This window comes from Drosophila ficusphila, unplaced genomic scaffold (genome assembly GCF_018152265.1).
Source record: "Drosophila ficusphila isolate 14025-0441.05 unplaced genomic scaffold, ASM1815226v1 contig_106, whole genome shotgun sequence".
In the NCBI taxonomy this organism is placed as follows: Eukaryota; Metazoa; Arthropoda; class Insecta; order Diptera; family Drosophilidae; genus Drosophila; species Drosophila ficusphila.
In genome coordinates, this window is record NW_025063993.1 from 13,326,672 (window position 1) to 13,396,330 (window position 69,659).

General features: G+C 40.7%; 7 protein-coding genes across 10 annotated transcripts; 5 read left to right on the forward strand and 2 right to left on the reverse strand.

Annotated features, from left to right (window-relative positions):
- The first annotated feature begins 3,483 nt into the window (after positions 1–3,483).
- Positions 3,484–7,552, forward strand: LOC108089768 (transcription initiation factor TFIID subunit 5). Of its 2 annotated transcripts, none has more exons than XM_017188159.2 (5): positions 3,484–3,720; positions 3,775–4,243; positions 4,305–4,353; positions 4,417–4,575; positions 4,630–7,552. In XM_017188159.2, exons 1-5 carry the CDS (start codon positions 3,694–3,696, stop codon positions 6,971–6,973), a joined length of 3,048 nt encoding a protein of 1,015 aa, XP_017043648.1. In that variant the 5' UTR covers positions 3,484–3,693; the 3' UTR covers positions 6,974–7,552. The 2 variants fall into 2 exon arrangements, with proteins under 2 accessions (XP_017043648.1, XP_017043649.1); XM_017188160.2 differs by having other exon boundaries at positions 4,426–4,575.
- Positions 7,553–28,378: 20,826 nt separating this feature from the next.
- On the forward strand, positions 28,379–29,763 carry LOC108089702 (odorant receptor 67c). Its single transcript, XM_017188049.1, has 4 exons — positions 28,379–29,178; positions 29,233–29,431; positions 29,487–29,642; positions 29,698–29,763. Exons 1-4 carry the CDS (start codon positions 28,379–28,381, stop codon positions 29,755–29,757), a joined length of 1,215 nt encoding a protein of 404 aa, XP_017043538.1. The 3' UTR covers positions 29,758–29,763.
- Positions 29,764–33,912: 4,149 nt separating this feature from the next.
- LOC108089690 (importin subunit alpha-3-like) lies at positions 33,913–35,544 on the reverse strand. Its single transcript, XM_017188037.2, has 2 exons — positions 35,079–35,544; positions 33,913–35,012 (listed from the first exon to the last, which is right to left on the reverse strand). Exons 1-2 carry the CDS (start codon positions 35,418–35,420, stop codon positions 33,996–33,998), a joined length of 1,359 nt encoding a protein of 452 aa, XP_017043526.1. The 5' UTR covers positions 35,421–35,544; the 3' UTR covers positions 33,913–33,995.
- A 3,587-nt stretch (positions 35,545–39,131) lies between these two features.
- On the forward strand, positions 39,132–43,262 carry LOC108089689. The gene is made up of 3 exons (XM_017188036.2): positions 39,132–39,516; positions 40,676–40,823; positions 43,094–43,262. Exons 1-3 carry the CDS (start codon positions 39,504–39,506, stop codon positions 43,260–43,262), a joined length of 330 nt encoding a protein of 109 aa, XP_017043525.1. The 5' UTR covers positions 39,132–39,503.
- An 8,144-nt stretch (positions 43,263–51,406) lies between these two features.
- On the forward strand, positions 51,407–56,268 carry LOC108089758 (phospholipid scramblase 1). Of its 3 annotated transcripts, XM_017188147.2 has the most exons (5): positions 51,407–51,752; positions 52,621–52,975; positions 54,798–55,288; positions 55,347–55,505; positions 55,755–56,268. In XM_017188147.2, exons 1-5 carry the CDS (start codon positions 51,582–51,584, stop codon positions 55,812–55,814), a joined length of 1,236 nt encoding a protein of 411 aa, XP_017043636.1. In that variant the 5' UTR covers positions 51,407–51,581; the 3' UTR covers positions 55,815–56,268. The 3 variants fall into 3 exon arrangements, with proteins under 3 accessions (XP_017043636.1, XP_017043638.1, XP_017043637.1); XM_017188149.2 differs by lacking the exons at positions 51,407–51,752; positions 52,621–52,975 and adding an exon at positions 53,614–54,002 and having other exon boundaries at positions 54,811–55,288; XM_017188148.2 differs by lacking the exons at positions 51,407–51,752; positions 52,621–52,975 and adding an exon at positions 53,894–54,002.
- Positions 56,269–56,563: 295 nt separating this feature from the next.
- LOC108089708 (slit homolog 2 protein) lies at positions 56,564–58,495 on the forward strand. Its single transcript, XM_017188054.1, has 2 exons — positions 56,564–57,377; positions 57,434–58,495. Exons 1-2 carry the CDS (start codon positions 56,763–56,765, stop codon positions 58,421–58,423), a joined length of 1,605 nt encoding a protein of 534 aa, XP_017043543.1. The 5' UTR covers positions 56,564–56,762; the 3' UTR covers positions 58,424–58,495.
- A 1,562-nt stretch (positions 58,496–60,057) lies between these two features.
- Positions 60,058–61,677, reverse strand: LOC108089766. The gene is made up of 2 exons (XM_017188157.2): positions 60,998–61,677; positions 60,058–60,701 (listed from the first exon to the last, which is right to left on the reverse strand). Exons 1-2 carry the CDS (start codon positions 61,586–61,588, stop codon positions 60,378–60,380), a joined length of 915 nt encoding a protein of 304 aa, XP_017043646.1. The 5' UTR covers positions 61,589–61,677; the 3' UTR covers positions 60,058–60,377.
- Positions 61,678–69,659: the final 7,982 nt, after the last annotated feature.

Below are 69,659 nucleotides of genomic sequence, written 5' to 3' on the forward strand. Positions count from 1 at the left end.
CGTTGGGGCCGTGGGGGGCGTGGCTGCAGACCGCGTGTTTATTTTATGCCGTCGCGCTTAAGTGGTAAGCCCCATTAACAACTGCCTGTCGTTTGGCGGGGAAATAATGGCGTTAGATCATCATCGTCGCCTTGGCTGGGGAAGAAAAAAAACCAGAGACCAGGGAAAAGAACAGGACACTGGAGTCCTGCAGCCGTCTGTGCGTCATTTGAGCGCTGAAAGCTTTCAGCGTAAATTGTTGGAAATTAAGAAATGCTCGCCCCAACCACCCACAGTTGTGTTTTCCTTGCTTTTCCTGCTCATATTTCATGGGTTCTGTTCACTGTTGTTTTATAGCCGCCATTTGCTGCTTCTGGTTTCCATTGTTAATGTCCTGGCAACCGCAAATGGCGCCTCCCATGTCCTGGCAGCGGTGTTTTTCTTTAATTTAGTCGGCAAGACGGCAAGACTTGCTGCCCAGTGGCTTCCTTGCGGCCCGCTTACAATAATTAGATGTAACGGATATTGTAATTGGTGTTAAATTGCGTCAGAGGCCGTGTTAATGTTTGTCATGCTTGTGGTTTCTTGGTTTTAGTCGGGGACATTTTCCTTTCTTTTTCTTTCCATTTTTTGTCCCTCCCCCGCTTTAAAACAGCTTATTTTGTGGGTGGGCTTTATTTGTTTTCCATGGCTGACTGCTTGTTTTATGGTTTATTTAACGACTGCCTTCCTTCGAGCACTTAACGCGGCAATGTCTGCGAAGAAACTAAGTTTCTCGACGGCCTCTACCTGGTGTGAGTCCTCAGTCCCGGGTCCTGGGAATCCTTTGCGCCTCAATTAGCATGACAATCGACACGGACAAGTTCAGCGACGAACAATGCGAGACCGGAAAGGTTTGAGGGGCTTTACTCAGCGACACAAGAACCAGTTTCCTGGTGGCAACATGACAGGATATGATTGAATTGAATATACATATATGCGAGCACCATAGGAATTTGAATATGAGAAACAGGACCTTAAAAGAGCAATCTTAGCTTCATTGCATTGCGTGTGAAATTTTTATAAGATGCTGAGGCTCGTGAATAAATGTTTTCCTATGAACCTTGGGAAATTTAAATATATTAATGAAAGAAAACAATCATAAAAATATAACAGTTAGTATTTGAAACCACGGGTAACTATCAGGAATTCCTTTTAAGCAAGGTACACTATAATATTAAAATTTAACCTCTTATTAAAGTAATAGATTTAAAGCTGGAAGTGCACACTTATATAGTAAACAGTGTAGCGCATCGACCATTTACGGCATTTTGTAAAATTCAATTTACAGCAGGACCCCAAGGAGCAAAGTTTCTGCTCCACTGGAAGGCGAGAAAATTCTGGGCATAAATCACACAGGATAATTTGCATAAGTTGGCAGGCCAGAGCGAAATCAGCAGCAGCTAAAAATGTTTATGGCCTTTTTCACTGGCCACGCCCCCTTTTTCCCGACCGCGCCCCGCTCGGAAAATTCCCTAATCAAATTAGCAACAGTTAACCGGAAGTGCGAAAATCCACAAGCTGCATTGTTTGCCGCGTGTTTATTTTTGTCGGCTTTGTTGCAATGTTAGAGATTTGTGCGGTGCATTTATTTTGATTTGATTGTTGCCCTCACAGCGGGTTTTTCGCACTCGCCCATTTGCATTTTTGGATAATTTTTGCATTCTGGCATTTGCATTTGCATTTGAATGTTCGCGTGCGTTGCATGAATCATTCATGTTCAAGTTTTCGATGCTGCGACTGGCACTGGTGATGATTCAAGTATCGATTTGCATTGATTTGCATTTCAATTGCAGTTTTTCGACACTTTACAATGGATTATGCTGCAGTGTGATTTATTTATGGCCAGCATTACATATCAAGTGATTTGGCAATTGTTGTTTGCCCATAATGAGGCTTTGTTTGCCATTGTTCGTTCGCCTCTAACTGTGGTCCTTGATGATTGACACACATACCCATCCATGGATGGCTATATTTTTAGTTTTCGATCGGGCTTAAAGCACTTAAAGTGTTTTCCCCGGGCGCCATAAATCATGGTGGAAATTACAAAACAATATGCAGCAATATTTTCTGCTTCTGCTGCGGGTTGTCCTGTCGCCAGTTTTTTGTATATTCATTTTTTACTCGCGTCGTCTTTTATTTTTGTGCCCTGCAAAGTGAGTTGGCCGGACCGACATATTGCCCGAACTACAGAAGAATTCCAAACGCATCCGCGGGTTTGGTTCGCCAGCATACTCGCACAATTCCACTAACAAGTGAGCGGTGGTGAAAAAGATAAATCAAGTTGTACTTACGCTCGTTGCGGGAAAAACGAATAGTCAATACCCTCAAGCGTGTCTGGAGAAATTATGCAATAAAAAGTTAGATAGCTTTATAAGTTATATCTTAAAAATTAAAAATTTCTTATGATGCACTTTGATATAGAATTAAAATACAAACATTTAAAGGCATGCCACTTCAAAATCTGATCAAAATTAGAAAACTGGTGAAGTATGTAGGTAAATAACAGGTCAACAGAATGCATTAGATGGCGTTTTTTGGCTGTGTGAATTTTCAATAAAAAAATGTGTAGCCTACTTTTGAGAACTTGTAAGATATATGAAAATTGCCCACCAACTCCAACATTCTGTTTGCCTGGTACTTAAAAAATTTTATTTTTGTGCTGAAAGTTTTGGCTACTCAATTTTGACGAGACCAATTGAAACCCTTAGATTTCAAATACCAGGCCAACAGAATGAATTAGTTTGACGTATGCATGGACGTTATCATTTTTTTTCGGTAATTTATTTATAATTTTTTCTACCTTTCCTATGGCAGCTTAATGATATAGAAATCAGATTTTGATAAAATGTAATAAAAAAACTCAACAGTAGTCAAATAGGACAATTTGGGAGAAATCAAGTCGATATGATCAAAAACATCGGCATCTTCATGGGTATACCGTTTTCGAAATATTTAACCTCCTGAAAAAGACGTTCCTTGGACGACAGAGAATACAAAAATTTTATTTTGTGCCTTACTCAAAATCACAAAGCTCGTTTGAAGGGTATCTGAAAAAGGGAATCCCTCAAACGGTCAGAGGCAGGGGAAGCCTCGCCGCAGCAGCAAATCCGTTGAATATTGGGTATGCAAATTAATTTTTTTCCTACCTACGGACCCGTTCTCGCCCCTTCACCACCCCTCGTCATTTCAGGCCACCCTGGATTGCAGCGCCCTCATGTGATGTGATGCTGCGCCAGCATTTTGTTTCAGATCAGCGGTCGGCATCGCGTCATGTCGGGTAAAAGCTGCGAAAAAAATGGGAGAAAAATCAGGAAAGGAAAAAGTATTGGAAAATATAAAATCGACCGCAAAAGTTGAGTTGGCAATGCCAGAAGGCACTTAATGTGTGCACACTAAAGTAAAAGAAACGATGGTAAAATTTTTGGAAGTAATTGCAAAGTAATATCCTTACGTACAAATATTAATAAAAAATAATTAGTTCAGAAGATTTTTATTACTATAGCGCTCTGAGAGATAAAATTTTAGGTGACCGGGAAAATTCCTTTTTTAGGTAAAAGAATTCAAAAATGCAGCCACACAATTCCAAGCTGTCAAGTTAAAACATTGACAAGTTCAAGAAAAATTCTACTAATTGTTCAGAAGCAGAAAAAATATTAAATCGTGACTTGAAACATGGACAAAGAACGAAGGCTTAGTTCAGTGAGTACCAAAAGGTTACTGCAAACCATTAGTTAATGAATTTCATCCTATTAGAGTTCAAGTTCGAGCTTAACTTCGAGCACAAGTTCTATATTAAGTTCGAGTTTAAGTTCGGATTCTAGTTCGAGTTCTGATGAAGAATTAAAGGCCATTGGCGAAGCCCTTAAAAAAGAAGTGGAGACCATTGTCATTTCGGACTCCGAAGAATCCGAAGAATCCGATGAATCCGATGATTCCGATGATTCCGATGACTCCGATGATTCCGATGATTGCGATGTTGATGCATCTAAGAAGTCTATGAATACTCAGGCAAAAGAGGATATAAAGAAAGCCGACCAACCCAATGAAGAATCTAAAAAGACGAAGATGACAAACTGGTATTTGAAGGAATTCCAGGAGGAAATGGGTCTTGAAATTGGAAATTCAGCAGATGACCAAGGAGAATCTGATGATAGTAAAAGTGAAAAATCCTCCATTCCGGATTCGGAAAAAATCAGTGATTGGGATGAATCTGACTCTGAAGGTGAGCCTTAAAATTTGGGAAGAAAACTCAGGATAAATATTATGTTTACAATCTTCTTTAGGAGGACTTAAGAACCTAAAGGATATCGACAAGATTTCATTTGAGAAAAGGTGGGAGTAACTTTTTAAAAGCCTTAAGGATTGCAATGTTTATCAAAGTATATTTTCAATAAGTTTTCTTAGCTCTGAAGAATCCAAGGAAAAGGCTGAAGAATGCACCTCGATGCCAGTTTGTAGTGGTCCTTTGCCATCGATGCCACTTTTTAATGAAGAAACATGCCAATTTGAAGAAGCGCCGCCTGTTAAGCCTCCGGAAATAATTGAACCAAAAATGTAAGTTAAGTTGTAAAAGCTTTTTTCAGTCTGCAATCTCTATTTGAACCATAGTGATATAGAAAAACCAGATGAATTACCGGATAAGAATAAATCGGATATCAGGAAACCAAAATTGGATCCAATGAAGGAGGAAGAAAATCTTTTTGAAAGTGATACCAGCTCGAATTTCAGCTTCAGCAGTGGACGTAACTTATCTGAAAGCGATGATGACAGCGAAGATAGTGCCACCGATTTAGATGACCAAGGTGAAAAGAAGAAAACAACTTACTGGGAGCAGATGTCCCGACTTCCTGTTGACAAAGGTGAAATTCCAGAAGAAGAGTATTTGGCTATTTTGAAGGAGGAGGAAAGCAAAAGGAAAACCGAAGAGGGTGAAGATTCACCGGATCACCGAAGTGATTCCGAGCTGGAAGAAGCAGCCAAGGATCAAACTAAGCCCCATGATGGTTCCGATTTCTACAAGGATAATTCTCTGTTTCCGGACAAGGAAAACTTTGTTTTGGTCATCAAAGAGGATTCGGTGTTCGTGGAATACGAACAAGCTGTCAAGCAACTCATTAAGCTCGTTCAATCGGCGCCAAGTCACAACAAATATGAGATATATCTACTGATATATCCCCTGATGGCCCTGACTTATCTGCAGATGATTGCTAATGACAAGATGCAGAGAGCCAGATTGTTCATCGTTCGCTATCAAGACCAATTGGACGATTCCTATATATCGAGAATTATGAAACTCAGGGATATTTGCAAGCCAGAAGATGTTCCGAATAAGGCTAGAAAACTGCTGGCTGGTCATGAAAAGCTGGAGATGCAGATGTCGGAGGGATCCTATCGCCAGCTGCTCTTTTATTCCGAGGAATGGCCGAGGGGTCAGCAGGAGAAGTTGCTTACTCACTTTCAAATTAAAACCTATTGTGAGGAAGAGGAACCCAAGCAGCGTATTGCGATTGGAGAGCCTCTTTTGGAACCGATTTCTTGGGCTGCCCCGGAACCCTTGCACAAAAAGAACTTTACTGCTCATCAAATAATTCAAAAGCGTCGTAGGAGGAAGAACGAAACGCCGGCCCACAAGAATCTTAATTTGCCCTCAGCGGGCAAGGTTTACAATCCGCATCCGAAGAGAATGGACCTACTTCACCGGAAGAACGATGAGCAGCACCGCGTGAAATTGGACCGGGAGAACCTGCCTTCAGCCTATTTGTATACTGCTCCGTCTTCCGATGAGGTTGTGCTCTGTGCTTCCTTTTCGGAAAGTATCAGCATGCTGGCCTTGGGAACTCTATCCTCAACCATATATATCTTCTCCCTGAAACCCTCGAAGTTGGTTCAACTGATGTCAGCCGATTGGCTGAAGGTTTTGGACACCGAAATGGCTGGGATTGATAAGGGAATGCTGGATCCCAACAAGAAGTTCTCGAGGAGGACTCTCCGTGGACATCAGGGATCTGTTTATGGTTGCTCCTTTAATCCAGACGAACGCTTTTTACTCAGTTGCTCGGAGGACTTCCACGTTCGCTTGTGGTGCCTTTTATCCTGGAGTTGTGTGGTTATTTATGCTGGGCACTTGGCGCCCGTTTGCTATGTTGTTTTCGCCCCAATGGGTTTTTATTTCGCCACCGCTTCGGATGATTGCACGGCCAGAGTTTGGGTGCAGGACAACAAGAAACCCGCTCGGATTCTACAAGGACATCTGGCTGAACTTGCGGTTTGCGTATTCCACCCGAATCGTCACTATTTGGCCACTGGATCTGCAGATACTACAGTGAGGCTTTGGGATGTTGTCAAGAGTATCCAAGTGCGTATTTTCAACGGCCATAAAGCTAGGATTACCGCCTTGACCTTCTCCATTTGTGGTCGTTATCTGGTTTCCGGTGGGGATGACAACCTCATCATGATTTGGGACACTCCCAACCAGGTTTTAATACGCTTTTTCGACCATCACAAGTCAACTATCAACACCATGGAGATCGCTTTGGATAATAACTTATTGGTTGTGGGTGGTCAGGATTGTCTACTGAGCATTTGGGACTTTGAACGGGTGATAAAGGACTATCTGAATAAGACCAAGAATTCAAAAAGCAAAAATCAGGCAGAAACGAAGGAAGCTAGCGTAAACGATTTGTTCATCAGCTCTTTTCCCACGAATGGAGCTCCCTTTTATATGATCCACTTCACCCGTCGCAATCTTTTACTGGCCTTCTGTGTGACTCCTCAGGAACCCAATAATAATATCCTTGTTGATAAGTCCAAACAGTTGAAGGAGGAGAAAAAAGAGGAACTCGGCGAATGGATGGATTTCTTGGACACCATCAAGTTGAAGGCTTGCTGTGATCTTAAGGATGAGTTGCTGTTGGATACTTCCAAGGCGGAGGAGGAAAATGATCCCGAATAAATTGCTGTAAAAAGTTCTTAAAAGGCTTGTTTCATTATATCCAAAATGAGTCAACAAATAATTTAAAAAATGCCTTTTAAAAACATTAAGCCATAATTTCTAATTTGTTTTCTTTAATGTTATTCCTCTTTTTAAAATGAAATCTCTTATTAAAGGAAATATTTTCTCCGTGTAGGGTTGATCCAAGTTATTTATGGAACAATATTGGGGATAAACATTCCCATGACAAATATACAAGATTTTTGTAAACAGAGACAAACCCCCAGAGCGCAGGAGAATGGTTCAGTAACAACAATTTGACAGTTTCTGGAAAAAAAAAACTGGTCAGGGCACGTGTACAGCTGCCCACGCCTCACTCCGCCACAAAAGTGTCCACTCCTCCTGCAGGAGTTTATTCCTTGGTCCTCACATTTACAAAAGGCGTGCAAAATTTATAGAGGCACGCATTAAAAAATCCGCCAGGCCCGCTCGACTAACTGCGTCCAACGCCCACGGCGCTGGCAGGAGTTTTTCGAATTGGTCCCGGCCGACCGCAGTCCAAAGTCCTGAGTCCTTCGTTCTTCGTCCTTCGTCCTGTCCCGGATTCACGAAAAAAAACCCCACCTTAAAATAAGCGACAGGACAATATATTTACGCAACTTCTTATGCTGCTGCTGCTGCCGGTGGTTGTTGTTCCTGTCCGGCTTCGAAAACAGAACTCAAGTGCTGTCGTTGTCCTTGCCGCTCCTTTACCACCCCCCTGAACCCCTCCCCTCAAAGTCCGAACCCCCCTCGCCCCTCCCCTCCGCCACTGCAGCATCTTGCGTCTCGTTTGTAGCAGTTATCTTGTGGGTCCTGCTGCGCGAAATGAAATTGTTTACTCCACTGTCATATGCACGTGAGCCAAGCATTGTAGATGGCATATCCTTGGAAGCACGGAGGAATATACTACAAAAAATATATAGAAGATATTAAATAAAATGATTTTGTCAAGAAAAAAAAATAAATTTCAATAGACATACAGATCATACAGATCGTTCAGATTTTATTTCTAAAATGATTGTTTAGCTATCACTGTATAAAGATTTGCAATAAAAATAATTAATATAGTAATAAGAATCATTCTAAAGTATGAGTTGATATTACAACTAACAACATAATTTATAATTAAAAAAGATACTATTTATACTGCCTGCATGGTATTTTTCTCGGTGTATCCTTGCGGCATCGTCCTGGTGGGCTATCAAAAAATGAGAATTCTTTCGCTTCGTTTTCTTTTCCTTTGCTTTTTTGGGGGAAAATTCAACGTAATAATTCTTTTCCGCTTGGATAAGACGCGGGGGTTGGCGGTGAGTGAAGTACAGTCCGATTCTGCCCCGTAATTGTGCGCAATTTCGCCAGGACATGTTTTCTGCTCGCTGTTCGCTGCTCCTTCGTTCCCGTCTTTATCTCCTCCCATATCTCTGATTCGGCGCCATTTTCTTTTTGGGCCCTCCCTTCCACACATGCCACACCCACATTCACACACATGTTTAATGTCCTTAAAGGAATCCGCCTCCCCTGGACGCCTTCTTTTATTTGCTCATCATTCACGGGGCTTATTAAGGGACTACGAAAAAATAAACAGCACACTCCATATAACCGATTTCCACGTTGGGGAGTTGGGAAGAGAAAAGCCCTGAGCTGAGCAGAGAAGCGCATAAAATAAATATTTATAATCATAACAATGTCCTGGCTGGTGTCGATCCAATCTCAGCCTGATGATGGGCAAACAAATGAAAAAAATTGGGAGTTTTAAGAGAAGAAACCTTGAAGAAAATCATATAATATGTGATAGCATTATTATTAGAGTATTACTCTGAATATAAAATATAAAATAATAATAGATGAATGTGTAAAAAAATATATAAATTATAAAATATATAACAAGGTATTTTTAAATAAATTGTTGCATTAAGTATAATATTTCCGATCAAGTGAAAATATTGTGCAACCCTTTAAAATATTTAAAACTTGTTTGTATTTTCAAGGCATAGCAGGATGGTTTTGTGATATTATGAAATATGTCCCGCAATCCAACATTTTAAGTTTTAAAAAATATTTTTTAATCAGTAATTGCTGCATCCAAGAGACAGAAAGCTACCCCAGTTGCACTCATTTAACTTAAACCGCGTATTAGCAGACCGTAAATACAGGATGTGAGTGCGTTTTGAGTCGGTGCTTAAATATGATAAATGCCGCGTATTGTATTACAATTGGATTTAGGGCAGCGCCAAAGATAATAAATTAAGGACGGACACACACCGATAATTGCGAGTGTGTGCCGCCAAAAAGGCAAAGACAACGGCAACAGCAAAGGCAGAGGCAAAAGCTGGGTGCCACAAACCCATAATTACTGAAGAGGACCCTCGATGTTAGCCAAATTTATACAAATTCCAAGTCCGGTAGTTCGCTTCGTTCGATTGGGGAGTGCTGCCAGTGGAACGTGTTCCGAGAGCAATTACCCCACGTACCGCACTCCGCATTATTATGGCCAACGTGGCCCCGCAATTATGTCGTCCAATTAATATCAACGCAGCGGGAGTCGAGAGCCGCGCTCGAATCGAGTGGCCGGGAGGAGGAGAGACTGCATTTTATGCATAAGCTATTTATAAAATTTATTGTCTTAAAAGGCCAACGGTAGTCGCCGGACGAATCTTAATGTCCAGCCACTTGACGGCGGACCACCCGTGGCATTATTTCCACTCAACGAAAATTGATATGCGAAGTTCAAACATAATTTATTGGGACCCTGAATCTTAGTGAAACATTTACTTAGAAACAAATGTAACAATAGAAAAAATTACTATTTAAATAAAGAGGAATGATTCCTGTAATCTGACCTGACAGTCAAATGAATTCATAAATCGTCCCTAAACATGTACTTATGTATACTTACTTCAAATATTATGTAAACTTTACAAACATCTTATGAATTTTGCTATTTATTTTCGGGCAGTGCATGCCCCTCCATATATGCAAAAGCTCCTTTTGCAGCACGAGAAGCTCAATCGATTTCGATGCGGCGTAGAAGCGCTCGGGATCCAAACATCCATCATGCTGTCAATATGGCAATATGCAATTGCAGCTCGCCGGAGATCGAGAGGCGAGTGGATAGCAGCAAGGTGTCTGCATAATTACGGCCGGCAGAAACTGCGGGCCAAATGCGGCTAAATTTATTATAATTTCCACACTTTCGGGCTATGGCCAGATCACGTTTACATTGATAGACGTGCTGGCAAAGGCAGCTGCTAAAAGGCTAAAAGGCCTTTGGCCTGGCAGCAGGACAACAGCTCAACGGCAACGACATGTCCTGGCCATTTAATTAACAATAAAGTCGAAACTTTTATTACGCAAATGCGGTGCGGGATTAAAGTTGCCCCGACTAGTTTTCGGCCGAATTGCTGGCAGGCGTTGTCGCAAATGTCCCGAACCTGCTCCTAGTTGCCCCTCGTGAGTTTATTAAATTACGCATTCGGCTCGTTTCGCACACAATGAATCTGCAGCTGCAACTTCAACCGCAGATCGGCGCAGGATAAGCTAGGATATAGGACTCGTCTGCCTTTGTGCCAGCCACTTATCGCACATGACTGTCTCGGTTCGTTCCGCCTAATTGAATTTGCCAGTCGAAAGTCCGATGTCTGAAGTGCATATTCACGTACTTCATCTTATTAACATGTTTCGGCTCACATTGTAATTCATATTTTCATATATATAAAACCTTAAAAAATTACCGGCGAGTGAAGGGACCCTCGGGTGTCAATTGGCGACACGGTGATGGATTACAGGCAAATTACGAGGCCTCTTGCTGATACATTTTGATGCACTTTTAATGAATTTAATGGCGGTGGGGATAAGCAAAAAGTTCGAAGCCCCTGTTACATGTCCTTTCCAAAAAACGCGTTGAAAGGATCGCGATCGCCTTTCACAGCGAAAGCTGCTTAACAAGATGCTAACTTACAGTTAAGATATATAATTGAAGAAAGGATAAACTTAATTTGGCTAGCGAGTATGTACTTTGAATTTCAATTGCAGTGTATAAAATGGGGAAAAAAGAAGGAAACACATAATTATTCATAACAAATGGGAGATTGCTTTGTATTTCATTTAAAAAAAAATTACATACATTCCTTTGTCTCAATATAAGTGAGCAATTAAAAATAAAGTAATGTAGTGCTAAAAAGAACATAAAACTCCACCTTCAGGGAATCATCCCATGTAATTAGTTTCAATTAAGAATTCCGAACTGACAAAGATAACCTGCAATTTCAGAGAAATTCTTCAGTCAGGGAAACAAGCAATTGTAAGCCTCGTTTTAAATTTCAATTAATATTTCCGGGTGGCAAACGTGCCTATTAAAAATGATAGATTTCTGCCTTTCCGCTCTCAGTTTCGCATTATGAATGGCACACAGCCCACTGGCAATTATTCCGGGGCTGGCAGTTTGAAAATGCATTTTGCATTAACTTAATTATTTTCCATTCCAGAGGCGACTGCGCAACATTTACCCGTTTTATGCTCCGTTTATTGCCGGGTCGCACGCACTTGTCGAGTTGCTTTTGGGCCGAGATAGTAGCTGGTGATAAGGGCCAGATCCCAGATCCCACAATATCTAGTCCGATAGCAGCAGTTGCAACCTTGCAACCATGTTGCACGCACATGTCAGCGAAAAGAGTTACTGGGCCTCAGTGCGGTTCAGTTCAGGTGGTAGCGCCTAATTATGGGCGGACTGTCGCTCATCAAATATGTATGCAACACCGGGAGATATACGACCGCAAATCATGAAGCTCTCTGTGTCGCCTGGGGCAATTAGCACATTGTCTCCCCGATCGGATAAACACTATTTTCGAAAGGCAGTTCAAAATTGGTCTCCCTAAACATTACATTAAAAATGTATAATACTTTGTATGGATAAACAGGTAAATTGTTGTATATATAAAGGGTAAAAAAACTTTTACCAAAGAATCCCCACAATACAAATATAACTCACTGCATTCATATTTAAAAAAAATTATTGTATTATTTTTAAAATAAAAATTAAAACAGTTTAAAATGCAATAATCATTTATTTACAATGTTTAGTGTTTATTGTATAGAATGTGGAATTTAATCATTATATACTTGATTTAGCGAACTCAACACGAGGTGAAGTCGTTGGCTTCTCCACCTGAGATTCTGCTCTCGCCGCTTCCTTCGTGACCCAACAAATCGATACGCGTTTTGCATGAGTCCCAGCCACATCCTCGTCCTCATCCTCGTCCACATCCTGCAGCTCGTGTCCTCGGATCCCCGTATCCTCCTTATGGCCATTTCCATTCCCATCTCCGGACTTGCAACCTCCGATAGCATGACGACATGGCAGGGCGCACAGGAAACCGAGCATGGGGCATGCGACGAATAATGCCAGACGCGACACTGAACCCTCATCCTGCCACACCCCCTTTTTCCACCCACTACCGCCCCCTCACACACATAGACACACACACACACTCGCACTGGAAGTGAACTGCTGACTGGCAACGTTAAAACCGGTAAATCTTCATAGTCCGCTGCGTGTGTTGGCCTGCGATGTTTTTCCTGAACGAAAGCAGCATCCAAGGGAAAAGTCTGCGGGATGGTGCGCACTTTGATGAGGTTTGCCAAATAAGATTGCAGGAAATTTCCTTTGATTTAGTATGTAGTTACGTTCTCGGCATAAAATCTTACAAGTTTACCAATAACCATTTTAAATAATTAGTAGTTACAATAAGAGTATGCTAAACTACTCATTTTTACTTGGCCTATTTTACAATTGTTATCTTATCTTTATTTTAAGAACTAAAATATTCCTCAATCTATGTAATATATATAACTTTATAACTATATCATTATCTTTTTTATACTTTTACGAAATATAACATTTAATGTAAATGTTATTCAAGAAAAGAAATTACAAATTTATTTTTCAGAATTTTTAGGAGTTAATATTTTTGGCCATATTTAAGATCTTGATAAAGTTATGATAAAGCGTATCTCACTTTCGTTGGGGTTTTCCCGCAGATTGATCCTTGTTTGCCTTCGCAGACAACATTTGCGTGGACGATGAGGGTTTATTTCGAGCTTACTTTGGCTTTCTTGCCGGCCCCCAAACGCTAAGCCCCGATCCGCCAAGCATCCCCCCGCTTTTCCGCTTTTCCGAACCCCATCCCCAATCGCCGACCTCACTCGTTTGCGCTCTGGTTTGCTACTTTTGCACATTCTTTTCAATTTCAGCGGCGAGGCAAGGTGGAAAGGGGAAAAGCCAGGGGGAAAAGCGGTCGGAGGGGTGGCTCACTTGGGTTGGCCCGACTGACTTGGATGAGGCATTTTCTTTTGCAAAACTTTTGCAATTTTCTATTAAAGCAATACACACATGCATGTGGTGGTGGATTTGTCTGTATCCGCCCCGTATCTTTGTGCGTGTGCTGCCCGGGTTTTTCCTGTTTACCATATAAAATGGAAAATGGAAAATTTTCTTTATGTGGCCTTTGTTAGTTTTTCCACCCATGCGAAATGGCTTTTTCACCCCGATCTCCTCCCCCTCCCCCGTCAAACGCTCGCATTTATTCAGCAATTTCTGCAAATGTATTTACTAGCAACTCTATTTCGGGCCGCCATGTTTGTTCGCTCGTAACCTCAAAACTTTGCACGCATTTTCCCCAAATTGCGTGGCATTTTCATCTTCTTGCTGGGAAAGTTTTTGCCTTTGAAAAGCCTTGAATAGTTTCTCCCCTGCCGTTTGCTGTGGCATTTGCTTTTAGCATTATTTGCCAATTGCGTTCGTAGCTCTTTAAAATTTCAAATTTAAAGTCGCCGGGTGCACATGGCGTATGCTTAATCAGGCAGCGTGTCTAAAGCTCGTTCATGCCTCAATGATGACATAAGCTTAACACTCCAGTGCCACACGCAGCGTAGAAGGAGTGGATCTGGGTTTCCAATGGCTTTGATGGCGATTCAGCGGAGGATTGGAAACGGGTCAGCATAGAGGTTCCATGATCTGTAGAGTTAGATTTATAACTGGGTAAGGGGGAACATCAAAACGATTCCATAAAATATTACATTTTATTTTATACTCTTTAAAATATATGTGAATTGCCTTTAGTGCTTTTAAAACTTCTTTACCTATTCATTTACCTATTACCTATTTATTTTTCAGAAGCTTAGTTCATTTACTTTTGTTCTAATAAAATTATACTCTTCTAGTATTGAACCGTCTTCAGATATTTGTTAATTTTAAGAATTATTATTTAATAAATTTTGTTTAATTTCAGCATTAGCTTGTAAAGAATTGCTGTTAAAAAATTCAACTATAACCCATCGATTTTTTGTTTAGCAAACTTCCCCTTTTTCCAGCATCTACTTTCTTTGTCTTTACTTGGCATGAAATTGTGTTTGCCCTTTTTATATACTTCTTTTTTGTTTTGGGTGGACCATCAACATTTGGGGCAAACAGGTGGACGCTGGGACAATGTACCATAGCTGGGAAATGGGGAAAAGCGGAGCCGGACTCTAATGTGTTCGTGTCCATGCGACCGGCAGTGTTCAGAGCCATTTTCTATTTTTATGTGCGCACAAACTGTAAAACAGGAGCGGGAGCATAAAGGCGATGAGGATGGAAAGGGCCATAAAACGGCAGTTCTGCCACCGTGGCCATAACAACGTGGCCAGAACCAGGGACCAGAGACAGCAGAACGACCAAGTTAACTGCATTTTAACGCGCATTTCAATTTGGAACGGATATAATTTATAGACGACTGACTGGCGCTCCCCGCTTATGAGTCCCGGGCTCCAGGCTTTCTGGAGCGAAATGTTTGCCTCAAAATTGAACCTTGCGCTTGACTGCCTCCCTGCACCTGCCCCGGCCACGCCCCCTTTCCAGGACCAGGAGCCACCGCCCGTATCTGGCCGGCATATTTATCTAGATTTTGTTTCGGCCCCAGACCGCCGCCTCAACTAACGTTGTTAATGTGAAAAATTTAATAATCAAGTATTACGAGGCGGCCGCAGTTAAAGAGTTTAAGGCCAAAGCTATTTTGTTGCAACTGCACTGAAAATTTACCTTAACTTATCAATAATTTTAAAACGTTTTTGTGCCAGCAAAAAAAAAAAAAAAAATTACTTAATTTTTATTTGAATGTCAAGAGTCAATTAAAAACAAAAAAAAATTTGCTTTATTTGCAAACCCATTTGTCATACAAAATGACAAAACATCGAACAAAAAATAGAAAATAAACTAATGATGCAGCTAGATAGATATTTTAATAACGATTTCAAAGAGGTATCCCATTTTTAAATCGGATAAAATTAGAAAAGTTAGAAGTACTGGGATCTGGTCACTTTTCTGCAAATCCATCCTAACTCGTTTACAGATCTTTAAGTCATTTTCTTTAACTATTTTCCTGCCAAATTTGTCTATGACTGCAAGTGACTGTCTGTCTGTTCTTCAGCCTCTCTGTCCCTTTGTCCAACTGTCTTTCTATCAGGCTGGCCTCTCGTCCTGGCCCCCTTTTCCTGCTCTTATCCCGCTGATTCGGAACTTTGGCGAGCTTTTCTTTTTCGGCTGTCCCGTCCAGCGACGTGAAATTTTTCCACTCTTTTGCAGCCACTGTCTGCGTGCTTAAATTGAACAATAACCCTAAGTTGTCGTCCTCGAAATAATATTTTCTGTACCCCCCAATGTTGATTTCTCATGCGTCTCGTTCGGTGGAGAGACTTCTCTGTCTCTTTTTTCGGCGTACCTTTCTTATTCACTCCGAACAACAGGGAAAATCGCAAAGCAATCAAATAAAATTTGAATAAAAGATTTTTGTCTGCCGTTGATTTGCGAAAATGTTGGTAAAGTGGGGTTTCGGGCCACTAACAACTGGAAATGGTGGGCGGAAACTTGTGAGTTTTCAACGGGGGCGGAACTCTGCAAATATGCGTGCACACACATAGGCAGCGGAAAAGTGGAAAAGTACAAGAAAATCTATGTAAAGAGGCTGATGCGAGTACAGTTTTGGTTAAGTTTCGGCTTGAAAGGAACGAAAATCTTCTTTGAAATGGGGGATCTTAAAATTGAAAGCATTTCAAGTGGTTGAGATTGATAAAGAGAAAACAGCGAACAAAAGTTCTAATTTTAATATGCAAATAAAGGTAGATCTGGGGTTGTAAATAATTAAATTAAAGTATACCTCATTTTAAAGATAAAGTTTATAATGTTTATATATTCATATTCCCATAATTGTCAAAACTTATTTCTAATCCAATTACAATTACGAGAAAATTCAGATGAGCAAATTAAATTATTTTCAAAACCAAAAAAGGCCTTGCTTTCATGATTTTTTTCTTACCCTTTTCGCTCACTTCAAACCCTTTTTTCACAAAAACTGACCTCAATCAAATTCTCATTTTAAACATCCTTGAAAAGACCTCATTATCACAGCTTCACCGACCCTGAACCGTCTGTAAATTTATGTTGACATTGACCTTGACCAAAATACGGGAAATGCAAATTAGTGGAACCCGGGGACCCAGACCCAGACCCAGACCCAAACAAAATAAAAACAAAAACTCATTATAAAGCTTCGGCCGGCGCAAACCACCCGAAAAATCCACCCAACTAATTTCATTTCATACCGAATTACACCCACAACGGTGACGTCACCGAATAAGGAATAAGACGGGGGCAAAAACCTAATTAGCCACTTTTCTTGTCCTTGCTATCATTTTCACTGTCACGGGCGAAGAGCGAGGCGCAAGGAGAGCCGAGGAAAAGCAGTCGGGTGGGAAAACCCCCGCGAAGGTCGAGACCCAAAGATGAAAATGAGGATAAGATGGGGACGGGTGAAAAACTGTCGCATTAAGCGGCTAAAAAGGAAAGCGACGGTGGAAAAAAGTTTATTAACGCGGCGAAAATATTTACGCAATTTTTTTTCCTTGGGTGGAAAAGGGGAGGTAGAGTCTCCGGAAAATATCCAGCAGGTGGCGCTGCGTTGACCTCGTTACGAAAGTGTTTAAATCGTCCAGCTGACCGCAAATTGAAGCCGGAGTCAAAGTTCACAGGCGCTAATGCAATTAACACTCTCTCGGAAAATTCTCTTTTAACTGCTCTCTCTCTTTCCTTTTTGTTTTCCTTTCTCTCACTCATCTGCTGGCGGAGCATTTCGCCGTCACTTGTAACGGGCTCCCAGAAATTGAAAGCAAAGTTTTTAATTAACTTAGACCGGAAAACAGTGGGCGTGGCCTTTTTCTTTTTCCCCTTGTGTGCGTTTGCCTGTCACTGGCATTCCTGTGTGCGTGTCCTTGAAGTTGGTGTGAAAGGACATTGAGTTGGCTGCCAAAAAGGAACTGGGCGAACAGAAGTGAAAAGCCGAAGAACTGACGCAGGTTTGAGAAATTCATTTGAATTTGCTGCTTTGGGGAGGGGAATGTGGGAAAAAGGATGTGAAGACACAACAGTTGTATCAACGAGTAAAATGAAAAACTGTGTAGCTGGAATTTGTAGAAAGGAAGTTTTGAATAATAATAATAATAATAATAATAATGTATTAAATACTTAGGTACTTTAATTTGTTTATATTTATTGGGTTTGTTCAACTTATTGTTAACTAAGTCAACAAATAAAATTCCTTATATTGTTTTTGAATAGTGTTTAACTTCTATTAACAAAAAATGTTGTATTGTTATATTAATTATTTTTGTTAAGTAAACATAAGTACAAAAATCATAGATAGATACACATTTTTTATAATCAATTGCTGGTTGTTTTTGCTTCTAATGCTTCCCTTCCATTATTTCCAAATGTTCCGCTTTTCTTGGATTTTTGTTTCGGGTATCAAATTGCTGCCACGCAGTTCATTTCGTGGCGCACAAACTTTAAATGCTCCGCTAAGTTGTTGCAACTTTGTGTGGCCACGCAAATCAGCGTAACATAAAACGCCAAATGATTCGCTAACTTTTCAGTCAGCGTTTTTCCCGTTCTACCATTTCAGTTCACTTGGCTTGCTTTTCCGTACTTTATTCACAGTAATTTTTATTGTTTTAAGCTGTCGCAGCGTGAAAACTTTGGCCGGGAAAAACTTTTGCCGGCGGCCTGTCAATGCAGCGCCTGAATATTTATAGACTGCAGTGGAAACAGAGGTGAGAGGATATCTAAGGTGCAAGGCATCAACAGCTTCGGCAAAATATAAAAAAAGCAAACCAGTAGCAGCTGTCTTGACTTCGGAAGCGACATGGAATTTTCACACGCCGCCAGAAATTTGCATAGGAATATATTCCCCGCTCAGATCGAAACCCTTTCTTTGTGTTTTCCTAACCGTTCGACAGAGAATTATATGGAAATTATGCAAATGCAGGCGAGTGATATCCTCGAAATCCTCGAGGGGAGAGCGGCACACAGACACCCAGGAATCTACCCAGTTTAATTGCAACATCCTTTGTTCGTTTTGCAACAGGACATCGGTTTTGTTTGCCTCTGTTGTGGCACTCTGCCTCCTTTCAATTGCAGGGCCCCTTTTTGTGCCAATCGATTGGCAATTGGCAATTGGCAATAATCAATGGCATAAGTGCTAATTTGCATTGTCAGTTTGTCAGCCCGTCGGAGGGATTGCCATTTTAATTGTGCCCTGCAATTGACTCTCATGAATCGTAAATACGTGTTACACCGATCCACTCGAGTGGTGGATTATTACAGGGCTCGATTGCTGACTTAAATGCTTCCCGTTCTCCTTGAAAATGATGCCAGTTATGGACCACTTCATAAAAGTTAACGAATGAATATGAATGACACAAAAATTTAAGAAGAGAGGGAAAAATTACAGAGTGTAAAATAGTAAAACTCAAGTTAAGTAGTTAAAAAAGGCACATTTAAACAATTAAAAAGGAAAATAACATTATTTCATTGCATTTAGAATTCCTTATCTTCAGGATGGTCATATTTTCTTTTAGGTTTTTAAGGTTTGGGTTATTTTTCCTTAAAACCATAAATAATGCTATTACTCGAAAATAATACAATATTCAAACTGAAATAAGTATGTCAACATTAATTTATACCTTAAACACTGCAAATAAAATTTAATTAAAACTTGCCCTATATAAGCACACTAAAATGTTAATTGTCTAAGCTGAAATGAGTAAAAATGCTCTCAAGCAATTAAACGAGTGCACTTCTAAGTACCTCCTTTCGTTTCCCCATCAAGATTGAAGTCTTTGTTCACTGGCAAGCCCAACTAAATAAATGCAACCTGCACTTTCAAAGCCAAAATCAATTTCAGGCACCATAAAACCTCTTCGGAATTCCCCGAAATGAGAATGGAGAGAAAACAAAGGAGCATCGGTGACTGTTGGGTTTTGAGTGGTCTGGCTCAATTAACAGGCCGTAAAACCGGGAACGAGAACGCGCGGCAAACGGTAGCGCCTTGCAATTAACCGGGCTAATTAAGTCGCACCCATGAATAGGAGCCGAAAACGTGGCCTATAATGAGCCAATTTGCATGTTTAAAAGCGCATTAAGCGGTAGCTAAAAAACGCGACTGCTAAGCAGCCAAGCTTAAAAACAAGGCCAGCCAACGATCACCTCGACTTGATGCCTTTGATAAAAACTGCCAAGGAACCAAAGTCTCAATGAAAGGCTGCACTCTAAAATCCATTAAAAAGAAGAAGGAAATTTTTTTGAAAAGGGTTTTCAAGATAATCAATTGTTAGCAATATCAAATTAAAAAGTATTTAAAATTTATATGTTACCAAGAACATGAGTCGTTAAAAAGAATTTGATTTAAAAAATCGTTTTCTTAAGAAAGAGAAATATTTTATATTATATAATTAATTTAATTAAATTTATTAAATTACCGATTTTCTAAAAAAGTTATATTGGTGGTAATTGATTATTAGGTTATGTCTAACAATCTTTACCACTTTTAACGTTTTACGTCTTTGCCCTTTTTTTATTGCATTTTCACCTACATTTGTGGGGCAAGTATTTTGCAACATTTTGGCTTTTTTCAGTGGCTGGCCTATAAATTTCCTTACTCGGCCATATCAAAACACTCGTTCAGATCTGACCAGCGCAACCCCCATGTGAAAGCCAATTCAGCCACAGACTTTATTCCACATTCATTTGCCAAGGCAAAAACAGTCTTTATGAAAAAAGGAGAGGGAGGGGGATTTGGAGGCACTGCAGTTGGCAGTCACATTGGCCATTTGGCCAACCATTTGTCTGCGGCAGACAGCGATGACGATCCGAATGACGACGGGGCGTGCATTTTGTTTACATTTGCTGGCCAAAAAACGAGAGACCCGGCCCAAAAGGGAAGCCGTTTTGTTTCGACTTTTTCGCTTTTTTCGGTTTTTTTTTGGCAGCGAGCTTATGATTAATTGCCCCTTGCAGGCGCCAACGGACGAACGAGCCAACCTCCTCGAAAAAAGTAACCATTTGAAGCCAGCAAGCAGAAAGCAGGGGCACTAAAACTTCACTTGTTAATACCGAAAAATTAACGCAAATTATTTCAACGCTGCAAATGATGGCCAAGATAATTCCGAGGGGCGTACCGAAAACCGAAAAATGGAGAAGGGAGCGGACTTCGTATTTAGATGGTAATTAAAGTTGATGTGAGCTCATTTCAATTCGAAAGACCGGAGGGCAAAAGAGCTGGAAAAACCGTTGATTGAAATTGAAATCGAAGTTAATAATGGTTTGAGGGTAATGAAAATAGTTAAATCATCGCCAGGAGGTTCGGGAAATGTATAAGGCAGAAAGGTCTTAAGGCCGTAAATGTTTCACTCAAATGCCAGTTGAAGCAGACGAGTTTTATTTTATTACCTTGTAGTTTGCCTCTAGGCTAGTTAATAAAAAGGAAAACCAAAATTGGTTAAAACTATTTAACTAAAAACTATTACTGTTTAAGTAATGTACTCGCCTACTTTTTGTTTCCACTGAAAAATAGACTTGAAATTCCTTTAAATTTTATAGTTTTTAAATTAAGAGACTCACTTAATTGACAGCTCTTAAAAAGTTAACCATCAACTTCTAATTTTGCAATTTAATACTGCATCTCAATTTTCATTAGATCTCCAACAATATTTACTTCAACACTTTATTTCCACGTTGCGTAACTCGTTCCATTGAATTCCGAACTTTTATTGGCTCGTTTATTGGCTCCATTCAGCGTCATCCATCTACACTTCGGGCCACTTCAGATCCGATCAGTTCCATTGTGGCCATTCTCAATGGACTCCCACTTCAGCCGGCAAGTTGGTTACTAATTTTTTGCAATTGTATCTACGGGATCTATGCCATCCGCGGCTTTCTATCTATCCATCCAGCCATCCACTTGTAATTGTATATACGCGGCAGTCGGCGTTTCAATAAACCGCACTAATGAAGCCCATTCAAAGTGCAATGATGTACCAATCCCCCTCCGATTTTCCCGCCGCCATTGGGACCTCTCCTTTGGGGCTTTTCCGCTTGGCGTCTATTTTAATGGGCGCGAATATTAATGACATTTCTATTGCATTTGGCGGGGCCCAAAGAAGCCCAGCCAGCAAAACTCTTGTCAGCATAATTACGAGCTACACCCTCTCGTTTTCCCCCCTCTGCGAATGGAAAGTCTAGGACTATCTACTCGCCCCCTCGGTTTTTTTCACAGCATTCTCATTTTCCGTGTTTTTATTATGCCTTGTTGTTTTTCATTTGCTTTATTATTCAGGATATTTTCCATATGGGTCGTAACCATAGAAAACTTAGCTACACACAGAAAATATTTGAAAATGAAATGTTGAAAAGATCTTGTACAGTTTGCTTAAACTTGAGGAAGGATTGAAATTGAATAGTTGTGGCTTTAAATGACTTAATGTACTGAAAATTAAATAAATGTACAAAGGAAAAAGGTTTTTATTTTATTTTATTTGCTTCTTACATATATACATAAATAATCTGAGAACAATTTTTTAGATCTTGTTTTCTTTTCAAAAATAAATGTATTAAATTCAATATAATATCGAAGGCGCTTTTTAGAGATAATAAGCCTTATAAAAATACATTTGTTCTTAGCACTCCTTTAAGATTAAGTACTGATAATTAAATACAGAATCTGCCTGCATGACTTCCGAGTTCCAGGGGCAAGTTCTCCATTATTTTAGAGCGAAAATACATGGCAGCGGGGGGCGTGTCAGCGGCCATGCGAAGTACATTTCTCACTCGCTGCGCGCCAAAGTTAAAGTGCAGCTGGGGACTTTCCAGAGGCACTGTTCTGTTCCTGTTGCATGCCTCAATGCACTTCCACTTGCCAACCGAAGCAACCGAAGCAACCAACCAGCCAACCAAGAACTCGAGGGGCAGCGGCGAAAATGGAGTTGTTGCGATACCTTCAAGTACGAGAATTATTTCGCTTTTCTTTATTTCCATGTTGCCATAATTGCGAGGTAGTCGTCGTCGTCGTCGCTGCAATTCTTTCATCAAAGTGCGCCTCATCAGCGAGAAAAGCAAAGGAAAAAATACAAAAAAAAAAAAAAAAATAGAAAAGGAGCGACCATGCCCCCTTTTCCGCCCACTCCTATCTATTCCGCACTCTGTCTCGCTTTTCGCGCGGTAATTAAAGCAAACTGCGAATTTTTTTCGGCGCTTTTCAGAGCTGTAATTAAAAATGGCAAAAGTTTTGTTTTTATTTTCATCGCTTTTGTTGCATGCTGCCTCTGCTGTGTGGGAAAAAACCGCGTCAAAAGCAACGGAAATGCAATGGAACGGACCCGCACTCGGGCCAAGTTTTCCTCCCCTTTCCCCCACTTTCCCGTTTTCCTCCATTTTCCATTTCCCGACTCACTGGCAGCCCTTTCCTTCGCTCTGTTTTTGTACATTTCATTTTTGGTTTTTATTTTTGCATGGCATTGATATGGCAAAAGTTGTCGGATTGCCGTTGTTTCGGGGCCTTGGGTTTGGGCCTTTATGACCGCAAAATCAGCTTAAAGTTGTATAGCCCGATGGAGCCGAAAAAGCCAGCGAACTGCGAGTTTGCTGTGAAAAGGCTTTTGCCAAAGGTAAGGGCTTTTGACACAACAGCTCTGGAAAATTGGAGTTGTTTTAAAGAATGTTTCACGGATGGTATTAAATATTTTATTAAAAAACCATGAATATACATGGCATTCTTAAATAATATTTTTGGTTATAAATATAATCATCTAGGTACGTCAAATTAAATAGTAATGTTATTAACTATTAGAAATTAAATCTATATTTTTAAGCCTCTATATGTCTCTATTAAATAATTTAATGCTTACTATAACATTTGAGATAGTTTATACCAATAATAAAAAATCTTATTGGGGATGCAGTTACTCATGCACCTTTTTTACCAAGATCCTTTTCCCTTTCGAAATTAAAATGTACTCAACTTCGATCCACAATTAACCCTACAATCATTTACATCCAATCAGCTCGCGCCGACACTCCTGACAATCCTGTCACTTCCCACCTCTCGATTCCGTCAATCAGTCGGGGGAAAAAATCAAGTCAAGACCGCCAACTAACCATAAATACGCCAGAGCCGAAATACAAATTAAATTAAGCGACGAGACAAAAGGCAGACTTGCAGCAATTTACAGAAAAACTGCCAACAAATCAAATTGCCATAAAACCAGGGGCTCACCAAGTTGAAAGGGGGCGAAAAAGAGAGGGGGGCAGGGGGGATTTCGCGACACATGACAGTGCTGGCCAATTCCCAGATTGACAATTGCGGTGGCGGTAGCGGTGGCGGTCGGCTGTTGGCTGTGGCTGTTGGCTGGCTGAGTAAATAATTTCGTCTTGGCCATAAAAAGGCTGCTTTTCAGTGGAGCAGGCCTGTCAATTGCCGGGAGATTGATGCCCCTGGATAATAGCGACGCGAACAATTTGCAGACGACAACACGCCGCAAAGCTGAGGAGACCAACTTGCAGCTCCTTGGCCTTTTTTCTTCTTCTGGCTAAAAACGTAAAACAAAAATAAACCAAACAAAAAAAACAAGACGGAAAACAGAGACAGATGGAGACGCGACATCATCTCCAACGGTGGTCTGTGGCGACAACTGAATGACAACTCTTAACGGGATTTCAGCTGAGCAAGTTATTTGCCCAAAAATGGCCAGGAACATTCGAAGTGTTGACATGGCTCAGACGGGTGACAAAGGCGCATGCGTGACACCCCCAGGAGATGCTTTAATACGGAAGGGGAGGGGGCGGGATAAGGGGGCTTAAGATAAAACAAGGCATTGGAAATCCTCTGCGTTCCATATGGTAAACAAAGACAAATTCTGCCCAGCTGTCCCAGCTCAATTAGCTATCAAGATCATCGCGTCTTTGACTCCGCGCGATGGGAATTGTTCGCGGCCAACAGCTGGATGGCTGGATGGTTGGATGGCTGGATGGTTGGATGGCTGGATGGCTTGATAGACGGGCCTAGACAAAAGCCCCATTGTTTGGCCCTCCGGCAGGATGCAATAAAATGCAGGTGCATATCCCACATCCATCTCCAGATCCAGCTTTGAATTCAACTTCATCTGCAACTGCACTCGAAAAAATGTTTAATTATAGTATTCAATTTAATACAATTATATGAAACCTATTTCATTGGCATTGTAAAGCAAGCAAAGTATTCATACTTTAAATTTGAAATAAATACTTGTAGTTAACTTAATAAAAGTATTTTAAGTTAGTTAAACTAAATAAGCGAAATAATAATCCTTAACGCGTTTATCTTTATAAAACGTAACTAACGCTATTTTAATCCCAAAAAATTAAAAATTGATTTTATATAAAATTATAAAATTAAATGCTAAATTTAATATCTTTTTTTATCTTTTCGTTGTAAAGTTTGCGATAGACAAAACCATTGAGTGGTCTAATATTATAGCAATTACCCATTTTATTTGCTTTATCCCTCTTTTCCGCATGTCGAAAAAGGTATTTATTTATTTATCAGTAGATAGCATCAGCACGGCTTTCAGTGCATGTCCTTTTCGAAATGCATCCGAGTTGTCCTCTCGCGGCGTTCTCAACATGTTGCCAAGTCATTAACTTGAGCCTGTTTCTGGCTTTTGTTGCATGTTTGTGATTACACGAGCGGGGGACTCGCATGGCCACGACGATGATGAGGGGGGTCGGAAAAGGAAGGGGGTAAGGGGAGACGGGGAGCCGGGGTCCTGCGAGCAAGGACTGTAACAAAGGCGGCCAGGACATGGACATGTCGTTGCTGTTGTTGCGCCTTGAGCGTTTGGGCCATTTGAAAATTGCAGCAGGGTTGCAAGCAACCACTTCGAGCCAAGTTCTCCCCCTCCATTTCCTACCCCCACCCCCTTCCCCTCACTTTTTTCTGCCAACGCCATTGTCTCACGTTGTGAGTGTAAATGTGTGTGTGTGCTTTGCTCATGTGCGAATTTTTTATGGCTCGAAGAAAACAACCCCCAAGTGGCAGACACGCTGGTGTGCGTGTGGCAATGTCAACTGGGGCGTCTACAAGCTGCTAAGTGCACTTGCCCAGCATTTCTTTTGCCCCTCCCCCTCCATTTTCCCCCTCCCCCACTCTGCTTTTGCCACACACATGTGTCGTTGTCGTAGCTTTTCTTTTAGCCATGAATACATAATGCCCTGCACTTGAGGCGGACTCTTTTCTTTTGCCTTCGACAAAGGCGAGCGGCTAATTCAGATGCCAGATTCTCGGGCTCCAAGGGTCCGTCAGATAAATGCATTCTGTAAATGTTGCAAAAAGGATACACACACCTCCTTTCCCCTAACCCCCCTCCCCTTTCTTTCCTCGAGCAAATGGAAACCCCTTCCCAAGGATCTTTTTGTGTTCCTTCCGTTGCCAGTCGGCCGGAAAGTAATTAAAATCTGCGCTTAAGTGCAGCTCTTCAAAATGCTGCTGTGAAACAAAAAAACACAAAATTGAGTTGCAGAAAAAAAAGGAAAGAAAGCAAAAAGGATTTGAATGGCTTGGCTGAGGTCCTTAAATCGGGCAGAAATAGTGAACTTATATCTAATATCAACATACGACACCTGGCGACTGTTATTAGAAAACTAACATATAACTCTGAATAAAAACGAAATGGAAAATGTCCTCGAAAAGATTTGCATATCCTTGAACGTGTAACAACGCCATCTGTTGGCGAGACAAACTGTTCCCACCGTTTTAGCACAGACACATTTTGGTAGTGAGTGTTCTCACATTTTGGTAGTGAGTGTTCTCAGAGAGGAGAAAAACATGGAATGAATCTAAAAGGGGTTGCAAACGTAGCAAAACATCGCGGAGGGAAAAACATGGAATAAGTGCACTCATGCACTCATAAACTCAAAATCACCCTCAACTCAAAGTTACCCCTTAAATCGAAAAAACTCACTTAAGTTATCAACTCAAAAGGAATCAAGGGGAATATAATTGAGTAGATTAGAGTTGAGCAAAAAATCCCTGCCAATGTCCGTATATACTAAAGAGCCATTACTTTTATGTACTTACCATTTCTGCCAGCTGTGCTAATTAATCGAAGCTAGTAATTGAACAGATTGATTGAAAATGTGTTTGAGTAGCTCGAATAGGAATAAATGCATGACTTAACTAACGTATGTCAAGTATTTTGCAGTATGGGTATTAATACTCTGTACGGCTATAAATGGCTTATACTTAGCAAACATAAAAATCAAATCATATTTAATGAGTTAAGTTTGTTAATTACATAATAACCTCAATGCTTTTTAATTTAGAACAAAATCAATTGAAAAAATATTAATTTTATACAATATCTGTGACTGTGGTAATTAAATTTACACAGAAGATTTTGATTAAAATACCTAGAAATACATTTTTATAAAATATTTGTTCATTGTTACAATAATAGTACAGCAATTTCTTGTATTTCTTAAAAGACTTCAAGCTAAGCCGATTATTCTTTGGATATAAACTTTATTAAAAGTTTGTGCATATTTAAACGTGTATAATTTCAATATCTGTCTCTATACAAACCATGGCAACTTTCAGAGTTTTTGATGTGACAACCGAGACATTCTTTCTTATTTCCCCCTTATTATTAAATGCAGAAACTAACTGAAAGTTACGAGGGGCCATGGCAACGTAAGAGATGAAGAATGTTGAGAGTTTTCAATATGATGCAAACATTTTCTACATTTCCCAAACTTTTTCTTGCCACACGCAGCTGCCGGGATAAAGTTTCGCTTGGATGGCGAGCGGAAAAAATCCTGGGGAGATTCTCCATCATCATCTGAAACATCATTGTTCGCCTCGGGCACAAGTTCAATTCTCAAATGCAAACTGCAAATGAGCAAAAAATTGTCAGACCAACGAAGGAGTGGAGGAAAACTGTGAAAATTGAAATGAAAATTACCCATTGTGGCATCGGCAGCATTTCAATTTGAGCTGCCATTTTGCACGTGCCCGGGAGAAGGCTTCCTTCTGGCAAAGCCCTTCCCCTTCACCCCCTCATCCCCCCTTCTTATTCTCTAATGGTCCACGGCTGGTTGAATTTTCACCATTTTCCCACCCACAGTCGCCCACCCATAATCTTGGCAAATGCCTGGGAGCCTTGCATTTTATTCATGGCCTCCGTCCACGTCCGACTTTATTAGTTATTTTCCGCTCAATTTGTGCTCCTGGGGAGGCAGGATAACAAGAAAAATTATTTTCATTTCATTCAACACATTCATTATGGTCCAGAGTAGTGTCCTTGTCCATGGCCACACCTATCTAGTCTTTTGTTTGGAAACAAGGCATAAAAACCCATTGAATTTCAATTCAATAAGTAGTGATTAAATGGACTGGCTGCAGTTCACATTTTTAAGAGATTAAGATAGATTTAAAGAGTCTAAGTTCAATGGAGACTTAAAATAGAATTTGTATAATGTTTAAGCATATTAGCTTCATATATAAAAAGGTTTATACACAAGTTAAACAAGAACTATTATCTTTAATATCAAAAATAGAAAAATATTTTAATTTGTTAACTATTTTATTTTACATAGTAACCTACTAATTCCCTTCAATATTATTACGTTTTCCTTCAGTGTTTTTTGCAATTCTTGCAGGTGCCAAGATGGAGAAATCTTTTGTTGCAATTCATGTTAATTAGGGGCCGGTGAAGGTCGAGTCCTCTTTCCCTAAACTCCTCCTTGTGGGAACCTTTTCAGCTGTTGACTGAGAGTGAGAAAAGTTCACAGCTAATTACATTGGTTAGTTAAAAGTTTAGGCACAATTATCAACACTTTTCAAGGCGCGACATGATGGGGCACAAAAAACTTGGCCGACACGCCCACAACCTCTTACTATATAAAACCAAAGCGGCGGACTGACCACAAACAGTTCTTGTTCCAAAATTACTTGGAAAAGTGAACTAAAAAAGTGAAAAATAAATCTGAAAATGAAAGAAACCGAGGATAAATCACCCACGGCCTTTTTGGATATGATGTGGGTGCCAGTGCAGTTTTACAGGAGCATTGGAGAGGATATCTACGCCCATCGCTCCACAAATCCATTAAAAACCCTACTTCTCAAGATTTACCTATATACGGGATTTATTAACTTCAATCTACTGGTGATTGGAGAACTGGTGTTCTTCTTCAAATCGCTACAGGATTTCGAAACCATTCGATTGGCGATTGCCGTGGCTCCTTGTATTGGATTTTCCCTGGTTTCTGATTTCAAACAAATTGCGATGACAAATGGAAAGAAATCCTTGATAAGGCTGTTGGAGGATCTAGAGGATATGCATCCGAAAACTTTGGAGAAACAGAAGGAATACAAATTGTCGGATTTCGAGAAGACCATGAGGCGTGTGATAAATATTTTCACATTTCTCTGCTTGGCATACACAACAACTTTTTCTTTTTATCCGGCTATCAAGGCCACGGTTAAATATAATTTGATGGGTTACGAAACCTTTGATCGCAATTTCGGTTTCCTCATCTGGTTTCCCTTCGATGCGACTAGCAATAATTGGATTTACTGGATCACTTACTGGGATATAGCCCATGGGGCATATCTTGCGGGTATAGCTTTCCTCTGCGCCGATCTTTTGCTGGTGGTAGTTATCACCCAGATTTGTATGCACTTCAACTATATATCCATGCGATTGGAAACCCATCCCTGTGAATCGGAAAAGGACAAAGAAAACAAAGAGTTTCTCATTGGAATGATTAGATATCATGACAAGTGCTTAAAGTAAGAGATTCTTTATTATTTATAAACAGGAATTTATATTATATTTTTTTATAGACTCTGCGAACATGTCAACGATCTGTACAGCTTTTCCCTTCTGCTTAATTTTCTCATGGCTTCGATGCAAATCTGTTTCATAGCCTTTCAGGTCACAGAATCAACCGTAGAAGTCATTATAATTTACTGCATATTCCTAATGACCTCTATGGTTCAAGTGTTTTTGGTTTGCTACTATGGAGACTTATTGATCGCTGCGGTAAGATTATATAGAAATGTTTATACCACAATCTCCATTTTAATATTTTTTTTAGAGCTTGAAAGTCGGCGATGCTGCCTACAACCAAAAGTGGTTTCAATGCAGCAAATCTTATTGCGGCATGTTGAAGCTACTAATTATGAGAAGTCAGAAGCCAGCTTCAATTAGACCCCCAACTTTTCCACCCATTTCTTTGGTTACCTATATGAAGGTGCGATAAACTGATAAATTTTTTAATATTTATAACCATCTTATTTTATTCTTAGGTCATCAGCATGTCGTATCAGTTCTTTGCCCTGCTGCGAACTACATACAGTGATAATTGAATATGCAGTGCACTTTTTTTGCTCCTCTCAAAACATCCACTTGGTGGGAATCGATTCGTTAATAGGGATTTTCAACATCACTTCAAAATCTCCCCCACACGCAGCTCCTCCCTGCAATCCAACGCCAATCGCTACAACTGAAGCATTCGAACTTAATGACGCCCTCGACACGCTTTGATAATATTTAATTAAAAATCGCATTTAAAATTAATAAGCTTAAATGGAGACCAATAGCGCCTGGCCGAGCACGAAAATCCGGCAGCAGTAAAGGCACACGAGCCAAACAAAATAATAATTTTTTTCAAAAGGAATATTACAGCACCGTTCACAAAAAAAGCGTCAAGAACCGGGGGGGGCGCAAATAAAAAGCTGGAGCAGCAGCAGCAGCAACGTGGCTCCCATCCGCCTAAAAGTAATACTCCCCCATTCTGACCTGGTAATAAAAGGAACAACATAAAACGCAATCACAATCATCGACAATAATCTGGCAGCAGCAACAACCAACAAAAAAATGCTTATTATAAAATTTCACAGTTTTTCAATGAGCAAAAAAATGGTGGAGTGATGCGGTGGTGCAGTGGTTCAGTGGTGGTGCGGGGGTGGAATGGCAATGGCTTTTCAAAATCATAATGGCAGCTAGTAACAAGAGTTTTGTGTGCAAATAAGTGGGCGGGGGTGGCATAAAAATTTGTTTTGCCATGGCGGCCAACCGATCGGAGCCGGAGCATCGGAACTGGCCACGTCAGCAGGAGATGCCTCCATCTCCTCAGCTTTTAAACAATCCACGGTTCTGTGCACTGCGAAAAAGATAAGGGGATAAGAACTAGTTTCGAATGGGTGCAATACCAACAGGTTATATTTCTTTAAATATTAATGGTCTGTTTAAAATCAAAGAACGAATATTAAACACAGAATATTGTAGAATTCACTGAAAATTTAGGAATCCATTTTTAGTGAAAATTGTAACCAGCTATAAACATATTTTTAAATACAAAAGTAGAAAATTAGTTTCCTCAAATGTGTTTGTTTGTGGGCCTAGACCTTGAAAGTGAGCTCTCCATTTGTGGATTTTTTTATAGGATAATTTTTAATTCGTAGATACCTATAATTTAAAATAAAAATAGTATGTAGTACAGAACATAATATACTGATATAATTTGACTTTTACCTGTCAGGAACTTAAGCATCTCGCTTAGAAGATTGTGAGCCTATGAATTTAAATTAATATTTTAGAAGATAATTTAGAAAACTAGAGAAATCACTATTGTTTTTTTTCGGTGTTCGCCTCCGATGTGCACGTCACGCGCGACCACTTAAAAAACCTTGGCCGCCCAACCACCCACTGCTCCTATGCGCCCCAGCCCCACTTTATCCCCACCTCCCCTTCTCAGCCACCCCCCTTTTCCATCCCCTGCCCACAGCTCGTTGCATTTTCCCTTAACAGGCCGTTAGTCGTTATTATTTTGGTCCATTGACGCTGCGGGCCATTGCTATATAGTGTATACACAAGGCGAAGAAGCGAGTGCTGTGTATATATAATGGCTCCTGCATATAGAGGTGGGAGCAGGGGGAGCGGGGAACCGGGGAGGTCCTTATGTACCACCCCCAGGATACGGACTCGAACCCAAACCCGAACTCGAACTCAAACTCGCACTCGCACTCGCACTCGGATTCGGACCATCCACCCTCGGTGACGTTGATGTCCCGTATTGGAATCGCGTTCGTTTCGTTTTGGTTCTGCTCTTGGTCCTTGGTCCTTGGTCCTTGGTCCTTGGTCCTCGTTCCTCCTCATCACCATCCTCATCCTCATCAGCATCAGCATCACCATCTCTATCGTCATCATCATCGCCAGCAGGAGCAGCACGATGGAACTCTGGATGGGGGCACACTCTGAACCACCAGGAGGGCAATTTTTATAATTTTAGTCTCGTTTGCTTTGAATTTACTTTTTATTTTCTTTTTTTCTGTTTTTTTTTTTTGCTCCTGCCAGCGCTGTTTCTTTTCAAGCTTCCCTTGGCTTGACTCCTCCCCGATTTTTTATTTTTCAGGATTTCGTCCTGGCGGGTGGATGCTTTTTTCTGCCCCCCGTCCCCGATTTCTTTGGCTTGTTTCTTTTCTAACATTTCTTGTCAGCCAGCGGAGACAGACAGAGACGGATGCATCGGGTGTGAGCGAGAGGCACAAGCTCAGATTTACTTATGGCCTTTGTATTGGTTTCAGTTGACGCTTTCCAACTCCCACCAGCGAATGCAAAATGGCGTTGACTGTATTGATTTTTGATTTATTGCCGATTTGTCTTGTTTATGGCCAGATTGCGGGACCAACAAGCCAGCCAATGCCGGTTAATGATTAGTCATCTGCTGGCCAACTGTACTGCAGATGAATGCCAGAAGGACAAAGGATCTAAATACTTGGCGCTTTTGTTCAATTTAATACGTATAATTACACAGAGGAAGTGTCAGTGCGTGTTATTTATCTGCTGAAGCAATAAAAACATTTTTGTTTGCAGTTTGTTTAGGATATTTTGGTGTTTTTATTTGTTCTACAATTAAAACAAATTAAACTCACCACTAACATTATCTCATAGAAGAAAATTTAAGTATTATATAAATAAAGTTAGAAAATTATCCTACAAAAATAAATATAAAAAAAAACATTGACCATTTTAGGCAAAGGGAAAACATTGTCTATCTTATATAATTAATAATATTAGACAAATATAATAAACATCAAGTGGCTCATAGCTTAATTAACAGGAATGCAGTCTTGAATATTTCTTTAGCCTCTTCGTTTCAATCAATTAGACGAATTATCTATTTCGTTGTCATTTTACCAATCAGCCTCTGGCTGATGTCCTTTTATCGAACATTCTTCCCTGCCCGTTGCCTTCGCTCCATTTGCTGCTCATATTTCCTGTCGCATTTTCCCCCCATTAAGGCAAACATTTTGTGTCGTTTTATTTTGAAAAGTTGAGGAGGAGCGGAAAAAATCGCCGGACACAAAGTACGCAAATACGTGAAGAAATCTTTTTATTTTGCGCAGCATTCGAGCTCATCAGCTTTTAATTTTATGCTCTTCCCGGGGACACAGGACCCCATGTCCTGGGACTCCTCAGAAGAGACCAGGACTCGGCGCGAGTTTAAGACTCAGTCTCGTGGCAACCGGCGCTAATGAGATCCAAGCGAAGAGCCCGGGCAACTTTCCATTACGTTGAGTTTTTCCAGCTTTTCCTCGTTTTTTCCCCATCGCTTCTTCTTCGTCTTCTGTTGCTTCTTCTTCGCTTTTTGTTGTATTTCATGCTGAACCTTTGTGCGATGGCTCGCCATTTTCCCCATAGGACAGCAAATGTCCTTTTGGCTTGTTAAGAAAATGTCGTAGTCGCTCTCTAATGCTCGACAAGAAGGGCCGGAAAATTCCGGGGGTTTCGGGGGGGTTTTTTGGGTGGCTTGGGGTGTTCGTACACGACTGACTAGTTGTCGTTGTTGTTTTTTCCTCCGTGGCGCTCTTAAATTAGAAAAATGTAAATTTATTTTAATTAAGATAAATAAGTAACAAAATGTTTTATGGAAATTACGTTAACAACGCGTAGACAAGAGGGTGACGGGTGACTTCAAGTGGGTGGGTGGCACTTTCGACCATTACTGGACAAGGAGGCAGTAAAGGAGGGAAGGAGAAAGGAAGGAAGGACGAGGGGACCGCAGGACAACTGCTTTGGCATGCAAATACACATAATCAGCAGGCAGCAGGCAAACAGCTAACAACAAAAAAAGTCGAGGAGGTCCACCTCCCCCTGGAAAATGGAATTATTTTTTCCCATTTGTATATTCCGCCATTTTTTTTGTTGTACGGCTTTGTTGAAAAGTTTTGCCGACTGTTTGCTCGCTCGCTTCTGCGTATTTTTATTAACATCGATCGATGAGTGATTCCCGTTTGTTTGCATTGATTACCCATGTACACACACTTTCGACGGCCACTGTTATCGACACTCGTCTGATGGCCGATGTTGAAACTTTTAATTGAGTGCCCCCACCAAGGACTTAACAATTAATAAAATATTTTCCCGTTGTTCTTGTTCAAATTAATCAGAGAATTAACAAAGCAAAAAATATATATGGCTGTTCATTTATGGACAAAGTTCGAAAAGTTTAAATGGCATTGGCTGGCATTTTTTTTATTTACTATTCAAACAGTCTCGAGTACAAATTTGTATTCAAAATATAAACATTAAATTTAAAGCTTTAAGACTCAAAGTACCCGCTGAAATATTGTTCGATGATCCGGTGGGATAGCTTGTAGACTTCCACGTTCTCGTGGGTCTGCAGCTCTGCGATTTTGGCTAATCCTCCACAATCAATAATAGATTTTACCAAAATCCCTTGGCACTCGACCTTTTTCAGCATGTTTTCGAGGCCATTCAAAACAGCGAAGGTTACCTGTTCGAATTGGCAAGTGAGGAGCTCGCAAAACGGTGCAAGGCCATCTTCCCTGAGGAAAGTCAACAACTGTTCTCTGTTGCACCTGATGGTGAGATTACTAATGGCCCTGGCAGCCACAGCCTTCTCATGGAACATACCACTCTTCAGTATCCTGATGATTTTGCCCAACAATCCCACGTTTATGAAGGCCTGCACCCAAGCCTGATTGCGGGAGGTTGCTCGCCAGAGTAACTTGACGTTCCCCTCGAGGATTTTGTCTTCAAAATAAAAAATCGCCGATGGAAAATAGGGCAGTGGATCGTTGTTTAGAACTGCCTGGCATTGATCATCGGTCCCGGCCAGAATATTGGCCATCGCCTGCATGGCTGCATTCTGCACTTGCACCTCCTCATGACCCATCAAGGCTATCAACTGCCCCAGAAATCCACTCTCAATCAGCATTTGAATGTACTCCTGTCCACCGCCGGCCAGGAATGTAATCGCCCACAGGGAACACTTTAAAATGTCAACGTTCTTGTGACTGATCAGCACATGAAGATGTGGCAAGATCTCCTGGATAACTTTCCCTGAAAGCTGCGGCTCGTAGTGTCGAAACAGATTGACAATCGCCAAGGTGACATGGCCCAGAAAATCGGTGGGCGTATCGGGATGTACGAAACCGGTCAAAATTGGAACTATGCCCAGTTTGATGACAAAGTCACGAAGCAAAGGACCATCGCCAATTATATTAGCCAAAGCCCAAATGGCCTGTTCACGGACATCTAAGTCTGGCGATTTGAGAAGCTCTAATAATTGTGGCACAGCTCCAGCTGCCACAACCTAAAAGGAATAAAATATATTCTATGTTTAGTATGATATATATGGAATATATAGTTTTAATCCCACCTGAGTGGTCTGCTCTGTATCGCCAGAGGCAATATTGGTCAACGCCCAAGCGGCTTCAAGTTGCAGTTCCTTGTGGCTTTTTTGCTTAAGGCACTCCACCAAAAATGGAAGTTCTTCATTGAGGTTAATTGTGGATGGACTTTCCGAGGTGAACATATTGCGAATTTTTTTCACTGCGACTAGTTGTAACTCAAAGTAACCGGCATCCCCCGCTTCCTGAGGAAAATTTTGTAAGATTTCCTTTGGAATCGAGTCAATAATAGTGAAATCATTATTGTCGTCCACATTTTCACTGATGCTCTGCCAATTCTCATTCACTTTTTGAACATTACCCGGCGGCATTATTGGTCTTCAATTAATGGTTAGTTTAAGACACGTACTATATAGTAAGTTGTTTTCGGTTTGAAATATATATAATTCTTAGCTGTCTGTACTTGATATTAGTTTTAATTCGAAAGTTTGACAACATTCGAGTTGACATTTCGATAGTACAAACTTTTAATTCTTTCCCAAGAAAAAATAATCTTTTCCATACTTTTTAAAAAGTGTAATAACATTTTTTTACAATTTCCTTCTTCTATAATAAAATCCAATTAGGAAATTGACATTTTTAATTAATTATTACTCACCTTGCCATCTTGTGTTTATAATTAGGATTTCGGCTTGCATTTACTTGCCCTCAAGTGCGTCCTAATTTTCAGAGTTCCAACTGCCTGTGAAAAACCAGCGAAATCCACTTGGACACCACCACCTCCTCCAACTTTATTTTGGCTTACCGATTTCTTGTGCTTGGCCCACAGCATACTTTTCGAGCTTAATGGTTTAAATATTTACTCGTAATTAAAATTCAGCTTTATGCACATCACAAGTGCATAATCACAGACCAAACTAGACCGGGCAAGGCCATTGAGACAATTTTTTTCGAGCGCCAAGAGCTGCCAACGCCCCATGCGGCTGACACTGCCTGCAAAAAGTGGATGCCCAAGGATTCGGATGGTGGTGTACGAGGAGTCCAAGGAGCAGCAGGATCACAAGGAGCCGGAGAAGCTGGAGGAGCAGGAGGAGCTGGAGCAGCCATTGCTGACATTAGCCGTGGGGCGGAGTAAGCAACTGAAGATTATGTCGCCCCCAAAGTAAATGAAACTTATGCACAAATTACACAAGTCAGTTGACTGGCATCTACACAAATGCACTAAACAAAAAACTATATTTTATGTAGGAAAATTTTGTTCGGAAGATTAAATAATTGAATTAAAGAAATTAAATAATTAAATAAAAAAGATTTAAAAGGTTTTGAAGATTGTAATATGTCTCTAAATAATTTTCAATATGTAAATAATTTAACTTGCTAATGTTTTATTGATATACATTTAAAAAATATTAACTATTCGCTTAGAAAATTTATTTGCAAAGGGGGTTTGTGGTGTTTGAATTCCTTTGCTTTTATATAGGTACTATTTTAGCTTTATAATATTTAATTTTCGGAGTGCATTTCTGCTCGGAAAGCGTCCCTCTCTGCGGCCGACTATCCACTCGAGGCGGCGTCGGCACTGGTCTCTGCTCATAATTAAAACCCGAGCTGAATGAAATCGCATAAAATGAATTAAACATTTTAAGGCTATTTAGGGGCGTAGGTAGGTGTAAGCAGGGGGCGTGGTCGCTGCATGGACCTGGATGGAGGCTGTATTGCTCTTGGGACAATTGCAGCGTTAAATGAAATATTAATGGCATGGATGTCGGCAAGGAGCGGCTCGGTGTTCTTTGGCTCTAATAAAGCGATGTTCCAGGACGAAGGGACGAGCGACTCGGCATAGAGCAGGGGAAGCTTTTAATGATATATATACTTCTTTTTTTCCTGGTTTTTTTTTTTTTTTTTTTTTTGCAACTTCTACCGCTGTTGTTTTGCGCACACACACAGAGTTTTTCAAGTGCATCATTATTTGTTGCAAATGGAGGCTGGCGGGAATGAAAAAAATCGCAGAATGGGCTCGCAGGCTGTGCAAATTCAATGCGCTGCATTTTTAATCCCAGCGCAAGGTTTTTCTCCTCTTTTCAATGCCTCAACTCAAGTGCATGCCACACCCCCTTTTCCTTTTCCGTCGCGCCCTGCACTTCATATGCAAACATTTATGATGACGTCGAAAGGGGGCGTTGGGCGGTTGACGGTGGGCGGTGGGCGTTAAGGGGGCGGTGCCGCTGCGGTTCGCACAAAGGTAGCCCGCCCAGCTTTTGTTTCCATAGGGGAGGCATGTGTGTTTGTGTCGAGTGCAGGCCGCATAATGGGATGTCTGATGAAGCTCTTAGTCGGCATAATTACTTTTTTTTAGCGTTTTCCACCCGCCTTTCTCTCGCGTCAGCAAAGCAAATGATACTCTATGGGGTCTCCACCGCTCCTCAGTCCCCGAAAGTGCTCGCCAGCGACGGGACAATCAATCGGAGGCGGTTCCAAATTAAAGGACTAGGTCAAAAGTGCCGCCTCAAAGTGGCACTCATTAGAATCAAAGGTAGCTGGATTCAGTGTCACAGAAATGTGGTAATGAATAAGCAGAAAAATCTTAATGGATTCAAAAGATAAAAAGATAAAATAAACCTAAGAAATAAATGATTTTCAATATTGCCAATTTTTATTATAATTTAATTTAAAATTGTAGAGCTGATTGTCTGGAAATTCGACGTGATTATTTATCTGTATTCTTACAACTCAATTATTAATTAACTTGCTTTCAACTTAGTTTTAAAATTATTAACAAGTGTAATTAGGAGCTTAAATGTCTCATTTAATATTTAAAAATACAACTGGTACAAATGCTTAGTTGCTTAACTAGGAACCTCAATAAAGTAACAAGCAAACAATATGTATATTTCCTAATGAGGAAGTCTTAGCAATCGATTTAGACTCGGAGAAGGAACTGCGAAATATCAGCAGGAGGTGCCCGACCACTTGAGTGCCAATTAAAAATGTGTAAATAATTTCTTCGACAATTACGGGCCAGACAAAAGAGCCCGTGTTCGAATATGAGTTTCGGAGGGGATAAAGACGCTCGCAAGGAAGGCGAACCTGTGGCCAGGAGCTCCGAAGGAAGCGAATTTATGGCAACTGCATTAGCATAGAATGAGCAGGGTTAAGGATTGTCGAGAGTGGAGAGGCCCAAGAAAAGGACCGCTGGCAAATCATAAACATAAATCGTGGGAAACGACGGTGGCGGCAATATTCAAATTAGACGAAATGTCACTTCACAGGACACAATCCGGGCCAAAGGATAATGCGGCATTAGGCACTAAGGCAACAGTTTTGTCAACGCGGTTCAGTGAAAGGGTGAAGTACACAAAAAAAAGGTGAAAGATGAATGCCACGTAATGAATGGAGATCGGTTTTTTGACTGGCGTTCGCCGATTGTGTTCTCACAATGTGGCGATCATCTCTGTTTTCTATTTTCCGTGTTTGGGACTCCGATTGCGATTGTGTCGAGGGTCCAGAGGATCCTGCTCTATTCCCCCTCCTCCCTCCTCCCATTTTAATTGAATTCCTACCTGAATTCACCCGAAACTTGTCCAGCTGCATCCCGAAAAGGGGTTTAATTTATTCCCTTTCCCGGGATATTCATATGCGAAATGGCTCAAATATTTTCATAAAAAATACCACAATAATTCGTCAAGGAAACCGGTCGATCCGGTTCTATATTATTTACTGTTATCCTTTTTTCAGCAACCATGCCCATCTAAACAAAAGTACAAGCTTTCAGGTAAAGGATCATGGACTTTAGTTTAGCTTGATTTCGTTGACTAACAAATAAACGTTTATTTGTATTTTTAAATAAAAAATAAAACAAATTATTACTTTTGATAGTTTTCAATTTTTCTATCAAACTTTTTTCAGCTATTTTTCCCACTTTATTTTTGACGCATAATTCCATTAACTTTTGTTTTCATCTCAAACCCAACTTCTGCCAGCTGCTGGCTGAATTTCTCCATTTTGTGGCAACTTAATTTACGCTGAAATCCATTTGACTTTATCTGACATTCCAATCAAGTCGTCTAAAAATTTGTTACAAAAAAAAATTATAATAGAATGTAAAAAATGAGAAACTTGCCAGCAGTCACGTCGTACAACTTTTGCTACAAATTTTTTACAGAATCCGTTTATTCGTTTTTTTTGAGGATTTTTTTCTCGTTTTCGGCGAGGCGTTGATGAGGAGGGGAATTCCTCCAGGACTATGCCGATGATCGTGGGGTGGCACTCCACTAATGGCCAAATGCCCACCCCTCGCAGCTTCCACGTACTGAAATAATTCAATTGTTCGTGCCGCACAGAAAGCGACGCGGAAAAATTAAAATAGTGAGGAACACAACACCATAAAAAAAAAACAAGAGAAAATGCCGAAAAAACGTTCTCCCTGACAACAATATTGTACGTATTGCGTACTTATGGTCTATATAGGTGAATATATATACCTCATGGAAACGACTTCCTCCCCTTTCCCCTCTTCCTCTTCTCTCTTCGCCTTACGCACATAATTTCCGGTGGGTTTTTATTAAAATCTTTTTTTCTGATTTTTTTCGTCGTTTGTTTTTTTTTCTCTTTGGAATCACATGCTGACATATTCTCTTTTAACAATAAAGGACCCGAAACGGAAGAATAAAAAAAAACAACAGAAAATTTGTAATTTTATAGTCAAACTGTAACAATTTTTTGTGTCCTTACGGGGTGCTGTTCACTGGAAATGAAACGAAATTAAAATAAAAAAGCGCTCACTTTATGCTCTATAAATTTTAATGTAAATGGATTTTGGCCTGTTGTTGTCTTTGTTACTTCGCCTCGCTTTGCAACGCTTGTTAGCTTAAAAGCGCATTGCCACTGACAAGCTGTCTGCTACATTTAGTGTTATAAATTGTGACCCAAAGCAGCGGAAAAAAAATCGGATTTTAATGCCCGGACTTGTCGAGTGGAACTCCAAATCGGGTGTAGCGAATTTTGGTAAATTCTTGTGAATCTAGTTAGATTAAGGCGAAAACAACATCGTTATTGGATGTAACGCATATAAATAGAATAAAAATAGAACATAGGTAAAAGTTGGCTTCGAAAACTATATATTATATTTCTCGATATCGCAAACTTTAAGTATACTATATAAATTTTTTCTGTTAGAGTCAACATTCTTTGTATGGTGTACACATTAAAAGACAGGTTTTAAATAAGAAATAAAAGTATTAAATATTTTAAAACATAAAAATATATATGTTTTTATTAGAAATTTATAATGTATTATATAAAAATCGTATCTTTATAAATTTTAATGTTCACCTTTAATCCAATTTTAATATACTTCTCAATATATTCCCTATTTATGTGCCCACCAATCCATTTGATTAATAGACTGTGGCAACCATCAACTTTCCTTCAATTAAGGGGACATTTTCCGGTAGATTTCCCCGCTTAGACAACTTCATCAGCATCCATCAAAATCTTCCACTAACTTCAAACCACATTAATCTAGTTTGCGATGTGAGAACATCAATCAACCAGAGGCAAAAAAAAAAACCAAAATAGCAACAGGAGGATTCCTTCTATATCTATTTTCCTCCCTCTCGTTTCACAGATTTCCATGCATTCTTTTTTGCAAATTTATTGACAAACAAATGGGATTTTGACGGTGCCGTCAGCAAGTCAATAAAGCCGAGTCACAAAATTGTCAGTTTCAAGTGCTTGAGCAAATTTCACAATCAACAAAAGTGGACGACAAAAAAGTAAGCCTATTAACCTTTTTCTCCTCCGCCAAAATACAAAATAAAAAAAAACGTCAGGGGTTGCACCCCTGCTGAATCTCACCCCTGGCACAAAAGTCAGGGTTAAGGGTTCCAGGATTCAGGATTCAGGATTCAGGACTCAGGATTCGGGGTTCGTTCAATGCTCACTTAGCTGTTTTGTTGCTGCTACAATTTCGACTGCTGTTGTTGCACTGATCGATTGTGCGGTTCCTATTGATTGGGATATTGATTGTTGATACTCTCATTAGCAGAAAAAAAAGGGCTGGGGTTTTGGGAAATTGTCACCCCTCAGGGGTTTTCCCCGCCCATTGCCACCAATTTGCTGCTCATAATTGCACTGTCTGTGGCAGCCAAGTAATTATTTTAATACTTTAATTTGCCACCTGAGTTCATTGGCGCCTCCCGTGGGTTTTTCCTGCCCCCTCAGCTGACCCTTTTGTGTGTCGCCGCCTCCCGAGGCGCGGATGCCAAATGAAAATGCCGCAGACGCAGCCAAACCAACCAGAAGAAGTTCGTTTCAGCCAAAAAGCTCAGCGGGAAAAACTGGCAAAAATAGAAAAAAGTGTACAGTCACCAAAGAATCGGGCGAGCTCTATAAATTGGGAATGAAACTTACGAAGCTTAATCAAAAAAGAATATTCAGCTTAAATTGACTAACAAGTAAAACATCTGTTTAAACAAACAACAAATATTATCCAACGTTTTTATCTTAATGCTTTTAAAACACTTCCACTAAATTTTTAAAAACGTTTAAAAGTAATTAAGGTAAACAAATACAATTATAGAACACTTGAATACCTTTAGATTTTAAAGAGTATCTCTATGTCTTAACGTTCCTATCAGACTCCAGAAAAACTGCACTTTTTGCACCTCTCCTCGGGCATCAATTCCACTTGCAGCTCATCTGAGAGTTCTTGTGGCTGACTCGCCTTCAGGGATTTCATTAAAAAATGCCTCAGCTTTTCCATTTGCCATTGCCACATTTGCAAACCGCAGAAAGTCAGAGAAAAGCCGAAGAGAACGGGATAAATGGAGTCTGTGGCGGGGGAAAGAAGGAACAGCGGAGCTGCTAAATGAAAATGCCTTTAAGCTGCATGTTAAATTCCATTCGGTTTTGGCTCACTAATATTTCTTCATTATGCCGCATATTTGAGGGCATTTCGTTCCGTCGCCTTGCTAAATATTTTCCGGTTAATAAAATTATTTGCAAGCCAAGTTAGAGCGGCCCACCGCCAAAAATGCTCCCATCGCCGCTGGCCAATTCAGTCTGGTTAGAAAACTATTATTTTTCACACAAAGTACAATATAAACTCGCCGCGGGTGGCCTTATTAAATTCGTAGCTTTCTCCGCGGTAAAAGGAAAAGGGAGGCGTGGCGAAGGGCGGGGAAAAAGCGGGAAAAGCTGGGAGGGATCCTCGCCACGCTCTCGTAATTCCTTCAAGGGAAATCTTTTCAATTACAATTCGTGCAGATGGCTGCGTTTCCTTGGCGTTTCTTTTTCTCCATTTTCCCTCCGAATTTTCCCCCTTTTTTCCCGGTTATATTTTCCGTTGCTTCTCTGACGATGCTGATGCTGCTGCCAGGCGTAAAAAGCAAACCAAACCAGCGGCAGGCAGGCAGGCAGACAGTGGCAATTTCTTTTCATTTCGCGTGTCTCCTGTTGACAAACTGCTGTGTCCCTGCCTCAGGGAAATCCTCGAGTGGCGCTGCGACATTATAAGGACGCTCAAAGAGGGGGCTTTTCACTTCAAAAGGTGAGCGGAGGCCGCCTTGCAGTTAATTAGTGTGTGGTGCGCACTTCTAATTGCATGTGACAGATGCTGCTGATGCACTTGCTGCTGGATAAAAGCCCCATCTCACCATCTCACCGGCATTGAGAATCCGAAGGAAAAGCAAGGGAAAGGAAAAGGAGCGGGGAGTGCTCTTTACGACTTCATAAACCAAGTCCAACCGGGGCGATCTCTATGAAGTCAATAATTTTATTGAAGACTGCCAGCAGTGTTAGCTTGCTGGCTATTTTCTGGCTTTCAGAGTATTTTCTAAGGAAAGCCACTTCTATAATGATTTTCCTGGATACTTTGAGAGATTATTGTTTTAAAACGATCAAAAGTACCTCGTTTGTAGCTCTTTTAAAAATAATAGAAATAATTTAAAGCATACATCAACACTTCAAGTAATACATTTTTAAAATAAAAAAATACTTTTTTTTTATTAAGCTTATCTTTATTTTCGCACCACTATATTTTCAGTGGTGCTTCTACTATACCGGTGGTCGGTGGTGGTGGTAAGACCAAGTGGTTTGGGCGGTGCAAGGTGTATGAAAGTTATGCCGCTGGCTACAAATTGGAAAACCATTTTAGCGCTAATGAAGATCCACCCATTGCTTGTAGCGCCATCGCAAATAAAAAACTTTTATGACCTGGCCAAAAGGCAGAGGATTGCAAGTCCCTGGCAATGCAAAAATTTATGTGGCTGGCATTAACGATGAAAATTTTGGAATACTCTGCAACCAATAAAGAGGTTATAGCCTACTAAAATATTTATTTTTCTTATGTTGATTTACAGTCCAATGGTAATGGTCAATTTTTGGGAATTCGTTGATTTATGCTATAATCTTGAAATATCTATTTTTTCCTAAGTTGCACCTATAACTTTTCTTAATAACCATAAAAAAAATAATCATTTTTTTTAACATGAATTGATAAAACCTATTTTTTATTTCGATTAAAAGTCGGCTAAAACTCCTTTAGTTTTAAGAAAAGAGTATTCCCATTCAGATCGGCCCACCGACGGGCAATAAAAATTAGTTTATTGTTGACACTGATTGAGCAGATTCCCTAATGGAAGTGCTGGCCTCCACTTTATGGATCTCGATCAAAAAATCCCCCACCTTCCGATTGGCAACGCCCCCAGTTTGTCGCTTATCGATTGCTGTGGATACGCCTCCTTTTTTGCTTTCGGAGAGCAGCAACATTCTCGAGTGATTTGTGCATTCATTAACATTTTCTGAACATTCGAATGGTCGCCGTGAAGAAAAAATTGAGTTATGCGATTTTGTCATGTTTACTGACAAATTACAGATGAATTTTATTTCCACGCTGAACCATAGAACTCTGACATAATCCGCTTAAATGCATTGGGGAGCTTTTGCAATAAATTCCAGTGCATTGTTCCATGTCACTAAATCATATCAACAGCGAAAAATTTATGCCTGCCCACATGGTTTTGGATTCAGATTGGGATCGAGACAGAGTGCCAGTCGATATCGTTTGGGTGGACCAATTAAAATGCAAGAATTGTTAATGCGCGACATTAAAATTCATTATTATTACACACGTTTATTGCTCCAATCGCCGCTCACATGCCAGCAATTGTTGTAGCTGGCTCTTGGTCCATGCAAATGTCTGGTGAAAACGCTTTGGGCCATTTAGGCAGCTTAGCCACGTTAGTTAAGACTAGAGGCGGCAGAGGCAAGTGCAGAAAAAACAGAGGAGTTGCTATAAAAAGGAAACAAGGAGATCTATCTGAACGGCAAAGTATGTTTAAATATTAAATAACAATAAGTATTTAAAGAAGCTATACACTTTAAACATTGTTTTTAACTGACGCCAATAAACAATAAAATATTAAAATGGTTAAATAATAATATCATTAATCAAAAATGATTTAGAAATATAATTTTTACTTTTATTAAAAATGTTGTATATAATATTCTTAATTTAAGGTATTAACCAAACTATAAAACCCCTTTCAATCTACTCCCCTGACCAAATCAGCACCTGAGGCCCGTAAAAAGAACGTCACACGACTGCTATTTATGGACAACTCCTACCGTCTGTCAAACGCGTCAAAGACCAGCCCCAGTCGCTTGTAATTAATTGACAATAATTTCAGTTATTTCTTGTGTCAGCCGTATGGAGATTTGCCCTCTTTGGCCGTCAGGTTATATATTTATATGTTTATATTCAGCTCATGTCGTCGTCCACCTTCGTTTAGTGTCATTAAGGTTGAAAAATATCCCAACATGTTGTTTTACTAGCTGGTTCCTAGACAATCAAGTCACTTACACTGAGCTAAATAATTAGTAAATTTGAATAATAATTTTCCCAAGATAAAATATATCAATTTATCAAGCAACGCCAAACTTATGATTAAACTTGCATGAACGTATTAAAATGATTTTTCTTTAATTTATTTAACCATTTAAATATGCAGAAACTAATTTCCTTTTTTTTTAAGTGGCTCAACCAAAATCAAGTCGTTATAATTTATGGACAGACACACTTGTGACAACTTTTTCTGCAATTGTTACCTTGCTTATTGAGTTGTTAACAAAAGCTGTTTTCGATCGCCGGCCAGCTGTCCGTCCCTAGAAAACGGACGGACATCTAATCCATCTAATCTGGCATCGAAGTTTGCGGCGCGATAGTCTGTGAAAACCCCAGAAGGGCAGGCAGATCGATCGCAGCCACCCCTCGAGGCCCGATGACCTCTGACCCGTTCTGATTTTAGATGGCGATAGGCCAGACTAGATAGCGACAGCTGCTCGATTTCGGAGGTAAGGCAAATATACTCGTATGTAGGACCTCACAGTCGACTGCACAACAAAAGCTGCCCGGGAGTGGGCCTTAACCCTTTAGGTTACACTCAGAAAAATCGAGTGATCTTGTAAGAGTGATAAGTGTAATAAAGCGTATTTTTAAAATTTTGTACAAAAGAGAGTATGTAAAAATTTAATTACCCAATTTTATAGGTTTAAATAAATATTTTTTGGTAATATGTTAGAAATTTTTTTTGTTCTTTTAATTCAATAATATCTGAAAAACAAGATAATCAAATTAATATGTCAAGAATTTAATAAAATTAATCAAGTTTGTTTTTAAAGCTTAGGTTTTAAGTTGTTTTTATTTAGAATATGTTATTTCTTTTGTAATTGGAAAATATTAACTTATCTTTTTTTGTAAGTGTGCAGCTCTACTTGCAGCCGAAAAAATCGTTGTAAAACATTTTTAATATGCACGCACGGTGACCCGTGGCTTGCCGCTACCCTCGAACCCTTTTCCCGCTGGCCGAGCTTGAATCGCAGTTCATTTCGAGATGCGCCTGAATTCCGAATCCCATATTCCTGGATGGTCCGGCTAGACAGCTGCCCCGCCCCCCGCTCCTCGCCCCTCACCTCACCGCCCTTGGCCCGTAATTACACGGGGCATTTGCTTGGCCTTTGTTTCGCGTTTCGCTTCCTTTTTTTCAGATTTATTTTCCGCTCCTCGACGCTGCCCTGTTTGCATATCCCGGCATCCCGTTGAAGGATAAAGGCGCGCGCTTAAATAAGCAATTACCGTGTGCCAGCGACCAGCATCCTGTCAAAGTCCTGCCCAGCGTCCTGCCGAAAAGAGGAGTAAAAAATACCCAGAAAAGGGTTGAGCCACTCGGCGTGGACAAAGCGCCGCAGCAAAAAAGGGTTCGAAAAAGGGGAAGAAAAATCGGGCAAAAAACACACACAGCACACAGTTCGCCCGGCTGTCGGCTCTGATTTAAATCTTTGGCCATGACATGTGGCGACCAGACAAGGTCCACCCTGCAACCCCTTCCACCTTTTCATCTTTTTTAGCCGCTGCTCGCTAAAAATCCTTTTATTGATTTTTAGCCAGCGCTAAAAACGGTCAGACAAGTTCAAGTTCAAGCAACACTTGGTAATTAATTTTGCCGGCGAGCGGCTAAAAGTAAAGTGCGTGTCAGGCTCATTAGCATAGGGCCCCGGGAAAAGGGTCATTGTGCTTTTAATTGGAAAGCATTCCGAGGGAAAGCTTCTCGAGGGGGGTAATGAAAACTCATTAAGATTTCTCCGCACAACCCTTTTTTCCGCCGGCTTTTCTGACCCAGTTTTTCCGGGCCAGCCAGCCAGGCTGACCTTCTTGTCCGTGGATCGTAATTAAGCAATTAGCTGCGGAACACTTTCGCCTTTCGCCGCTTTTTGCCTCTCCGCCGCCGCCTGTGAACTTGGTAACTGACCCACGGCAAGGTGAAGTGCTTTGGGCCAGGTGTGTAAATGGCCCCCTCTTCTGGTTCTCTTGGCTCTTTGTATCTGCGGCTCTGCACTTCCTGTCATTCGTTTCGGAAATCGCGACATCGTGATTGCATTTGGCATATGCACATGGTCATTCGATGATGCAGCTGGCAAAACAGCAGCAGCAACAACAAAAGCGAGAGAGACTTGGCCAACAAGTGGCCATTGACCAAATGGAGTGGCAGTTGCAGTTCCCCCTTCGCGGCATTGACACATTTTGTTCTTTTCATTTTTCGGTCTGCGGATGTGTGTATGGTAAGTTCCCACGCTCAACTGGCTTAACTGACCCGACGCAATGTGGATTCAGTTAAGTGGTCAATATTTTCTGCATTTGCCAATTTTTTCGCCAATTTTAAAACGCTGCATTTTTATAACAAGTCAATGCAATTTTAATAATCAGTTAAGTAAAAGTGTGGGTGTCACTCGATGGCTTGCATATAATTTTGAATTCTTTTAATTTGGTGTTTAATAAAGATAGATTTTTCAAGTTTAATTTAAGTTAAAGAAATTTTGTAGATCAGCGACTATTTAATTCTGTAGAGTAGCAAATACAATTTGTAAACTTGACGTCTTTTCGACTTTTAAACAATGATTGATTGATTGGTGCTTCTTGCAGCAGCTGCAAAGTGTTTTTTTTTCATTTTGGCCGCGTGGCAAAGGAGCTTTGATCGATCGGGACATTAGAAGTCTGCTCGATCGCATCTCTGAAACTTGATTTATGATCGCAGGCTCTGCTCCTTTCGATTTCTTGGTGAAGGACAGGGCCATAAATTAGATCGCCTCTGCGATAGTCGTGCAGAAAGTCCAATAACGCCGGAATTTGTTCTTCGCCGGCAGCTTTAAGGACGAAGCGACGGCTAATGAGGCGCTTTGCCAGGCACAAACGAAACCTGATCCAGGACTTTTAGGGGTTTTTGATACACTGAGGAAAATATTTTAAGTTTGTTTTAACATTTTTAAGTTTGGTTTCTGATTTCTTGATTTAGAATATTTCTTTCATTAGTTTTAACTAGACCGTTATACAAGTATTGTTTCCATTCTTTCTAGTTAAAATAACAGTAAAAGCTCTAATTTTAAACTAAGATGTTTCCTAAAGTTTCACAAATACAATTTTTAAGAATTAACTAAATGGTCGAAAACGGAAATTGGATTGCACATTTTTTAATAGTTTAATTTATAAAGGTACACTTCTGTAAACTTTTCGTTGTAACTCAAAGCTCTTATATGTAGATTTTCAGATTGATTCAGTAAGTAAGCAGAGTACCGCAAATATTCGGATAATTATCCAGAACATTTTCAACTCTGTTATTTGTTCTGTTATTTTTTTTTTTACCATTTTTATCGCAGTGTAGGGGCCATGGAAAGGGACCCGCATGGCTGTTTACCGTTGCATTATGCTCGCTGCTTGCCGCTTGCCTGATTTTTTGAGAGCCTCTCCTGCACTGAACCGTTCACCGGCGGCCATGGCAAAGGTCATGGGTGGGGCCGAAAGGGACTGGCGAAAAGGTGGCCAGGGGGCGGGGTCGGGTGGCTTAGCAACAATTGCGGCACTGCTGAGCCAGGCTTTTGTGCCTTTGGTCGGTTGCCAACCGCAAATATGTTCTCATTCTCGTTCCCATTCTCGTTCCCTGTTTGCATTCTCAGTCGGAGGTTTTATTTTCGCATTCTGCATTTGCTGCCATTGCAAAGTCAACTAATTGAATGTGCTAAACTCACCCACACACTCACAAATATCGCGTTATATGGCGCATTAAGCTCTCATTTCTGGATTTCCCCCTGACCCCGATGAGTCAACCTCCATTACTTTTTGGAATCCACAGAAAGAAACTATTGTGTGAAGCTTTATTAAATAAGACTTTACAAATAACAACAAATGTATGTATATACAATTACTGCCAACAAATGTATACTCTTTTTTAATAGATAAAATACTCTATGTTAGTTCGATGAGACTTAGTTTCTGTATATTTAAATAGTAATTCTGTATATTTAAGTGATTGCTTGTTTTGGGATTATTAAAATATTTGCTTAAAAAATTGACTTAAATTTTTTATTAATGAATAACGTTATGGGGACATTGAGAATAAAATTAAAGATTTTGTTTGTGTATGGGTGGTCCTCCCACCATTATGATGACTGTTGTTGATGACGATTCCTCCATTCCTCGCTGCGATTGTATGGGTAATTACACTGGTGTGTGTGTGTGAGTGAGGGACGTCTGCTGAATGTCCGTGGCCATGGGGTGGAATTTGCTCGCAGTTTTTTTCTATATCTACAGTTTTTAGCATTTTTTCCAACATTTCAGCAGCCTGTCTCTTTCCTTCCAACAGCAGCCATTCACCCTGCCCACATTTTTTTCCTCATCTGTTTTTTTTTGCGTTTTACTTGCGTCGGAAACCGCCATTTTTTATGCGCGCTAACTACGCCGCCCTCTCTGTTCCTCTCTCCCTCCCTCCCCCGCAGACCATCTCTGTCGCACCCTGTAAGTGTAAGGGAGGCGCACCCTCACAATCGCAATTTGCGCATTAGAAAAAATGTGGGCTGCTTTCTGCGTTGGTAGTATGTGTGTGCGTGTTTGTGTGGCATACAAAATGGATTTTTTGAGATTTTATTCAACAACACCCCTCTTTATCTCAATATTAATCAATCAATAACAACGATTTCGAACAACAATTTAAAGATGCAATTTCGTTTTTTTTTTTCTATTTAAAACAAATCTTAATTTATATTAAAAATTTTTGAAACCCAAGAGTTTTATCAAATAACATAAAATAAATTTGCTTGCACTTTGAAAGAAATGTTCACAAGAATTATAGCTTTGCTTTTAATACCTAAAAAGTTCAAGAAATTTAAGCAACATACTTTATACTTATTAAAAGAGTTTGAAACTATTTTCTTGGTAAAGAATATATCAACACAGAAATTCAAATTGAAAGTGTACTAAACTCTGAGCTTGGCATCACTGCTCTGGTGGTGCATCTCTTTGCTTTTAGTTCAATCTGATGGATGGTGTCCCAGCTTTAATGTGCTGGTGATTTGTGTCCTTGCTTATTTCTACATTTTGTGAGCTTGTGCTATCAATGCAGGTATAGAACTTTTGTCAATTTGTCAAGCAGAAAAAAAACTGACTTTAAACGTATAGTTTTGTTGTTGATTTTTTGGAAAATATTGTGTTAATCAAAATTTTTAATAAAATTCAATTTTAGGTAATTTGTTTAGTAACAAACCAAAGATAAACCAGGATTAATGCTGTTTGCTTTAATTTGTTTTAGTTTTTATTTAATGCTCTGCACATACAGCCAATAAAAAATATGTTGAAAAAGCTATTGTCGATTGGTCTACCAATTTACTCTTCCATGCAGTCTGCCAACAATTATTGATTGCGGAGGCTTAATAAAAAATAATTATTTTGTTGCATTATATATATGCTCTATAACAAAAAAAGATAGATTTAAAAACACACATTTTAAGACATTTCTTAATAAAATTGCACCATTTTTTTTAGAACCTAAACATTATATTAACCTAAATGATTATTAATTATGCGCACAATAAATCTCTGCCGCTTTTAATAATTTTTCAAAGCCTCCTTAACTTATACCCCAATTTGTAACAGTGTACTTGCAGTATGCGGACCAGTGATGCCAATTTGTCCTTTTTCCGGACAGATCTGTCCTGTTTTTAACCCTTCATCCGGAAAAAATTGAAAATCATCAGCATACCTGAAATCTATCCTTTTTAAGATTTTTCATCCGGAAATCTGTCCTTTTTTAAATCTAATATTATTTGCTCTCAAAAAGGCTAAATTCTGCCTATTTTAAATATATTTTCAATAAATTCTAAGATTAAAAGCAAAATAATTTCACAATATTTCAGTATTCACCTAATAAATTGGGAAAATATTGAAAATACTTCAACATTTTGGTCAGAAGTGCAGAGGTATCGGGATTCTGCAGGCAACAACCCCTATGAGGACCTCTCAGCCTGCTTTCATTGCCATGGTCAAATGCTGAGGTAGAGAGTTTTTTAAATATATGTATATATATTTTCAAAAGCTTACCGCTTATAAATACATGTATGTACATGTGTTCTTTCTTGAGATTTGGATTGCGTCGTCATAAATTATGTTGTCATAATTATAACTTGCCTGAAAAGTCTCTCCAATTAATTGGCTCCATGCCTACTTATGAGGACAGCAATAATGACGAAGGAAAGATAATCGAAGATGCCTTAAAACTATTATTTTAATAATAAAAACTAAAATTACTGTGAAAAAACTTGTTGTCCTTTTTTCTATCCTTTTTATAATATTTTCATCCTATTTTTCCCGTTTTTTTTCTCAATCTGTCCTTTTTTTTCGAAAAAATTTTGGCATCACTGATGCGGACTGTATTTTTGCTCTCCACTTTCGGTCACACTAGATATTGCGATACTTCATACAATAGCTATCGCGGTAATATATATGTTTCTTAAACATTATCGATATATACACATCCCTAGTTTGTACAAAACTTTTTTAACGATAGTGTGTTCAAAACAAAACAACATTGTTGCGATTTCGTTGGGGGCGTGGCCGCACCAACTCCGATCCAGTGCAACAAGAACGCAGCACGCGGAGCGCCGAAGAAAAGCAGGAAAAGCCGAGGAAACCCAAAGATAATCCTAACGAAATGAAGAGCAATGTTGGTCAAGGGGGGTACGCCCCACCGGGATTCGGATCCGGATTCCAGCCGAATGCTCCGCCCGCCGAAGGATTTGGATACCCGCCGCCCAGTGGCGGCCACTCCAGTCCGTATCCCCCTGGTCCCGGTCCCCAGCAGCCGCCGCCGCCCATGAATTACGTGAGTTCCAAAAGTGTCGCTTCGTTTGCGAAATTAAATAAGTGGATGGGTGAGGTGGGGGTGGTCCGTGGGTTGCCTTGTTGTTTTACACGCACACGCCAACCATGACGTCATACGTCGGTATTTGCTTATTTATAAACCATTATCACACATTCAAACAGAAGAGATTCATTCGAAATCGCCAGACAGATATATGCAAACAAGTGTTTTTTGCTCTCCCAAACAACTGCGAAAACAATGTTCTTTGAAACCAGTAATGCAGGCTACGAAATCAATTCGAAATTTAATTACTCTTGAGGGATATATAAGCTGTTTCATTTGTATATTTCAATCATTACAAGAATTGTTTTTTGAGTTACTCAATAAAAGTATTTCCGTTTATGCTTTTCCTATTTAAGTTATCAACTTTAAAAGTCAAATTTACTGAGTAATTTCCGTTCAAGCACTCTTTTATCGCGCATTTCTACGCTGTTCAGCCCTTATAGTAAATATTTGTATGTCTTATCTTCAATATAAAGAACTCATTTCATAAATAGTACCAACAACGATTAAACTGATATCAAAACATATTCTTTAAAAAAAAATATAGTCGAATAGTTGGTTAAGCTTATATAAATGAAAGTCGGTTTACCCAAACCGTCTTAATAAAATTTAAAAATTGTGATAAACATATCTTGTAACATTTTGAAAAACCGTATGTTTTTTTTTATGATAATTAATTTAAACATCCAGTAATTTTTTTAAGTATGTTCAAAGCAATTGTTTCGATAAGCTTGGATGACCCACGTCAGGGAACAGAAAATGTACAATGACGCCCCTTAAAGTTAAATACTTTTGCCATTCGTCATTAAACTGTCGATCGTTTCAGGGCTTTTCGCCGGGTCCCCAGCAAGCCGGTTACGCTCCAGTTCCCCAGATGCCGCCGTACGGAGAGACCCCGCCCTACGGAGCCGGGCAACCACCCTATGTGGGCGGCCCGGGTGGACAGCCACCCTATGTGGGTGGTCCGGGTGGCCAGCCACCCTACATGGGAGGAGGAGGTGGCCCACCACCGCCACAGGGCTTCGGAGGATATCCCCCAGGACCTGCAGGACCCGGAGGACCGCCACATGGATTCGGCGGATATCCACCGGGACAGCCGCAACAGCCCATCATCACGCAGCCGGGAATGGGTCCTCAAGGTCCGGGAATGCCACCTGGAGTGGCACCCGGAGGACCAGGAGGCAAGTTATCTAAACCTTAAGTACAAAAACCCTAACGGAAACCTTTAATGAGTTATAAATTTGGTACTAGCATATCACATTCTTATTGCTTTCGGTTATCCTGCTTTACATTTATCTTATCTTTTACATGCATATCAAAGTTTACCTATTATATAATCTTACTACGTAAATTTGCGTTATCGGTTTCTTTTAGGGTTTAAGTCCGCCAATCAAAACAAAAGCGCATCTCTGTGTGTCCCATGAGCCATTGCCCTGCGACTGAGATAATGTCCAATCGCTTGTCTGAATATCTCTGTGGGAGCAACAACTGAACCCAACATCCCAGATAGAGGTAGTTCACCCAGATCGGTATAGAACAAAGGGTGTTGTCCATCTAAGATAGTAGCCGTGCGCTAAGCGGGGTGCAAACATTTGCGTAGGCACTTTAGAGAGTGTTGAAGATTTCGAGGTTTTTAGACCGTCAGGTATTATCTGTGTTTTTGTTTACACGTGCATCCCATCCGTCGAAAATGGGCTGCAAACCCCGTCAGATCTTTGGCGCTTATCGGAAAGCGGAGCGTCCGCCTTAATTGAGCCAATAAAATAACACAAAGCGGCATTTAAAACGGCCGTCGCCATGGATGGCGTTGATTTTCCACCGACGAGCAAGAGCTGTGCTTCAGTTAGTTCATCTCTGTGCAGCAGAGCAGTCGATTCGTGTCCGCAGTTCGCAGTCACCAAGGAAAATGTCCACCGAGAACCAAGCAGTCTGCGTTTCCACTTTGGATCTGAGTGGCGAAACCCGCAGGAACTCTGAGGAGTCGCATCAACCACGAGGTGTGAAGAGCGGCTCCAAGGTGCTGCGATTCATCTGGCACTCGCTGTACAGCCAGTACAACCAGCTCTGCTCGCGATCCCAGACCCTGAAGCAACTGGTCTGCCGGGAGGCCAACAAGCCACTGCCCAAGAAGCTGCGACACACCATGCGGCTGAATAAGTCGGCCAAGCGAAAGGGCTACGAGTACTACATCAGCGACGAGGACAGGAGGTGAGGAGGTTTATTGGGTCTATGAAGTGAAGGTACTGAAGGACTGGTTTGAATGTAGACAAAAAGGGTGTGAATGGGTTCAGCAGGTTAGCCACAGAGTTCAGAATTACCCTTAAGAATCCATTGGTTTACTCAGAAAACTATAATGTAATCGGAGAAAGACTTGAAAGTGTTAAGATCTGAAAAAAACAATTAACTTGAATAATAGAATCCCTTTTTCCAGTAAAGATTCTATTAATTTAAAGGCGACTATCTTAGATCATGTACTTTTTAATGAACTCGATAAGATATATCTTCTACAGTTAGGTGCAAAAAAATCTCATCTTTAAATAGCCCAATTATGTAAATCATTTCAAGGTTTCGTTACCTTGTGAAATGCAAGATTTATTACTGCGATTAAAGCCCGTGATAAAGTATATCTTCCCCGCACAGATTAGATACAAGAGTCGTGATGCTTGAGCCATCATAAAAGCTTGTAGTTAGGGGGGTAATCTCTGAGATATCTAGAAGGGGACTGCCCCATTGTAAAGCCTCCAATTAGAGAAGGCGAGCAATTGTGCCGGCGACATTGACCAATTGACACACTGGCAAGTGAACAAGCTGAAAAAGATGCCCTTTTGTGAGCACTAATTCAATTTACTCGCCAAGATGATAAGAGCACTTATGAAGTAAGAGTGCGTTTTAATATAAGTTCATTGCAAATTTATTTTCTAAATTTAACCTCCTAAGTCCCCCAAAGGTTTCCCATTGTTATATATTTGTGAGAATGTGTATTAATAATTGCTATTTTTACAGGAGACTGGATGAGTATACCTACCGGAATTCCGAACTGTCCGCGCGGATTGGAATACCTTACGACTATCGACCAGCTTTTGGTTAAGCAGAAGGTCGAGCTGCTCGAGGCCTTCACCGGCTTCGAGACCAACAACAAGTTCTCGATCAAGAACGCGCTGGGTCAGAAGGTCTACTTCGCGGCGGAGGACAACGACTGCTGCACGCGCAACTGCTGCGGTCCTGCGCGTCCCTTCGACATGCGGGTCTTCGACAACTTCCAGCAGGAGGTGATCCACATGCACCGACCGCTGGCCTGCTCCTCCTGTCTGTTTCCCTGCTGCCTGCAGAGCATCGAGGTCTCGGCACCGCCGGGCAACGTCATCGGCACCATCGAACAGGAGTGGTCCATCTGCTCGCCTTCGTTCAGGATCCTCAATCACGTTGGCGACACGGTGATGCGCATCGAGGGACCCTTCTGCACCTTCTCGCTCTGCGGCGACGTTGAGTTCAATGTATGTTCTACTAACAAATGAGTATTGAATGTAACTTACAATTACTATCTTTGAACAGGTTGTATCGCTCACCGGCGAGAAGGTTGGCAAGATCTCGAAGCAGTGGTCGGGCTTGGCACGTGAAGTATTCACGGATGCGGACTTCTTTGGCATCAGCTTCCCGCTGGATCTGGATGTGCGCATGAAGGCCGTTCTGCTGGGCGCCACATTCCTGATTGTAAGTGCCGCTCCCTCGGTTAAATTTATTTTGTAATTCATATATGGCCTTGCCAATCAGTTGTATAGTGTTAACTTTTATCGGTTAAAGCTGTTGAGACGTCTGAGGCGCAGATTTCGTTGGTGCTGAGGTAACTGAAACCCCCAAGCCCATCAAATCCTCCAGCTTCTTGGTTAGGCTAGTTCAGCTATAGGTCCTTGAACCTTATGATTTACCAACACTAAGTTTATACCTTTTTTTGCTCCGCAGGATGCCATGTTCTTCGAGAAGTCTGGAAACCGCGAGACTGATGGACCCGGAATGTTATAGGAACCAAGTGGTGGCTTGTTCGTCGACTGCCTGTGCGGGATGGTCAACTGCTGCATCGAGGATTAGGTGTTGTGCATTGTTTTAGGTTGCCGCTTCATCCAAATATCTTCCCACTGAACTGTCGCGTACTAGTCTTCTGTACCAAAAGCTTATTTATGGAAATGGAATCGCACTAATGGAACTCATCGTTAAACTTGATAATCAAACTGGAAATCGAACCTATTCAACTCAGGCTTCCTTCAGACGGAACATCGCCAGTATATGAAACTAATTTTAGGTTTTGAAGCATTTTGTGCAGTTTCGCCTCATTTACGACAAACGTGCTTCATTCATGAATTTACAACGACACACTCTCAAGCAAAACTAACTAACGAGCTACTCGTTATTAAACCATGTACTTTAATCTGTATTTTGAGTGTCTTATGTATAGAAATATATACGATATATACGCCAATATTCATTGTTAAGCGGTCAAGAAATTTATATATGTATCCTTAGTCCACATAGTGACGAATACCATATAACTGAAGATATTTATGTTTTCTTTTTATGTACTTCTTAATGATTAAATAAATCGAAAAAAAAAAACCAAAAAATGGTTAATTGCTTTATTAATAACAATTCAAAAATTTAATTTTTTCAAACTGAGAGAAAATTGTACTTTTCTTTTGTGGATATTAATTTGATTCGTAACAATAGATCTCACTTGTAAAGTTATAGTACTTTTTTAACGCAAGTTGTAGTTCAATTTAAAATGAATCATTTATTTGGTACATGAACAAATCGATTTTGATTGGGCAAAAACCATCACTAACTGACCAGCTGACCCGGTCAATTCGCTTAAACCGGCTCTCCAAGAGTAATGAAACGAGTTTGTTCTGATTAAAAATAAACACAAATTATCGCAATGCGTTCAGATCAAGTTAGGCTTCCTTTTCAGTTGCAAAAATGCAGGCGTTGCGAGTTCTGATCGCTCTTCTTGTGGCCGGAGCCCTTGGAAAGGATCTGCAGGAGTGCGAGGATCTAGGAAAGGGCCATCACATCTGCAAGGAGATCGAGAGCTTTGAGCAACTTAATCGCTATGTGGGAGCAGACTGGCGAAGTGTAAAGGTGGTGAATGAGCACACTGGGATCGAAAGAGCAAAAGATGCGGAGTTACCAGCACTTTCCCAGCTTCTGAACTTGGATCTATCCGAATCCGGAGGCGTGACTTTGGCTGGAAAGGGTCTGCAGGATTTCAGGTCTCTGCAGCAACTGAATCTCACCCGTTGCAAGTTGGAGTTGCTGCAGGGTCAGCAGTTTCCCAACAACTCACAGTTGTTGAATCTCGACGTGAGCTTCAACGATTTACTGGTTATCAATAAAAGTCAAATGAGAAACCTCGCCAACTTGAAGTACGCCAACTTTTCCGAAAACCTCATAGCTGATATAGAACCCGATTCCTTCAAGGAAATGAAGAATCTTGTTTTTCTGGATCTAACCACCAATTATCAGGAGAACGTGACAATTGGCGAGAATGCGAACCTGAGATACTTATCCATAAGTAACAATAATATGAGAGATGTAAGTGGGACTCTTATATGTTTTAAAACATGATGTGTACTTTCCTTATCCCTCAGTTCCAATGGTTTCGAATGCAGGGATTACCCAAGTTGGAGGAACTGCACCTGCACAGCAATTGGCTGGAAGTCCTGGACAAGGGAATATTTAACTCACTACCCAACTTGAAGGTCTTGAATGTTTCCAACAATAATTTGTATGAGATCAAGAGAGCTCTCTTCATGGGACCCAGCCAAGTGGCTCCGCTGGAGCTGCTCGATTACAGTTCGAATAATGTAAAGATCCTGAGGGATTCGGTCTTTCGCAAACTCGGCAATCTCAAGACCCTCAACTTGTGGCTCAACCAGATCGACAAAATCCACCCAAGAGCTTTTCTAGGACTGAGTTCCTTGCAATCGCTTCAACTGTTTGGCAACAAAATCTCTGTTCTTCCGGAAGGATTGTTTGAAAATCTAACGGCTTTGGAGATTCTTGACTTGAGTCGGAATAATATCAAATATATAGGAATAAATGTCTTCGGAGAGACCATTCTTCGTAACCTTACCTACCTGGATTTGAGCAATAACCTTATTTCGGAAATGCATCCTTCGGCTCTTTCTTCACTGCCTTTTATCAAGGAACTCAAACTGAGAAGGAACAAATTGATCAGCCTGGATCTTCGTATGTTTGCTCCCCTTCGAAAATTGGAATTACTGACGATCGGGGAAAATCGCCTGGAGGAGATCCAGTCGGAAGTTCTGGACACCTTCGAGCACATCTTTCACCTGGAAATCCACAACAATCGACTCACCTTCTTGCCGGATCTCAAGGCTTCGGAAAATCTTCAGCAACTGCGGTACATTAGTTTGGAGGGAAATCCCTGGCAGTGTCTGTGTCTGGATGAGATCACCGCCTGGTTGAATATACGTCAAGTGGGATACGCTCGTCCCAGCAGCGCCTATTTCAGTGGAAAGAAACCCCTTTGTGTTCTAACGACCATGGAGCAGTGCATTCGGGATTTGAATGAAGTTAAGTCCCAGGGAATCGTCGAAAGCTACGAGAAAATATAAAAAGACTTCATAAATTCTGTATTTCAACAAGTATTCACCATTTTAATTATATCCCCGATATTACCTATTTACACAAGGGTAATATTTCTTAAGTCTTTCTTATAAAAAATTAAATCAAATGCAATTTGAATGAAGTAAAGTTTAAATATCGTCTTTTTTCTACATATATATTATATATATTTTCTGGTAAAATTAAAATGTTTTCTTCAAATAAGATACGGGAAACATCTGATTAAAGTAACATTAAATTGTATCTTAATATTTTGAACCTCTTTAAATATATCTCAAACTTATTTACTATTACTATAAGCAGTAAAAATATTTTTAAGTTTTTGATTTGCGAGCACATTTGTCCCGCCGGTTGAGGAGCAATAAATCAATATCCACTAAACGCTGCAGAGCAGTTTCTGTTGTGGGTTCCGCTACGCTCCGCTGACTGACTGGACGTCCGCCGCAGCCCGAGATCCTTGGAGGAGCATCCGTAAATCACAGACAATTGGATGACCATGAGGGCAAAACTTTTAGCTAGCCAAAGTATTTGGCCAACTGTCGTAAAACAATAAAGCGGAAGGCATGCGATGGAGACTGGGGCGGAAAACCGAAGCTGAGATTTTCAAATACTTAACACCACTTAAGCGAACAGTTGGACAATGACAATGACGGAGGAGGATTGGGAATTCCGGGTGTCCAAGGTGGGGATTTGATTGTTGAGCGTAATTTAGCGCAAGAATTTTTATTAAAATTTTCAATTTGTTTGCAGCTAAAACTTTTTCACCAGCCGCAATCGACTGATTGATGGATGGGGATGGCCTAGTAAATGGATGAAGTTTGGCAGCAGTTGGGTGATAAATCAGAAGGCCCTTAAATAATGTAGGGGAAGGAGGGCAAGTTATGAATGGCTGGGTGAGCGAGTTATCCAGCGGAGAATGCTTAGATTTTCCCATTAAAACAGAACAAGTTTCCGTGGCACCGGCTTCCCCGACACGGCACATTTGCATTCAGCATTCAGGCATATGAATGGGCCGCAGGGTCAGAGCAAGTCGAGCACAAGTATTCCAGGTATTCGCACAAAAGGACAATGGACCCGGGAAGTTGGCAACCAGGACATGTGCAGTCAATGCGCAATTACTGCCGGAGCACGGCGTTCCTTGCTCAACAACTGCCATAAAAGTTTTACTCCGGCGAGAGGGCTTTAAGCGCCTCGAACACTTTCGAGACCACTAATTAAATTACATTTTCGGTTTCGCATTCGCCCCATTCGTGCTCGATGAATTAAGTGTCCTGTCAAAGGCGAAAGGTGAGTTCTGGCCGGAGACTTTCAGCCATTTCCTTGCGAGTCCTGTGAGTCCTGCCGGGCGGGTCCGTTCAATTAATTTGGCAAGCAACTTTGGTCGGGCGTTTGTTTGCCCAATTTGATAACCGAGAGTTTTGAGGATGGCAGGACTTCCGTTTATGACAAACCTGTTGCTCCCTTTCCCCCGGGGAAATTCCCGGTGCCATCGGAGCCACTGAACCCTTGTCAAATGAAATGAAGCTCCGCCGAGGTGTCAAAGACATGCCGGCCATCAATTTACCCCAGATCGCAACCCCTGTCGGCTGAGTAATATTCTCCCGAATAAATTCCAAATTCAAAATTCAAATTTTGCCCACATCCGTTCGGTGGTTTTTCCATTTCTTCCTTTTAATTTTGGTTGGAGTGGCCACTGCATTCGCGTTTTTGTTTTGTTTGGTTAAATACGTTCACGGCTAATTGCATTTCTGCGGCTTAAATGCCCGCAAAATCTGTTAACGAAATATTTGCCAAAACATTTTTGCACAATTAGCCCGGCCATTGTTCGTTTCTATTTTGCCCTTCGGTGTTACACATTCATTAGGCGCACTATTGCCCCCAAAAATCCGGAACTTGACTGCTCTTCAAATTACAGAATGGCGGTTTTTGCGGCCGGTGGCATTTTTAATTATCTGTCTCGGACTTCGAAACGGTGAGCCAGTGCTTCTCCTTCTCCGGCAGAGGAGCTGCCCAGCCGAACTTGAAGGACTTTCGCAGCCTTGCGCTCGACCTGCGATGCTTGGTCGCCGAGGCGTTCGCGTCGAGCATCATAGAGAGCTCCGAGATCGATACCCCAATCGGGAACTTCTCTTGTCCCGAGGTCAGAGCCTCGTCCACGTCTTGGGTGTACTTCATCAGCTGGTCGTAGCACTGCATCAGCACCTTCCTCGTTCTGTTCAGTCCGTTGTACAACTGCATGTAGTCTTGCTTGTAGCAAATTATGGGAACCTAGAGCAGGGTTTAATATGCGTTAGTACTTCAAAGTAAATTAAGGTTCTGGGTAAAATTAATAAAAATGTATATAAAAATTGCAAACAATTTGAAGATCAAGAGTGGTTAAAAATTCAATGTTTTATGTACGTAAAAAGTGTTGGCTTTGTAATCCTTTATGCTTTATAAACTTTAGTTTAATAATCAAATGAATGCAATTTATCTAATTCGTCAGTTTAAAATATTTTTATAAATCCATAAAATTAACTCTTCGCATTTCTCTATATAGTGCTGTATTTTTATTGAAAACCTACCTTCGAGGAGTAGCTGTACTTCATGTTGGTCTGAATGGGCCGTGCGTAGTTGTCACTGTACTGAAGGTAGTTGCCTCGACTGATATCCAAGTCGTTGTACCGCTCTATACACAATCCCACGTTGTGCTTCAGCTCCTCCTGCCACTTGGGCACTTCGAGGAGCCTCTTGGCCAACTTCTTGGTGCATCGGATGTTTCTCTGAACCTTCTCATCCAGTCTTGCTAAAGAGATCTTGGATTCCTTAAGTTTGCGACTCACTTCGGAGATTTGCAGACAGGCTTGTGCGGTATCCTGTTGCACTTTCCTCAACTCGACATCTTTTGATCCAGTTTGCTCGAGTTCCAGTTGCATCTGATCAGAGTCTGAACCGCAATCGGTTTTACTTGACTCCGGAGGGCGGATTAGGAGACCTCGTAAATACAAAACCCGCTGCTTCATCTGCTCCAGCTTCTCGAATACCTTTGAAAGTTCCAATTCGGAGGAGTACTCGTCCTCCTGGGTCAGAATGTCATCCAGAGCCGAGATGGTGCAGTGGGTCAACTCCGATCCACTTCCTTCGAGATTGGGCAATCCAGGAGCCCTGCAATCCATCTTTGTACAAGTTTTTTGTAGAAACCTTTCGATTTAATCTTTTGTGTAATGTGAGTGAAATGTGAAGGGTGGGAAATACTAAGAAAACGTGTACAAAATCATGGACTACTTCGAACATTTAACGTAGATGGTGGGATCGGGGTAGAGATAGCTCGGTTATAATACCTGAAACATATTATTATAAATATGAATCTAAAATACATTTTTTTACATTTTATACAAAATGAATTTATCTTTTGTATTTCTTTTAATGGCTTCTCAAACTCTTCTCTTTTTCAATGCTTAAGAACAGAAAACATATTTTCACTACAACATTGTTAAGATCTTTGCTTTCAGTTTCCCCAATTTCGCCTTCGGTGTTTTAATGAAAATGCTTGGCAGGAGCGCCACAAGGTATGCAGCTGCCACAATGTTGCATGCACAGGAGATTCCTCTCGAAAAGAGGTCACACACCTCCAGTTTTGGCCCCCAGGGTCGGAAATTCCCAGCTGCTAATGATTTTTAATGGCCAAATTGCACGAGCTGTCTGCCAAGACTGCAGAATGGAGGCTTCGTCCTGGAAATGCCTCTTAAAAGCGAATTTGTGGTCGGACTCCTGGCTGGCACACACACTCCCTCACACACACACACGCACACATACACACACACTCCCGATGCGGTCAATAAAGTATGCAAAGTGGTGGTGGCGGGAAAAAGGAAAAAGGAGGATTGCTTTAGTGACCATGCTGACCTTAAAAACAAATTAGTGGCGCTTACTCAACAAGATTGAGTGGCTCGTGTATCGCTGTCATCGGCATCGTCACTGCTGCTATCCTGTAGTCCAACAAGGACATTCCTAAAAGGGGTCGGAACTAAGCCTATCAAAAGTGGATATTGGTTCCCGTTTGCTTTTATTACTGGTTTAACTTCATCATTACTTACTGGTTTCAATTATTGTTTATGGTATGAAACCCCATATGTATATATTTAAAATAAATTGTACTTATTATGAACTTAATTGGTAAACCGTTTAATAAATCCTTTGCAATATGTTGGCGATCTTTATTTAACAAACAGTTCAAACTGGTTAAGTGGTCAACACAAACTTGTTCACTGTCAAGTTGCACTGCCAGTAATTCGATAACATTGTTATAAAAGACCAAATGAATTTTTATAAAATACCATTAGTTGTACTGTGAGGTGACACCTAGAATCCCCTAGAATCCCCTTATTCCATATTTTTCTCCGCCCATGTCCATTGAGTACGCACTTTGCCCATGCAGCAAACACGGAAAAGGAGGAAAAAATCTGAACTTAATTAATGAAAGAGTCGGTGGCCGTTGTTCCTTGATCCTGTGACCGCCTCCTGGACTCAGGATTCTTCCTCGGAATGCATCTATTTATAGGCCCCAGATATTAAGCCATGAATATTCATGGGGATTGGGAGCTGAAAGGACCACCATAGCCACTTCGATGACGCTGCAAATCAACAGACGAGCGTAATTTTTGTTAATAAAAGCGTGTAATAATTTGCCGCCAGGCGCAAACATAAAGGAAGGGGAAAAGAGAAGGGGGAGGGGAGGGGAGGGGGAGGGGAAAATGCCCAGCATGTGTTGCAAATGAAATTATGTAAATGCGACAGCCACAACGGCAACAACAGAGATGTATCTGCAACTGAATTTTGTATCTTTTTGGGGGCGTCGCCAGCGGTTGACCCACGCACACACAATGGATCCGAATGGGGGAATTTCAGGGGGGAAATGTGGTCTGAAAACCCTGCCAAAACATGGCTTAATGTTGATTAGATGCATTAAACATGCAAAAACCCCAACCAGCAGCCAGCAGCCAGCGGCCCTTGTTGTTGTCATTTCTCGGCCAAACAATAAACGGCGGCATAAAATAGATATGTGCATTGGATTCTGGCCTCTGGTTTTCGAGGGGAAATGAAATTAGTGCAACCTTTTAACTTTCGGCGCGGCAATTGAATAACTTTAATTGGTAATAAAGCTAAGCCCACATGGAGCCGGAAATTGCGAAATTGCAGCTGGCAAAGCCAATTGCCAATCGACAATCACCAGGCTCGTATCAAAGGGCCCACTATCCGCATTTCCCCCTGTTTTTTTTTTTTTTTTCCCCCCCCCTTTGGCCGCAAGCTGTTTACGATCCTGCCAACTTTAATAGTAAATAACAACAATAACAAGCGCCGCAGGAGCAGCTGCGCAAAGTTTCAGAACAATACAGGAGTGAAGCAGGGGGCTAAAAAAAAAAGAAAGGAAAATTCAGGGAAAACCAGCAGAGGCAGCGGCGGCAGGAGAAAAGCCAGAGAAAAGAAAAGTTGGAAAACACTTTACTTTGATGACCGTCCAAGTCTTTTGCTCTCGACGTTGTCGCCATGGTTGCCATTCAAATGGCTCGCTTAATTTTACCCTCACCGCGGGGATTGTGGCAACTTTTTAATGACTCCTGGACATATTGTCCGCCCAGGATGTCATTTCATCTTCGAAAGGGGAAATGTATCGCCTCGCCTGGCGACAGATTCGGTGTGAAAGGATCCACTTCTGGGGAAGTGCTTTCCGTCGAATTCCGACTCGAGCAAAAGACCGGAGGTTTTTGTCTGTGTAAGCTCAGAAAGATGCAATTTACGTTTCCTGGAAATCGAAAGAAACAAGTTTACGGTAAGTAAGAGAGTTCCGGGAAATTATTTAAGCAGGCGCTTTGGGAAAGCAATTAGAGGCTAAGACTCAAAAGGGAGCTTATTGCTAATTGTTATGGGCTTAGGTGGAAAAGGAAAGTATAAATAAGAAAGTAAGAAAAGTATATTTCCTTAATCTTATTTTTCAATTTATTAACTTAGTTGCCTTACATTTCAAGGGAGAATTATTTTTAAGATATAATAAAGAGTGATAAGGAAACTAGAGATTTGAACATGTATCTAAAATAATTATTAGAACAAAATCATTTGTAACAAGAAAAGAAATCATTAGCTTTACATATAATAAAGAAAGAGTTTGTCTAACTAGTTTAATTTGAATGATAAGCGAAAAAATATACTAGAATGTTTTCCAGAAATGTTAAGCCCTATATCTTCTTCCTATATATTTAAAGGGTATAACCAATTCAGTAATAAGAGTGCTGCCTGCATCCAGTTTACAGCCGATGGCTAGGCCAAATCATTATTGATTTCCTGGCTGACTGGCCCCCCAATCGCGTTCGGCAGACTTATCTGGAAAAGGGTGAGCTGCGAGTGCCACTTGGGGCGCTTTGACAAAAACTTTCTTTTGTACATATTATTTATGCCCGGCCCCCGAGGGTTCGAGATGTGAATGGAAAGGGGGAGGGGGTTGGCGGGGGCCAGAGGTCCCCTCAATACAAGTTGCTCCTGTCACGGTTGTTATTGCTCTTTTATTTGTATTGGCTGTGGGCCGTGGGCCTCGTTGGCAACATTTTTTAATTTATGTAGCAGCTGTTGCTCCGGCGTAAATGTCAAATGCATTGGTTTGCTTTTTTTTTTTAAAGGGGAGAAACTCAAAGCCTGGGACTCATAATGTGTTAAGTTTGCGCCAGCGAGGAGCGAGTGGCTCGTGCTCGAGTTGTTGGCAAACAGTTTGGCTCCTTGGCCAAAACGCCGCTCCACTTTTGCCCAACTTCGGGCTTCAAGTGGCCCAGAAAGTTTGGCCCAAAAGAGGCTAGCAAACTAATTATTTAGTTTCGCTTCGTTCCGTTTCGCAGCGGCAAATGCCAAACGTCAGCCAAATATCAATAAAAACTCCAATCGAGATCTATTTCAATTAACTTGTTAAAAAACTTTTTAATTAACGACACTGCAGCCCGAAGTTAGTTTCCCTCCTTTTGGGGCCAGAATTTATGGCTGCGCCTAATTGGGCAACAATAAAGCGAGTGAAAAAGGGGCGAAAAACAAAGAAGAAATGGGGCGAAGGGATAAAAATGGAGAATTCCTGTGATATGTAAATGTTTATAAATCAAGTTGCGACTGTTGTCGGTGACAAGTGGTCGGCCGACTGGCCGGTTGGTCGGTCGGCCACTTCAAATAAATAAATAAACAAACGGTCCGAACGAACGACGACCTGTGTCCTGGTTAGTTCAACATTCCGATTCCGATTCTGATTCCCTCCCCTCGCTTCATTTCTATTTATTCTGGCATAGTTACACTCTTACTTTTACTTTTACCCTCGTCAAAAATAGACTGGGGCTATTTTTTCAACCTGACACCTTGTGATTTAAAAGCCGCAACATATGAATCGGGATCCTTGGACTTGGTGATTTATAAGGAGCCGGTTGATTTACCGCCACAAAGGCTATTAGGAGGTCCAACAAGGACACTCGACTTGCTGCTGTCGACAATTACATTGTCTAGACCGAGGCGACTGTCAAAACTCGATGCTCCGGCAGGACCTCGAGGAGGACTCGGGGCCAAGTCAATGCCTTCGAGTCGATTATAGAAATGACAAAAGCAGCATGGCGATGGCAAAGCGGTAACAATACTAAGTAAATTCGAGTTTTTTAGCCGCTTGATAAATTGAGGCGGCCAGCTTGGAGCTATTAACAAGATAAATGAGCGGCAATAAGTGGCGCTGGCACTTCGATTTCATTCCCGGCTGACTTTCAGAGTTTCAATGGTACAACGCGGCGTATGCGTAATTACCATTTCATATGCATTAAGAAGAGCTTCAATCACATGACAGCCGTTTAAAAAGGAAATAAGGTGCACAAAGGGAAAGAAATATAAAGAATTAAATTAAAAAATAAATTTAAATTAAAATTAAAATTTACATGATTGCATTTTATAAAACTTATTTAAAAAGAGAAACCTTTACTACTTAGGTTTCATTCTAATCATTTTATTTCCCACTTGTAGCTATTATTTATTATTTGGTTCAGTGTCCCTGAAAGATAATTCGAGGTATTGGCAACAAGGAGCGGAAAGGGAGCCAGAAAGTGGGGAAATTCGAACTGGAGCAGGAGCAGCAGAGCCAATGTCATTAAGCGCATTTGAAAAATCATCAACAATACGAACGCGATGCGTTGACAATGTTGCCAGTTCAGGCTGGCTAGCGGATAAAAAAAGATACGGATAAAAAACGTAGCAATAAATTGGAAATACGATCAATAATAATTATGATTGGGAGTGGAAGATTGCGACTGTCAGACAGGCGGAGCGCGGGAATTTCTCAAAGTGAATACACCGAATAATTGCGTTTCCATGCAATTGCTCAATTCCACAAGGAGCCACTGCCTATCGGCACAATAGGGCGATTATCGATAAGTGAAATGGGGCTGCAGAAATAATCATTAAAGAATGCCCTCCCGCAAAATGGATGCCATACTCGAACACTCGAACACTCAAAGGGCGATGGAATGCCGCTTCGGGCTTATTTCAAAAGAGTATTATTTCACAATTACTTATCGATGGGAGTTAAATGCCTTTATGGGAAAATTCTCTTTATGGGGATACATTTTCATAAATCAGCTATACATGATTCATTTCGTAAAAATTGTCTGAAAAGTATTTAAAGGCATTAATTAGCTAAAAAGTTTTCAAATTAAATTCTGTTTGTGTCATTTCTGTTTATTATTATATTTAAAATATTCTCCTCAAAAATAATATATTTTTATCTGGCAAGCTGCAACAATTTCTCTATTCAACAATTATTATCTTTAATATACAATGGTTTATATATCCATTCAGCCATTGTGATATCCCGCAGAGTTCCGACCGCAAATTCCCATCGAAGTTGCCATTGTGCTGTTTCCCTACTTTTCCGGCATGTATTTGTATATACATATATATAGTAAATCGCCCCGAGCCACCGACAATGGCAGCGTTTAAAAAAACATTAGTTCAACTGGCCAGCAGCAAGTTGAGCCCCAGTTTATGTTTTGATGCCAAGGTCCAAGGACCTCCCCCAACCTCCTCGAAAGTGAAAGATATCCCAGTCGAGTGACCGCAAATTTCTCTGGTCTGCTAACCAGTTCGTCACAATGGAAATCCAATTTAATTTTACCGATTCTGCACTTTGCTCAAATCGAAGTGCCCCGACCAAAATCTCATCGTTAAAGATGCGGTTGGGCCGAGACCGCAGGCTCCACCGCAAAACAGGCTGCATTTTCCAGAGCATTTGGGTGCCAAGGGGGGCAGCTCTATTTCACAGATGCTCAGACATGCATATCCAGTACGGTGGGCACATCTAATTATTGTTTACCGTGCTTAAACGCCGGGAAAATTGAATTGGAATCAACAAAAAATGCGACGAAAATCGAATTTGCGTCCGGGAGTTTAGTTTCCTTTGCGGCCAGCAGACCACGAGCCGTAAAACAGGAAGGGCCGGGCCAGGACCTCACTGCCAGGACAGGCCGGCAAGCAAATCCTCAAAGATTTCAGCTTAGCCCCGAGGCAATAAGCAGCCAGGGAAGCGTAAAGAAAAGACATGGCAAAGGCACAGGTAGAGGAGGTTGCTGCACTGAGAAAAATCTCTGGGGAAAAGGGTGGGGAAAAGTCAGTAAAGACTATCAAACAAAACGATTGAAGAGAACAAAATATTTAAACATGGTTTTTCTTAAATGTTTTACCCTTGTTTTCATACAACTCACAAAATATTTATTCATCTTTTCAATCTTTTTTTCTCTCAATTAATTAGATATTATACAGGCAAATTATTTATATTGCATTAGATGTGAGCTTTAGTGAATCATAAATCAATCAATAAGACTTCATTCTTTATAGTCAAATTTTACAATTTTGAGTAGAAGGCAAACATAATATCAATAAGTAATATTAACACTGCAATGTAATAATATCTAAATAAATGATAAAATATTCTGCGGTAAATCACTTATTTATTTAACCTCTTCGATTTTATTTCCCGTGCAAACAAAGGGCATCAGGTTCAGAGAAGGTCCTGCGGGGTCTGACAAGGTTACGAGCGGTTCACTAGACGTCAAGGATGTAGATTTGACATTTGATTTCAGACATTTGCCCCCAGACCTTTCACTCGCCTCGAATCCGGCTCGGTCCCGAAGAGGTTTTTAGTTTCGATGGGGAAATGCAACTGACCAAAACCGAAGGCATCCAATTAGAAGAAAACACCAAAATGAACACAGCCAAGCAGCTGTCAAGTTGGCGAAGACGAGCATTTGCATTTGAAATGCAAATTAAATTTCTCGCCTGAAATAAAAATCGGAACTCAGGTGGGTAATAATGTAATATGGACCCTCGGGTCGAGATTTGTGTGTGAGTTTTTGAGGGCCCCGGAAAATGCCCGGCAAATATTTACCTTATTAACAACGTGGCCGAGACAGACATCGAGTGGCCATGCCAACGAAAAAGCCCCACGCAGTTTTCCACGATTTTTCCTGAGTTTTCACCGAGCTTATTTCCACCTCCCGCCCGAGAGTAGGCCACAAAAAAAAAACGAACCTGAGCGGCAACTTATGCTAATGCCCCCGCCGTCGGGTGTTAATTCAAATGACATTATTTAATGCCCAGCACACGCAACACTGAAAATAAAACTGTGCGAAGAAAGCCTCTGCCAGTCGGATGTGTGAAAAGAAAGTGTCTTTAATTAAACGTGTGTGTTAAGTGTCTCTGCACGGACTTGCATAATTCAGTGAAGCCCGACGAATTTCTACAATTGCGCAATGGGCTTACTGCCGAGTCACGTTTTTCCCCGAAAACCAACCAACCAACAATAGTTGATGGCCAACTAAAGACTCCGCCATATGGCCATTAAATGCAGATCGGAGGAGCCTCGACAGGTATTATGTATTTGATGAAACACGAAGCGCTATCTGTGCAGTGGGATAATCGAAAATTTCCCATGTACCTACCAGTAATTTTACACGGCCCGGACAAATTTGCATATTTATTAAATTTTCTGATTGAATTTGATAAGGGAAAAGGGCGTTGGGAAGCCCTCGAAGTGCTGAGCTGAGCTGATTTATTGATTGGAATCGGTATTCAGTTTCCGCCGGCAAAGTTCAGCTGCCGGTTGCCGAAAACTTGCGGTTTCATTAGCGAATACAGACGTTTGCATTGATTTTTTGCCAGCCATCTCGTGACTAAATTGGTTGTTAA

Coding starts and splice junctions, on each gene's coding strand:
- LOC108089768 (XM_017188159.2), top strand. CDS start 3,694: ATGGACAAAGAACGAAGGCTTAGTTCA. Junction 4,354..4,416: donor AAGATTTCATTTGAGAAAAG/GTGGGAGTAACT, acceptor ATTTTCAATAAG/TTTTCTTAGCTCTGAAGAAT. Junction 4,576..4,629: donor GAAATAATTGAACCAAAAAT/GTAAGTTAAGTT, acceptor TTTGAACCATAG/TGATATAGAAAAACCAGATG.
- LOC108089702 (XM_017188049.1), top strand. CDS start 28,379: ATGAAAGAAACCGAGGATAAATCACCCACGGCCTTTTTGGATATGATG. Junction 29,432..29,486: donor GAGACTTATTGATCGCTGCG/GTAAGATTATAT, acceptor TATTTTTTTTAG/AGCTTGAAAGTCGGCGATGC. Junction 29,643..29,697: donor CTTTGGTTACCTATATGAAG/GTGCGATAAACT, acceptor TTTTATTCTTAG/GTCATCAGCATGTCGTATCA.
- LOC108089690 (XM_017188037.2), bottom strand. CDS start 35,420: ATGCCGCCGGGTAATGTTCAAAAAGTGAATGAGAATTGGCAGAGCATC. Junction 35,013..35,078: donor ATACAGAGCAGACCACTCAG/GTGGGATTAAAA, acceptor TATTCCTTTTAG/GTTGTGGCAGCTGGAGCTGT.
- LOC108089689 (XM_017188036.2), top strand. Junction 40,824..43,093: donor CAAAAGTGGACGACAAAAAA/GTAAGCCTATTA, acceptor CTATATTTTCAG/TGGTGCTTCTACTATACCGG.
- LOC108089758 (XM_017188147.2), top strand. CDS start 51,582: ATGAAGAGCAATGTTGGTCAAGGGGGGTACGCCCCACCGGGATTCGGA. Junction 52,976..54,797: donor GGCACCCGGAGGACCAGGAG/GCAAGTTATCTA, acceptor CTATTTTTACAG/GAGACTGGATGAGTATACCT. Junction 55,506..55,754: donor TGGGCGCCACATTCCTGATT/GTAAGTGCCGCT, acceptor TTTGCTCCGCAG/GATGCCATGTTCTTCGAGAA.
- LOC108089708 (XM_017188054.1), top strand. CDS start 56,763: ATGCAGGCGTTGCGAGTTCTGATCGCTCTTCTTGTGGCCGGAGCCCTT. Junction 57,378..57,433: donor GTAACAATAATATGAGAGAT/GTAAGTGGGACT, acceptor CTTATCCCTCAG/TTCCAATGGTTTCGAATGCA.
- LOC108089766 (XM_017188157.2), bottom strand. CDS start 61,588: ATGGATTGCAGGGCTCCTGGATTGCCCAATCTCGAAGGAAGTGGATCG. Junction 60,702..60,997: donor AGTACAGCTACTCCTCGAAG/GTAGGTTTTCAA, acceptor ACCCTGCTCTAG/GTTCCCATAATTTGCTACAA.